This window comes from Zeus faber (genome assembly GCF_960531495.2).
Source record: "Zeus faber genome assembly, chromosome: 21".
Taxonomy (NCBI): domain Eukaryota; kingdom Metazoa; phylum Chordata; class Actinopteri; order Zeiformes; family Zeidae; genus Zeus; species Zeus faber.
The window spans coordinates 6,591,429-6,663,517 of NC_137208.1; the positions used below are offsets into that span (position 1 = coordinate 6,591,429).

General features: G+C 43.1%; 6 protein-coding genes across 6 annotated transcripts in view; 1 reads left to right on the plus strand and 5 right to left on the minus strand.

The window, feature by feature from the left end:
* Nucleotides 1-6,153: 6,153 nt before the first annotated feature.
* LOC307246443 (E3 ubiquitin-protein ligase TRIM21-like) lies at nt 6,154-7,016 on the minus strand (the record flags this gene model as incomplete). The annotated part of the gene is given in 3 exon segments (XM_080022353.1): nt 6,154-6,185; nt 6,188-6,730; nt 7,010-7,016. Coding segments are annotated over 3 exon segments (582 nt in total).
* Nucleotides 7,017-11,635: 4,619 nt separating this feature from the next.
* LOC307246215 (ankyrin repeat and SOCS box protein 13-like) lies at nt 11,636-19,431 on the minus strand. The gene is made up of 6 exons (XM_080022064.1): nt 19,336-19,431; nt 17,343-17,530; nt 16,522-16,678; nt 15,734-15,868; nt 13,434-13,625; nt 11,636-13,037 (listed from the first exon to the last, which is right to left on the minus strand). The coding sequence occupies exons 1-6, from the start codon at nt 19,376-19,378 to the stop codon at nt 12,910-12,912; spliced, it is 843 nt and encodes a 280-aa protein (XP_079878190.1). The 5' UTR covers nt 19,379-19,431; the 3' UTR covers nt 11,636-12,909.
* A 6,646-nt stretch (nt 19,432-26,077) lies between these two features.
* On the plus strand, nt 26,078-35,700 carry LOC307246444 (transcription initiation factor TFIID subunit 4-like; the record flags this gene model as incomplete). The annotated part of the gene is made up of 14 exons (XM_080022354.1): nt 26,078-26,342; nt 29,142-29,281; nt 29,733-29,819; nt 29,928-30,050; nt 30,248-30,337; nt 30,462-30,677; nt 30,901-31,042; nt 31,159-31,255; nt 31,529-31,698; nt 31,801-31,931; nt 32,144-32,269; nt 34,158-34,214; nt 34,311-34,439; nt 35,536-35,700. 14 exons carry the CDS (start codon nt 26,078-26,080, stop codon nt 35,698-35,700), a joined length of 1,938 nt encoding a protein of 645 aa, XP_079878480.1.
* Nucleotides 35,701-37,361: 1,661 nt separating this feature from the next.
* LOC307246445 (E3 ubiquitin-protein ligase TRIM21-like) lies at nt 37,362-38,984 on the minus strand (the record flags this gene model as incomplete). Its single annotated transcript, XM_080022355.1, has 1 exon — nt 37,362-38,984. The coding sequence occupies one exon, from the start codon at nt 38,982-38,984 to the stop codon at nt 37,362-37,364; it is 1,623 nt and encodes a 540-aa protein (XP_079878481.1).
* Nucleotides 38,985-43,602: 4,618 nt separating this feature from the next.
* Nucleotides 43,603-58,057, minus strand: slco1e1 (solute carrier organic anion transporter family, member 1E1; the record flags this gene model as incomplete). The annotated part of the gene is made up of 14 exons (XM_080022356.1): nt 43,603-43,978; nt 45,101-45,218; nt 47,041-47,105; nt 47,313-47,497; nt 48,868-49,033; nt 49,692-49,887; nt 51,141-51,305; nt 51,527-51,796; nt 54,450-54,548; nt 55,081-55,230; nt 56,211-56,326; nt 56,630-56,762; nt 57,729-57,870; nt 57,956-58,057. The coding sequence occupies 14 exons, from the start codon at nt 58,055-58,057 to the stop codon at nt 43,603-43,605; spliced, it is 2,283 nt and encodes a 760-aa protein (XP_079878482.1).
* A 6,667-nt stretch (nt 58,058-64,724) lies between these two features.
* Nucleotides 64,725-72,089, minus strand: part of slco1d1 (solute carrier organic anion transporter family, member 1D1) — a gene marked incomplete at both ends in the record, with an annotated part of 12,615 nt that continues 5,250 nt past the window's right edge. Inside the window, 8 exons of the mRNA XM_080022357.1 lie at nt 64,725-64,938; nt 66,020-66,137; nt 66,265-66,329; nt 66,936-67,123; nt 67,552-67,717; nt 68,614-68,809; nt 69,537-69,701; nt 70,839-71,132. Of these exons, the coding sequence (XP_079878483.1) occupies nt 64,725-64,938; nt 66,020-66,137; nt 66,265-66,329; nt 66,936-67,123; nt 67,552-67,717; nt 68,614-68,809; nt 69,537-69,701; nt 70,839-71,132 (1,406 nt within the window). The remainder of the gene's footprint in view (nt 64,939-66,019; nt 66,138-66,264; nt 66,330-66,935; nt 67,124-67,551; nt 67,718-68,613; nt 68,810-69,536; nt 69,702-70,838; nt 71,133-72,089) is intronic.

Below are 72,089 nucleotides of genomic sequence, written 5' to 3' on the forward strand. Positions count from 1 at the left end.
TGACTTGGACATAAGGGTCAGGACTCAAACCTGTGATGGCAAAACTCTGGGAGTGTGTCCAAACCCACTACACCACAGAGTCCTGCAGGCTGGAGCCTCTCTGAGATGCTCTTCAGTGTCCCTCTTGATATGAGCGTTAGCATTAAAAAGGTGCGGACATTACATCAACTTGCAGGCCGAAACTCTGGTCTTACCTCGGGCTGAATTTTTTTATGAAAACCCCACAGAGTCGAGTGGATTTGAGATGTGAACCTAGAACCTCCAGATGTTGCAAGACAGTGCTGTGGTGCACTTTCTACCCATGTGAGCTATAATTTGTCCTTCAGTGGCTCCTTTGAGGTGCCTTGAATGTACTGGTAGTGCTGGTTCTAAAAAGACAAGGCAGCCATGGGCTTCATCATGAAATCCAAATTAATTAGCACAACCTCCCACTCAAATGTGAGGGGAAAGGCTGAAAATCGTGTTATTGTTTGGCTCTTGGTGTCAGATTGTAGTATTGGAGACCGTTGTTCTTATAACGGCGCCCTGTTTCAGACGGTGTTGGTGCATCTGGACTTGGTGCCTTTACCGATGAGGAAGTTCGCTCTGGACGCAGACTGCCCAAACTGCTGCTCCATGTACTTGGCTTTGAAGGTGAGGAGGCCGATGAAGGAGTTGAACTTCAGGACGCTCCCGCAGAGCAGCAGGAAGTAGGACGGCGTGCTGAGCAGCCGTTTAAGAGAGGGGAGGAACCCTGCACAACCAGCACAATGACACCGGGAGCACACACACACACACACACACACACACACACACACACACACACACACACACACACACACACACACACACACACACACACACACACACACACACACACACACACACCCCAACCTATTTTTGGAGCCTTAGGCTAGATCTGTAGAAAGTGCCCCCCCCCCTTAGGCCCCTTGGTGTGCACGCAGCACAAAATTCCATACGGGTGCATCCACCCTCCAATGCACACCACAAACCTCACCACGAAACCTTCCCTCCAATGTTGCCATCCCAACTCAACCTCATTAGGCGTTTAAACACCTCGGGACCCTTTTCATAGTTCTCAGAACTTTTTGGGGGAACTGTCCCTTTTTTGTTGTGGAATGATCGTAGTTCTTAGAACTCTGTTTTGAGGAACACTTTAGCTCCTACTCCAGGGCAGGGACTAACCGGCACAAGAGGAACCTTCGGTGACTTAAGTGCACGGTGATTGGTCCAGGTGTAAGTCCACGGTCCCTCAGACTGAGGACAGTCCGCCCGGTGGAGTCGCATCGCTCTGGGTGCGGAGCAGCCCATGTACACTAAGCAGTAATGAAAAATAACCAATATAAATATAAAAAAAAAATACAATTACTATTTTTATTGTAGATGTATTTTTTTTTTTTTCCAATATGAATGAAACACATTCACTGCAGTGTGTGCAGAGCCTTACAAAAGTCGCCTAGTAGATCTAATATGACTGAAGATTCAGCAACTGGATTGCTTATTTCTTGCCTCAAATTACTTTGGAAACTGATTTCAGTGGTCCGATGAGGTGAAATAAGTTTAGGTTATGGAGTAAAAACAACACGGAACACGCGGGTCGTGCTGAAAGCCCATTGGCTGACGTCACTTCAGCGTTCTCACTGGCCGTGCAAATACAACCCAAAAAAAAGCCCTTGGGAGTTATTTGTCTCGGGGACCTTCCCAGTTCCTAGTTCCCCTCAGGGAATCCCCAGAATTGTTTGGCCTGAAGACGCCTATTGACAAAGCATTCGCCGGGGGTCTGGGGGTCTTCTCGCAGAAAATACTTTGAGTTTCGGGGACCTTTATTCCTGCATTCTGGTGATTTTTTTTATGTAAGTAAATCACCAAATAAAGAGCCTCTTCTCCCTCCCTTGTGCAAAAAATGAAAATACGGAGAAAAACAAAGAATCATATCATCAAATGGAATAAAAGGCATAAAGCAGAAATCAAACAAATACAACTTTTTTTTTTTCTTATTCATTTTGTTCCTCTTTTTGAACAGACCACTGCAGTTTCAATAAAAATTTCATGAAATCAAAGTGTAAAAGCTGTCCATTTACCATCTGTACGTGCATCGATACATCTAGACCTGTACGGGATGATCGCACTGTGTTTAAGAAACAGCTCATCATCGACCTCTCATCTCCACACGGCACTCATTTTGCATGCCCATCCTTTCCCTGCCAGCAGTGATTTCTTTTAAGTTATTATACAGTGATCCCACTTTTTTGGAGTTCTAGTGAATGCAGCATATGCCCAAGGCCAGCCCTGTTGTGGTGCAAAGTATACACAGGTAAATAGTGTACACCGTCCTCTGCTAAATCAGAACTGTAGTGGGTAACCTTCAACTTTTCTTATCACTGATACAATTTAACTAAAATGTTTTCTATAATTTGCCAAACACACAAAAAAAACTATAGTAGCCCCTGAGTAATACTAAGTTCTGCTTTGTTACCTTTAGAAGATCTCTTTGGGTTGCGCGCACACACACACACACACACACACACACACCAGCCCGTCGAGGCGTGGACTACACAAGACCTCAGAAGGTGTCCTGTGGTATCAAGACGTTTGCAGCACATTCAAGTTCAAGAGATTATTTGTCACATACATATACATACAGTAATACATATATGCAGCGAAATGTCATGACACACGGTGATTACGCGCAATAAGCTCTATAAGCTCTAAAAATACTAAAAAATACCAAAATGTGCGTAATGGACACAAGGTGCTCGCGCAGGCAGCCGCAAGGGGAGGCCCCACCATCGCGATTCTGGGGCCCCCACAGATGCTCCATCGGATCGGACCCTAACCCCTAATCCACATGATGTAGAAGAAGACATGATGCATCAGACCGGGCCACCTTCTTCCACTGCTCCATGGTCCAGTTCTGACGCTCACGTGCTCATTGTAGGTGCTTTCAGAGGAGGACAGGGGTCAACATGGACACTCTGACCGGTCTGTGGCTACACAGCCCCATACACATCAAGCTGTGATGCACTGTGTGTTCTGACACCTTTCTATCACAGCAGCATGAACACTTTCACCAACTTGTGCTACAGTAGCTCTTCTGTGGGATTGGACCAGACGGGCTGGACTTCACTCCCGACACGCATCAATGAGCTCATGACCCTGTCGCCAGTTCACCAGTTGTCCTTCCTTGGCCCACTTCCTCTTGAACTAGATGAGCAGTGTTATTCACGTCACCGGTCAGTGGTTTTAATGTTGTGGCTCATCTGTGTATGTGTGTGCACTGTATGAAATACATTGCATACAATGATTTAAAGTAGTAATCCATCCTAAACAATTTATGACTAAAGAGACATATAATATATACAAACAGCTCACCCAGGTTTGGGGATTTTATTGAAATTCATCAGGGTTATCGAATACTTCTTGTGCAGTTTACAAATAAAAGGGCTACTAAATAAGAATTATTTACTGTAACTATAATATTCTCAATTTCCCCAACCCAGAAAACCTATAGTAGCACTGTAGTAACTACAACCAGGTCTTTCCACAGTAATTAATACTATCGTGTATTTCTACAACAATAAGCATCAAAACACTGTTCAAAAAACCAAACCTCAGACTAAAATGAGTCTTGTTTAACCAAAAACAAATGTAGTACGGTTCTGTGCCGCCCCCTAGTGGCCAGAATAGTCAACAACTTGTCATCACATTCTTTGAAAAAAAAAGTTGCAACAAACCTGCCCTGACCTTGATTTCTGTTCAAGACCCTTTTCTTCCATTGACCCAACTTTAATATTTAACATCTTTTACCAGTTTTTTTTATGTTCATTCCCTTTGCCTATAACACAATTACACTATAAACCTTAAATTATGCTGAAATTATATTGCAAAGGCCTGGCAAGCAATTACAAATCAATAAACGAATCAATGAGGTGTTAGACGCGCTTCAAGGGTTTAAAAATGATGCCGTGTAGGTGTCACCTTCACAGGTATTTATTTTTTCCAGTCGTAGGTAAATTAATTAGACGGACAGATAAATAGATAGATATTATAATAAAGTAGTAAAAATACAAATGGAAAATAAAATGACAATATAAAATAAACCAAAGGATCACCTTAAAGATTGTCAATATACAATACGAGGGCTTAACTCAAGATAGAAAATTAGGGAATGTACAACAAACAATAAAAATGACACTTATTATAATAAATGACCTATTATAACCTAGTGACAAAAAGCAGTAAAATAAACCTACAACAATAAACAAGAATTAAATGGCAATATTCAACAAAGCTAGAAAAGAACTAGAAGATGGGAAACGTTCCTATATACAGTAAAATACACTTAACAATGAATATTAAAATTGGAAAATAAAGCTTATGATAACCAGTACATAGAAATATAAATATAAACCTTGAAACCTAAAAATTAAGCAATCAAAAATAAAATAACCAATAATAACAATAAGAGGAAAATAACCTTTGTAGGCTGTAAATCCTTTGCCAACATTGAAACTGTGGGGCTCAAACATACCCTTGTTTATTGTAATTATTATTTATTATCAGGAAGCAGAAATAAAATGTAGGCAAAATACATAATACAGATGTAATTCCCGTAGGGCTTATATGAACAATACAGAGCAGAGTGAGTTTTACACACGGGTGGATAATTGTCTTTAACTCTAAAACCCTTTACTTTGAGGACTTGCTTCTGTCAATTGGAACAAAGAAGCACGGCTGAGCTTTTTTGTGATTGTCTTTATTTCATTAAAACGATCATTTAAGAAAGACAACATACATGAAGTCGTACTGACCGAGCTGCACAAACAAACAAAAAAAAAAGTTCTTTAATTTGTGAGTAATGTTGTAAAACTCTGGTGATATGTTGAATCTGTTAAAGACAATTGGAATAAAATATCCCCCTCAGCTGGAAAGTGGATCTGAGTTAGTTACTCCAACTCATTTGAGCAAATTTTTAAATCAAGGCATTTTATATTGGTCAAATGTTTAAAGGGGTAAAAGTGAAGTAAATGAAAGCTGCAAGGAGCGATGACCGGGTCCTTGACGTGCAAGTGTCGGTGGGCCGCCGGCTGGGGCAGCCATCGCCGAGGAAGCGTTCGCGGAACTACGGAGCACGAGAAGGACCAAAAAGGGACAGAAACGTCACGTAAACACTGCCTTTTTTTCCGAACATGAAATGTAACGCTTTGCCAGGCCCACGCCGTGTGACGAAAACTCAATGTCTCTTGTCAACACTGGCCGAGATCGAAGGAGTTTGCGAAAGCACAAAGCATCAAAACGACCAAAAAGTGACTAAAATGGCACCTTTTATAAGAAATGGCTGTCTTCCTGTTGGGTGTCGGTCATGGCGCCAATATAGTTCTTTTTTTTTTAAGTCTAGTGAAGTTACAGATGTGTACAGAATTTTGTGAGTTTTCGTGGGGGAAAAAAAGTGAATAGAGACTCATAGATATCAAACGCCTCACCGGGAGTGACGAGTGTGCAAAGTTTCGTGAGTTTTCGAGTGTCTCCAGACCCCAAAAAGCCGATTCAAAAAGGCTGAAGAAGAATAATAAATGCAGCAACAACAATAGGGTCGTCGCCCACAGCATGTTATTGCTCCATTTATTCTGGCGGACTTCCTGTTGGGTTTAGGTCATGCGCCTCTATCACTTTTTATTTTTTTATTTTTATTTTTATTTATTTTTAAGTGTAGTGATGTTACATATGTATACCAAATTTGAATAGGTTTGATTTTTAAACTACATCCCCCCCCCCCCCCCCCCCCCCCCAGGGGGGCGCGAGCGGACCATTTGGCCACGCCCATGCACGGGATCCATAGAATATCAGATGCCTCACCGGGCCTGACGAGTGTGCAGAGTTAAGTGAGTTTTTTAGAGTATCGTGAGGCCCCCAAAAAGCCGATTCAAAAAGGCTGAAGAAGAACGCGAAGAATAAACGGAGCAATAACAATATGGTCTTCGCCCACATGCTGTGGGCTTGGAACCTAAATATATAAAATAATTATAAAAAAAAAAAGATTTAACCACTTCTTTGGAGAAATCGGCGGGTAGTAGTGAAGTATAACATCCAATATAAGATTAATTATTTTCTCCATTGACTACAAATCATCTCCCAGAAACTGAAACTAAAATGTTAACCTGTTTGATTGACAGGTGAGATGATCGGGGGGCAGAGTTTTTACCACCGTCATTTAGGTGGGGACTGAAGAATGGGTAGAGTGGTTCCTTAAATGTACAACCAGTAAAAGAGTAGATATGAACCCTGGACTCCACATCATAGAAGGACACCAGACCCTCATCATGATCCACAAACACCCCCACCTTCTGGGGCTTGGTTCTCAGAGAGAGAAGGAGACTTGGAGCAGAAAGAGCCCTGTACTCATTTCCATTTGTCAACCAAATAGTCCAGCAGCCATATTCAGGACTTACTGTGATGTCACCCTTCCTGTTGATGGACTCTGTGGCCACTCCTAAATACCATTCGATCTTCTCTTGAACTTGAACCTCAAAGTAAAATCTTCCAGAGGAGAAGCTCTGCTTTGTTAAGACTAATGCATATTCAGAGAACTTCTTAGGGTTGTCTGGGACTACCTTCCTTATGTTTCCACAATAAACTTGTTTTCCATCTTCAGACAGGATGAGGTTGGGATTTGCTGTATCAGGATCCAGAGTCAGATCTACTTCATGCTGCTGGAGGCTCTTCAGGTCAGCTTCAACTCTCAACTCTCACTTGTTGAGACTTTTTGAACTGAGCAGCCATCTCCGATATGAAGGTATTGAACCGTAATTCAGGTCTAGTGTGGAAAAGCTGTTTGCACACAGGACATCGGTACTGGACTTCACATCCCACATCCCAATATGTTGTAATACAGGCTTTGCAGGAGTTGTGTCCACATGGTAAAGGTTACTGGACTGGTGAACACAGACCAGTGTATAATAATAATAATAATAATAATAATACCCATAAATGTTGGTAACTCTGCACTTACCGGACATGTTAATATCCAGACATAAAGCAAAGGGAAGCAGCACAGAAGCTAACAAGCTAACAAGCTAACAAGCAGGACATAAACAAGGACGAAAACGGAAGTGGTGCTGCGTTCAAGTCACATGGGAAGTTACAGAGTAAAGCTTTCTCTTTATTATGTATCTTATTATTATGATTATTATTCGTTCTCGCAGTGGTGAAATAAGCACTCGGACCTTTTAACACAATTCACGATTTCACAAAAGACAAGCGGAAGATTATATTACATAACATCAATTAATTATAAATAAATATATGTTAAAATGCACCCAGAGGAATACACCTTGCTGTATGTAGAGATGGCATTTATGTTGCTTCTTTAAAATCCATTCTAGGGCTTATATTAGATAGATTAACATTATACGCTACTTACAAAAAGTTAGGGATATTCCGCTTTTGGGTGAAATTTCAGGATGAACCTAAAATGCACTATAACCTTTACAGGTGAACTTAATTTGACCTTCTCTAAACTTTTGAATGCACATGTCCAACTGTTCAGTGTTTCAGTACTTCTCGCACAACTTGCTGTTCTCTTACAAGGAGCTGAACGGCAAAATTCACAACAGGTGTTTGATCCATGAATCGGCCAATACATTTCCTGGTTCACGTTTTGACATCATGAGACCAAGATGACACCTAACAAATGATCAACAGTACCTCACCATTGTGAGGCTTCAAACAGGACGTTCTCAGAGGAAAGTGGCCACTGAGCTTAGAGTGTCACAGAGTGTCACCAGCAGGTTGCAACAGAGATACAGAGACTGGAAGAGTCACAGAAAGGCATGGAAGTGGACGTCCTTTGGCCACATCCCACACTGATGAGCGCTTCATTGTGAAGAGTGCCCTGCGGAACGGGATGATGATGCCACTCAACTCCAGCCACATTTAAGGGAGGTGAGAGGCACCAAAGTGTCACGTCAGACCATTCGAAACTGTTGACATCAGCGTGGTCTGCGTGCTAGACGACCTGCAAGGGTACCTGACCACACCGCCAGGCACAGCCATCATCATCTTGCATGGAGCATTGACGCTGGACGAGGGACCAGTGGCCTCAGTGCTGTTCTCTGATGAAAGTCGATTCCAAAGGGACTTACAATTATTCAAACACCGACGGACGCAGCCATCAGGAGTTAAGCGTTTTGCGCAAGGACACTACAGCATGCTAGCAGGAGGAGCCTGGGATCAAACCAGCAACCTTTAGATCACTAGACCACCAGCTCTACCGCCTGAGCTATCATCCCCACCAGTGTGGGCAGGTGTGTCTAGTCAATACAGAACTGCCCTACACTTTGTGAATGGTACAGTGACAAGCCCAGACTACCTGAATAACATCATTAATCCAGTCATTGTGCCCCTGCATGAACAACACAGGTCTAATTTCATCTTCATGGACGACAATGGTCCAGCTCATGGAGGTTGCTGGAGACTGGGGCACCTCAAATGGAGTGGCCTGCACTTTCTCCAGACCTGAATCCCATCGAAAACCTATGGGATCAGCTGAGTGGCCGTGTAGAGGCTTGTAACTCTGTGCCCCAGAACCTCAATGACCTGAGGGCCCCCTTCAAGAAGAGTGGGGGGCCAGGCCTCAGCAGACAATAAGTCGACTTGTGAGCAGCATGAGACGTCCTTGTCAAGCTGAAATTGATGCTCAAGGGCACATGACAAGTTGAGACATTGACATTTTTTGTTGTGGTAAACCCACCACGGTTGTTGGCTTTTGTTTCAATAAATTGTTTGAGATGAGGAAATCACCATTGCATGCTTCTACTTAAATGCCCTACTTTCATGATATAATATCACTGTAGCATGAACTTTTTACATTTTCCATAAATTTCACCCGAAAGCCAAATATCACTAACTTTTTGTGAGTAGTGTATTTATCTTTTAAGAGCAAAGATAAACAATTGGATGAGGGTGGGGTTTTATTTGCATGGATTTGAATTCAGGAATAAAGAAATATCCCACAAGGAAGAGGGTTTAAAATACACGATACATAGTAAACATTAAACAGTATAATATCTCCAGGCAGGAATGTCTAATTCTTAAATATTGTATGTTTTATGGAATAATAACATACACACATGGGAAGGTCAACACGGTTTATTCAACACATGGAGGTATCAAGTCAAATCCAGAATACGATTTTAATGACAACAAAGACCCTCACAGGAAAAGTCACCATTTTATAGGGATCGGCTCATGAGCACCGTTAAAAGGTGAATACATTTAAAAAAAAAATTAATTTAGTTTAATTTGCATCACGTTACAATATTTGACATAACTAGCGAGTGTCACCTCATCCAACAGACAGATTTCACAAGTCATTTTTATTTCTATGTCTTTATTCATTTGGAACTGGACATTGCCAGTGTTCCTCTCCCAGTTTAGTGTAAAGTACTTTGAATTACATGTGTATTAAGAGGCGCTACGAATAAATATTATCAGGGCTCCAGGCCGAATGGTAGGTGTTACAGAAATTAAAGAGTTGCTTTAATTTGCAGTTTGTCAGTCCGTAAATTTAAATAGAGACGTTGGACAGACATTGGTTTTTACTTGTACAAGGGTCGGATCAGAGATGTGCTCAAGAGCAGCTCCCGGAGATGAACAGCTTATTTTGCAGAGTCAGAAATAATATATGGTCAGTTTGACGTCACAGATTCATACCTGCTCAAGATAAGGCAAACCCTTTGACACACGAAGAACAATGGGGTGTTGTTCCTGCTCTTGCAGCTGCAGGCCAAATACAGCAATGGCAGCGGCAGGAATCCAAGGTTGAGATGTGTGTGCAAGAATTAACACTGTGCTGAAAATAAAGATATGTGACTGAGGTTATATGAGGTTGTGCTATTACTTGGGTGTATTATTAGGGGTCCAGGCCGAAGGGTAGGAACCATAGTGTCTTGTTCCATTATCACATGTCAGTGTCAGGCGTTCAGAAATGGTCCAACCCATGGACACAATTGTATTGGGGACGGTCCAAACACGGTGTTGTCTAAGTTTGATCCACATCGGACTGTTTTTGTAGAAGGAGTTACTAAAAAATGGTGATTTTTCTTTCACACATTGCCATTCCAAAAGGTCACGTGAAAACACTGCAGACTAGTTTGGTCACAGATAGTCAACACTGTGTCATTGTGTCACCATTGCGCAACACAGCACATCCTGCTAAATTTTTTACCATAGAAACGTAGATACCTCAAAAGCCACTGCTGTATGTGGCTGCTAGCGATCAAGATCCACTAGTGAACAAATACAATGTGTATAGAGAGATGCATTGTCGCTTAATTCTGAACCGATTTTCATCAAATTTGGTTTGTTATTAACTTGAGAAATTGAACTTATACTGGTGATACATGATACTGGTTATTTAATGAAATTATATTTAGTTACTGGGGGCGGATCAAATCAGCTCTATGCCAAAACATTTATGTCCCTGTAAAGTGAATTCAGTGATTGGTTTCTGAACACATTATACATGTTAAAGTCATTGCTGAAAACATGTGAATAGACTGAACGATGTCGTACTGAATTGTGGCGTTAGACCGTTAAACTGTTTCTCACCAATTATCTGGTCTGGATTTTTGGGCGGGGCTAAATTATGACTCGATGACGTAGAGCGGCATGGCCCCCTCCTCCTAACACTATATAAACGCCAAGTCGGAAGGTGGTGGTGAAATAAGCTGACAGCGCGGAGTTTGGGATAAAACGCTGTTTTAGGAATAAACATCTGGAGTAAAAGGCGTCTTCAAGGACACCATGAAGTCATGCCACAGAGACCCTGAACAAAAAAGAGCCGTTCTGTTGGTTTGACCACGTGGGGTTTAGCTATGTTAGCATTAGCTGCATGCTAGCAGGCCGCAGAGCCCAGACCTGGCCTGGGGAGGAATCAACAGGGGCCACTGGCGTCCTACAGCCAGACAGCGGCGCTTTGAGGTGAACAACTAGACAAACAGGTATATTTAAACATGGAATTTACTCGAATGTAAACGTTTAACACCGTTGATGTGCTTGGGCGTGGTTTCAGCATCTTGGGCAGGCACGCCCCCAGCGTCTAAGAGCCGAGGGAACTGCCTTTTTTTTTTTTTCACGATTTTGAAACCTTATTTTAAATACTTGGCCATTTTTTGATCCGTCCTCTCTGGTGTGACAAACTCAGAACATAATTTTATTGTCGCTTAACAGGGACATTAACCTTGTGAATAACCACAACTTCCTCTGGGACAAGCAGGCTCCGATCTATGAAAACAATGGGTGCTTACAGCCCGCCGCAAGCCAACTCGTCAACACGGGTAAGAGAGGGACTGAGGATGTCTCCCTGTTTGACACAGGGCTTTTTTTTCTTCATTCAATGAGGAAACTACATCTGTGATAAAAACAGAAAATACAAATCAAAAAACAAAACACGCCAGGCACTGTTTTGATGCTTTCCATGGCAGCACCGGGAAATGCGTAACGGAGAGGGAGTGATCCTCATTCCTCTGCGCGTCCCCAGTTCCAGTTTCTCAGAACAAAACAAATAAGTGTGTTTTTATTTTAGATGTATCCTCCACCACCCCCACCCCACCGGCTCCATGCATAGTCCCCATGACTTTTTTTTCTTTCACCACCAACCGGATCAGCAGCCTCTCTTTCTTCCGGCACCTCCGGATTTACAAATTAGGTACCAACCCTAAGTAACCAGTGGCCAGGAGCTAAAATAAAATAAAGAGGCCCCAAACAGGCTCTCAGAGTGTAGCTGAGGTAGGGTTGGGGTTAACCCACATAATCACTCCAACAACTTTGAAGATATTTGGCATACGCACATTTATATATTAAATGACACACTGAGGCTGATATACAGACTCATAAAATTGATAAGCTCTACATTTTGTTGTGTTGTCCGCACTTTTAAACTCCTTAATAATTCCACTTATATAAAACATGTATATTCTTACAGTAAAATAAAAGCTTTTTTAAAAACCAAAGGTGTGTTGCCGTTGTTCAGCATTCCCTCAAAACACAAAAACAATGCAGATTGCCCCATTCAGCAGGGTGTCAAGCCCCCATTAAGCAGGGTGTCAAGTGGCCATGTGACAAGTAACCACGTGGCTTTGTTGGTCCTCCAATCTATTTGCATTCTGGGAGCTGGCTGAACAAAGCCAGGTGTGGGAGAAAACGTTGAAGGTGTTTATCTCAGAAACAGTTTGCCACACCCTTGTCATTAACAAGTCATAGCTTTAAAAATATTTGCTTGATTTGCACAAGTGGCACCTTGTTTGGAAGCTCGAATTCTTCAGTTTAAAATTATGCGGAAAAAAAAAGTCAAAAGCCACCAGCTGTACATAAAGTAGGCGGTGGGTCACATTTGGTTACATGTCATCTCTAATTGTAATTAGTTATAACATTAACTGTAATAAATTCCTTTGTAATGCGAACAGGGCTTGTGCATTGTTGTCACACTGACTAACCTGGACCCTGTACAGCTGCTGGCTGCAGCCATTATTATTATTATTATTATTATTATAATTAATAATAATGAAAATCTTCCATAATCACATTTTAATGCACGTTGAAGTGAATGGAGAGAAAGCTCTGCTCTCCACCTCCTTTAAATCAAGATAAAGAACATATGTTTGTCGTAGATGCTCCTTATGTATAAACATAAATATTAATTTTGTCCATCATCACTTTTAATGCCGGCACACTCCCGGGTGCCGTCGTGTTTTTCTGATGCTTGTGCGTTAAAACCATCACCCAGTGCTTCTGTGTGCACCAGCTTGGGGTGGGGGGGGTCACTGGTAACGGAGGTTGCTGATGATGAAGGGGTGTGTGTGTGTGTGTGTGGGGGGGGGGGGGGGGTCACTAGTGGGGGGGGGGGGGGGGTCACTGATAGCGGAGGTAGCTGATGAGGAGCTTTGGGATGTCCAGTTGACCTATGACCTCCAGAGCTCGGGTGCCGAGCAGGTTCCTCAGGGTCACTCTGCTGAGCTGCTGCAGCGTCAGGGGCGTGGCTGTGGAGGGACGACACAAGATACAGGAGAGAGAGCGAGACAGACGGAGGGACGGACAGATACAGTATATAGACGGACAGAGAGAGAGGTAGAGGGATAGATTTTCAGCTCATCGTGGCAGTTGAATTTGAGGAGTCGGGCGAGTTTCGTTTACAAAGATTTATCATTTAATTTATGTCTATTTTTTCAAAGTTCTCCATCTTTCCTCCAAAAAAATTCGGTCTATTTCATATTTTCTTTGTCCCAGGTACAATAAATACAAGCGGACGCGACGCTACAAATTATGCGCTCTCTACTGCCCCCTGGTGGCAGGTGCTCAGGTGTATTACCCCCAAAAACCCACAGTTTAAAAAAAAAAAATTACGATAATAAAAAAAGTTAAACCTAAATCCTCACTTTCGTAGCCATGCAGGCAGGCCTGGGAGGCGGAGCCTGGCGGGGCGTGGCTGCTGGGCCTCCTGTCGTGTTTGTCTCTGGCGAACACGTTGGCGCCGAACTGCACCAGCAGCTCCATCATGTCCAGCTTGGAGGCCCTGGCGGCATGGTGCAGCGGGGTCTCGTGCAGCCGGGCCACGTTCACCTTGGCACCTGAGGAAAAAACACGCACGCGCGCACGCGCGTGCGAACGCGCGCACGCACGCACGCACGCACGCACACACGCACACACACACACACACACACACACACACTTCAACTTTCGACAGCAGTTACAGTATAAAAATTCCTATTATTATTAATATTATTATTTTGGAGCCAGTGCCACCAGTGTTAAGCGTTACAATTCAGATTTTGGTCGATAAGCCTGTAACAGATTTCGGCTAAGTAAGAATTTTTCTTACTGTACTTTCAAAACTGGTCAAAACTTGCGGATATAAAACTTTGTAATTTAAACAGTTTCATAGCCTGCTTTTCTTACATCATAGGGCACGGAGGGAGCTGGAAATGGATCATCTCGAAATGATCATATCTATCTACCAATCTTTCTATCTATCTATCTAGACAAATAGAAAGACAAGTAGACAACAGAGAGATAGACAGATAGATATAGGGGGGATGCTCTTTACTTTTCTGTGTGACTTGTGAAGTGCTCCCCGCTGACCTCTCTTCTCTGCAATAAACTTAAGACCCGCACCCCAGGCCACTATCTGAGTGGCTAGAATTTTCCACCGTAACTCCTGGCGTTACCGGCACTCTAACTCCAGATATCTGACCCAATCTCCTTTTACCGGTTGAACCATACGGCTGTGGTCGGGGACCAGGGAAGCCTAAACTCGACCGTGACGTAATCGCAACGGAAGGAGAAGCAGGCGCCTGAGTCAAGCCGATCGGGCAGAATCTAGGACACGAGATCAGCGAACAAACTATGCGTGTAAAGGTGAAGTCTCTGTGGCCGAGACAGCTAAAAGGTTGTTTAACACTGATTGTCCCGGGGACAAGTTCAACTTCCCCCTGTCGGGGTGGCACGACCACTCAGCGGACCATCCAGGTAGAGATGCACCAACCACACGACTAGCACCACACAGACCCCACAAAATGAAAATGGAAAAAATAATGCAGAGTGTGTGTATCTTTCCTATGATGACTGCAGCCGCTGAGCTGCCCGTAATAACAATTTTTGGTATATTCCGGGGCATTCTTGTCATACTGCTGTCTGAACTGACGCCGTCCAGGCCCTGAATGGACCAACTATTTGTACCATCGGGGCCGGAGGGACCATTGACCATCATTCTTAGGCTGCACCGGCTACTGCAGGAGCTGGATAACTGAGGATGCAAGACTGACACAGCCCCTTATGGCCCACGGTCCTGACCTGAGGGGCCAGGACAAAGTAAAATGGACTGACGATGCAGACGTGGCGTTCGAGGACCTGAAAAAGGCCCTCAGCAAGGTGCCGACATTGGGATTACCAAACCCAGACGTGTGGTCGGGGATCATGGTGCAGCAGGAGCCGCGGCTGGAAGCTGGAAGCCCTGGCCATTGAGATGAAGGAAAATGCAGGACACGGGGCAGTTTGAATGGGCCAGGTGGTTGGAGAATCTGTTTGGTAGTTACGGAGCAATGATAGCCAAATACGCTATGACATTTGTAGCCAGTCTCACGGTTTTCGGGTTAAAGTTTTGTTGTATTATTCCTGTGTGACGTAACCTCATCAGCCGGACCCTGGAGAATGAGATTGTCACGCCAAGGCCAATTCACGGCCATAGCACTTGAATGGGCCTTTGTGACCTATGTATATGACTACACCCTCAGCAACTGCCTTTGTGACACCCTCACATTCACGGTCCATGTGACCTGCGTGAGGCTGCTTCAGGGCTCGGAGATGCTCTTTACTCTTCTGTGTGACTTGTGAAGTGCTCCCCGCTGATTGATCTTCTCTGCAATAGACTTAAGACAAAGCGACAGTTGTTGTAATCTCTGTTGAACCTGCACGATCCTCCCTCACGGAACTCTCTGAGTGGCTAGAATCCTGAGTGAATATCCAAATCTTTTTGCATAAATACACAAGTTTCTCAAATAGTTGCCAAATTGGCCTTGAAAATCACGGCAATAATATGGCCCGAGCTTAAGCGGCCTTGATCAATCATTCTTATCACGCTTTCTTTTTTGTCTGCAGGCGACTGCGCATGTGTTCATACTCCTGGGACCAGTGCCGTCTGAGGGATTTTGGTGATTTTAGGGACTCTAGTGGAACCCACCGGCGTTGAGCAGCACTTTAACGCACTCCGTGTGCTGGTTGGCGCAGGCGGCGTGCAGTGGCGTGCCGTAGTAAAGGTCGTAAGCCTCCAGACTGCCGCCCATGGCTATCAGCAGCTCCACGCAGGCCCAGTTTCCTAAAAATAACCACAATTTTATTAAAAATAAAACACTCACACAAAACAGGGATGTTTTCTCTGTTTCTGTGGCTGTTTCCACAGCCCTTTTTTTATGTTGCTTAATTATTTCAAGCAAATGCTAAAAAAATGTTCTTTTCAGCTCAGCTTTAAATTAAGTTTTCTTAACATTTTAAATGTTTATTTTAATGTTTTTTTGATTCCTCTCATTAGATTATTATCATCATCCGGTTTTTACTTGATTTTATTATCTTAATGCTTTAATTATTTTACCTTGTCTTTACATTCTACACCTGTACTCTTCTCATTCTTACTCTTACTTACTTCTACTCCCTCGTTATCCCTATATGTTGTAGCAGTTGCCATGAGTAGGTTAAATCATTTATTTTCTTATCTTAAATTTTTAACTTGGTACTAATAACGTTTTGATATTATTGTTATTATTATTGTTGTATTGTTGTTATTATTGTGTATAATTGTTGTCGTAGAAAACACTATTACTCAATGTCTCCACCTTGCAGCAGCACAGGGTACTGCAACCTGGACATTATTTTATTTGGTCGCGCACTAGATATACAGTAAACACTGTATACATGTATAAATCCTTGCAAAGTGTGCCACTTATTCCCATCGTGTGGCGAGAAAGGCCCCACCTCCCAGGCAGGCCTCGTGGAGGGGTGAGGCGGACCTGGAGGTCAGGGCGGGGTTGACCTTGGCCCCATGCTCCAGCAGGAGGCGAACGCACTCCACGCTCCCCGCATAGCAGGCGTCGCACAGCGGGGTGCTGCCGTCCACGTTCCTGGCGTCCACCTGGAGGGACACGACGCGTGTTGCTGCAGTGCTATTCAAACTGTGGGACACGCCCCCTAGTGGGCTGCGAAGGTGAAGAATTGCTAAAAATATTAAATATTAAATGGAATTAGCCCTCTCAGCTTTTGTCTTTGCGGGTTTTTATTTCTATTTTTAGATTTTCATTAATAATAACGTTTGTTGTTGTTTTCTGACATAAGTAAACAGTATGTGATGGTGAAGGTGTTGCGATCCGTACAATCTAAAATAGGTGCTGTTAAAAATTGCTGTTAAGTCCGAGTTTTTTGTGTTTTTATCCAGTTTTAGCTTTTTATTCATATGCATTTGGTCTTCTTTATTTTATATAATGTCTATGTATATAATATATTAGGTAAAATAATATATAATGTTATGCCTCATGTAAAGCACTTTAAATACCCATAACCGATGTATATGAAATGTGCTGTACAAATAATTCAATAATAATAATAATGGAAAATGTGGAAAAACAAAAAGTAGAATTTTGAAATATCTGAAAGAACGTTGAATAAAAAAAAAAAATACATTGGAAAATGTCAAATATTTTGGGGAAAAATGTGAAAGAAAAAAAAATAAATCGGAAAAAAAGGAAATTAAGAACTAATAGCTGGTGTCTATTATTTAATCCACCAACTGTAGATCTGACCTGAGCCCCGGCGTCCAGCAGCATCCGGACGCACTGCGCCTGGCCGTGGGTGCAGGCCTCGTGGAGTGGTGTGATGGAGTCCACGGCCACCATGTTGACCGACGCCCCGCCCTGGATGAGCTGCTGCAGCCGGGAGGCGTGGCCCAGCGACGCCGCCTTGTGCACCTCCGTCCTCTCAGACCAGCAGCCTGGGGCATTATAGGTAAGAAACACCAGACTGTTATCAGAAACATAAACTTTTTTTTTTTTTATTAGGTCTACTGCCAAATTTGTCTTGTTTATTGTTCATTGTATTTTGAGATTTTTTGTAGACAATTTTTTAACTTACTGCATATTGGCAAAATGTTCTTGCTTATTGTAATATTTATGTTTATTTCATTGTCTATTATAAATGTTTTGGTTTATTGTAGATTGCAAAATGTTCACTGTTTATTTTTGTTGTTTATTGTTCATTTCACCATTTCATCATCAGAATCCCGTCTTTAAGTGGAAATCCATCAGATCATCTGCACTGAAAGGTTCAGAATTCCTTCCAAAATCATTAGATTTTTCTCTCCAAAGATTGCCTTCTTCTGAACCGTTGGTTTATTTTTATTTTCTTGGTCCCTTATGGTAGTGGAGATGGATATAGTTTTATTCCACTGTGAAAGTTTACTGACCACAACCAGCTACACTGCTTTATCACTTCTTGCACAGGCCCAATCTTTTCATTCTTTCCCGGGAAAGAATGCAACTCTGGCCTCCGCCACCAACAACAGAAACAGTCTTGAATCTTAAATCTTGAACAGCATATAGAGCAGGAAACTGCGTAGGGCAAATTAAGTGAATGGCTGTTTTTTATTATGAAATTCCAGCTAAAAAAAACAGTATGGATAGAAATATGGAAAACTCTCTACTGGATAACCACTTTGAAGTTCTGGTGGAGACCGTCCCTGTTCTTCCACAGTTTGATTAAAACATTTTCCATGCACAGTGTGAGGCTCAAGCGGCACAAATCACATGGTCAGAACACATGGCAATGTTTTGTGAGAAGTTAATCTGACAGGGATAAAAATAAAAATAAAAACAATTGATATAGCGGTGTCACAGTTTTTTTTTTTTTTTTTAAATTTTGTTTACACACTCACACACACCCACAAAGAGGGAGTCTGTTTTGTAATTGTATTTTTTTTCATCATTAGTTGAAGAGTGCAAGAGAAAATGGATAAATCTTAAGGAGAGAGAAAGAGGAGCAGGAGCCGCGCAGGGGCAGCGGGATGGCACTTGATTTGTGGGGTAATAAAGAAAATAACCGTGTCACTTAAAAAGAAATGTATTTGAAAAGAGCATCAAAATGAATCAGTTCAGATAACTTTGATAATAATTATTAAAACCAGGCAGAATATAAAAAAAAAAAAAAAATTCTATGCGATTCATAAACGACGGATAAAAACAGTTAAAACAGTTATTTTTCAAGTTATTTTACTATTATTTGCTCATGAACAATGTGAACAACAGTGACTTACACCTGTTCTGCACAAATATAAACGACTTGCTTTATCCATTTGTTATTGTGATCTTAATAATAATCTTTATAAATAAATGCAAATTAACGAAATAAAATCAAAAACATGGGTCACAACAGAGTCCGCAGATTGGCCGCACGCACGCACACGCACACACACACACACACACACACACACACACACACACACACACACACACACACACACACACACACACACACACACACACACGATCCGGTTCTCTTCAAAGAACCAACAATACAAAATCAAAATAAAATGTGTTTTTATTCATCGTAGGGATTCCCGTTAATGTTGCGCCACTGGGTTTCAATAACCTCGGCTTCATGACTTAAAAAAAATAAATTACAAAAAACAGCTATAACGCGTAGAACATGTATCGCCTTTTCTTCCGAGGTGACGCCGTGTATCTGACATTTCGCTGCCGGTAAACGTGGCGGTTGTGTCTCCCGGAGCCGCCGCGCACTCACCGACGTCGCCGAAGAAGTACGGCCTGGAGCCCTCGACCGCCATGTTTACCTTCCTCGCAGCGGCCGCGACGCCCACGACGTTTACGTGCGGCGGGAATCACGTGACGGGATCGTGACGTCGGCACACGGGCCCCGATTGCATGACGGGAAACGTCGTTTACACCCCTCCAACGCTGCCGAAGTTACCTGAGCGCTCGCTGTGCTGATCACAACGCAGCCAGTGAGCCCTCGAATATGCTGCCAATGTCTCAGTTTTTATATTTCAAATTCCCATGTGAGCACGGGGAGAGCATGCAAACTCCACACAGAAAGGCCTGGGGCGCCGGGGCGCTGTTGGCACCGTGCTCCGGGCGGGTTATCTCCCAAATAGGAGCCTTTCTGTGTGGAGTTTGCATGTTCTCCCCGTGCTCACATGGGGTTTCCTCCACCTCACGTCAGTAAGGACCCCCACCAAAAACATGCACCCATCATCGTCTGACCAGCGATGGACACTCGTCACCTGGTCCCCGGGCGCGTCCACGTATGCTGCCCACTGCTCCTGGCTGTGCCCCCGGAGGAAGGACAAGCCAGGATGGGTCAAAAGCAGAGAATTCATTTCACCGGCCACCATCAAAGCATGTGCATGTGTGTGTGTGTGCAAGCATGTGTTGTAGTGTGGTGTGTTGCGTGACTAATAAAGACTGTTTCTTCTTCTTCTTCTTCTTTCTTCTTTGTCCATAAAGCAAATTTCTTTAAATGTCCGGCTCAGGGTTTCACGAGTGACCAGTGCCTTTTCCTGTTGTTACTACTAACATTTTCATTTTTATGACTAACGTTTTAAATTGAACCATCAATAAGATATTTTATCGAGAAATTTCTCATGACGGGTAAAAAATACATTGTTACTGGTAAAACTCAAAATGTTATGAGTAACAACAAGAAAGGGTACTGGTCACTAATAAATAAGTACTAGTGCTCAATTAATAGTGACTAGTAAAATGGGAATAGATACTAGTAACAATGGGAATAGATACTAGTAACGATGGGAATAGATACTAGTAACGATGGGAATAGATACTAGTAACGATGGGAATAGATACTAACAACAATGGGAATAGATACTAGTAACGATGGGAATAGATACTAGTAACAATGGGAATAGATCCTAGTAACAATGGGAATAGATCCTAGTAACAATGGGAATAGATCCTAGTAACGATGGGAATAGATACTAATAACAATGGGAATAGATACTAGTAATGATGGGTATAGATACTAGTAACAATGTAAGACTACAAGGGGGTAGACATCAGGCTTTGCTGGACTCTGGCTGTTCTCTGAAGATGGTCAGCAATGTCTGGTTTGACCCGAAGTTTTGTTGGAGGCATCGTGGGTGGAGGATCAGTCTGTGCATGGGGATATTCATACGTATCCAATGATGCGACTTAAAATTCATTACGTGGCGAGAAAGCATAAGGTGAAGGCTGCCGTTAGTTACTGCCTGTCTCAATACCTGATTTGGGGTACGGATTGGCCAGCCATTGACACTTTAATGAGGAGGCTGCAAAGACAAAGAGTGCAAAGACGGTCGGTAGGGAAACTTGAACTTGAAATGTGAGTGTTGCATAGTGCGCGGTGACGCTGAGGGGTCGTTAGTGGTTGCTACGCGGTCGGGAGCGGAGGAGTCCCTGCTGGTCCCAGTGGTCTCCTCCGCTGATAATTTCCCGCCAGAGCAGTCGCCACTAAGCGTGGCCTTTGAGTGAGTAGTTCAAATCGATGGCCAAATGGGGCGCCCAGATGCTGCCCTCACTCACCCGTACTTCTCTGTGATCAGGGACAAGTTAAATAGAGTGAACAACGACACTCAGTCAGGAGAGGAAATAACCCAGTTGTGGGTGGGTGGCTGCATTACAACGGCAGTTTTCTGATGTCTTCTTCCCCTGGCCAGGCTGCACAGCCCTCATTCACCACCATGTGGCGATGACCATGAGGAAGATAGTATGCTCCCGGCTGTACCCCCTACCCGAATATAAACTCAAAGTTGTGCAAGCACAATTGAAGGCCATGCTGGACATGGGTTGATACTCCCATCGTAATAAATAAGCCTGATAGGTCAGTCCGCTTCTGTATAGACTACTGAAAGGTGAAAGGCCCGGGTCGGAAAACACTTTTACTTTATCGAACGCCAAACTCCTTGGCGTTTGATAAAGTAAAATAAGATCTGGGGAGGGAAGTGGGAAGCCAGTGCTGTGTACACTTAACTTTTCTCTCCCTTTCTGCTTGCAGATAAACACGTCGGACAGAGGGCTGGGGGTGGTGTTGTCTCAGCAGGTTGAGGGCGGGGACTGACCAGTGCTCCAAGTGGGATTCCATGTACAGCACTGTGGAAAAGGAGTGCCTGGCCATCAAGTGGGCAGTTGGCGTCCTCCAGTATTACCTCCTGGGGTGCCCTTTCACCCTCTGTTTGGACCAGGCCCGCTGCAGTGGCTCCATGAAGGATGATGGATACCAACGTGCCGGTCACCCGTTGGTACCTGGCTCTTCAGCCCTTTAAGTTCAAGGTGATCCATAGGTGCAGGTGGTGGGGGCTGACTTTCTCTCCTGCTCTAGAGAGTGGGCTGGTGGCCAGACGGCTCCCTGGGCCAGGCGGTGGGAGTATGTGGCAGACGAGGGGGCATGGTTAAGCCACGATCTGCAGGTGATGGTGCTGGCTTCTTTCCGCCATGGCGCAGATGTACGGGGTCGGTCTTATCAGCCTCAATAGCGCTGGTAGGTCGGACCCTATCGGCCGCCAAAATCTAAATGTGGCTTTCTTGATTAATTCTCTGAGCTACTGTCCAAGGTCTCCACTAAATATGATGGTGTAATTATCTCAGGTGATTTTAATATTCATGTTGACACAGCTGCTCAATACTTCATTAGCCTATCGGAGGCATTTTGACCTCATTCAGCATGTTTCTGGACCCACCCACAAAAAGGGGCATACTCTGGACTTGGTCATATCAAAAGGACTTAATATCACTTAATATCACTGTGCCCTGTGTCATGGATGTTGCTATTTCAGAGCACTGTTGCATATTCTGACGTGTCTGCTCTTCCTGTACAACAGAGGGGTACCCGAACAAATAAAAAAACGTATCATTAACGATAATACCATTGAAAACTTTAAGAGAATTGTAAATTAGTAACTGCTGTTCATGGCATCATCAACTGAGGATCCTGTAAACGACTTCAGCTCGAAAATACAAATTATCATTGATAACATTGCACCTGTTTAAACAAAAAATATAAAAAAAACAAAAAGCCCACTTGAGAAATGGAGCGGTTGTTGGGCAGCCTAAGAGAAAGTGTCGCCAGGCAGAACGAAAATGGAGAAAGACAAAACTTCAGGTTCAACATGAAATTTACAAGGATAGACTCAATACGACATAGAAATTAAACAGGCCAGACAGTCTTTCTTCTCAAAAATCATTAAAGAAAATATCAACAATAGTAAAGTGATCTTCTCCACTGTTGAATGACTTATTAATCCACCATCTACAACACCGTCAGAGATTCTCTCCACTGAAAAATGTAAAGAGTTCGCTGCATTCTTCAGTAACAAAATTAAAGCTATCAGACAGAATATTAGTGTCTCAACATGCAGAAATTATCCTACCCACCAGTTGTCAAGTAATATGACTGCTGCCTTGTCTCACTTTGTCTCTTTAGACATAAAAAAAAACTGGACAATATTGCTTGTCAGCTGAGGTCCTCCACCTGCTGCTTGGACCCTCTGCCTACCACATTTTTTAAAGCTGTTTTTAACTGCCTAGTACATGGTATTAAAAATAATAAATGGCTCTGTTCAATCAGTTATATTTCCTGCAGCATTTAAAAAAGCTCTCATTAAACCACTCCTGAAGAAGAGCAATCTTCATGCAACAGTTATTGCTGACAGTTATAGGCCCATTTCCAACCTGCCATTCCTCAGCAAAATACTTGAAAAAAACAGTTTACCCTCAGCTTAACAACTATCTAACATCAAACAGCCTTTTAGACATTTATCAATCTGGTTTTCCACCTCACCATAGCACAGAAACAGCACTTATTAAAATTGTGATGATCTGCACATAAACACTGATTCTAAAAATCTATCTGTTCTTCTGCTCCTAGATCCCAGTGCTGCCTTCGACACTGTTGACCATCATATTTTATTAGAGAGATTACAAAAATGGGTCGGCCTATCTGGCCGGGTTCTATACTGGTTCAGAAGTACCTACAGGACAGGCAGTTCTTTGTGTCCACTGGAGATTTGGTGTCGAACAAAGTGGATATTATATGTGGAGTGCCCCAAGGTTCGATTCTGGGACCGTATTTGTTTAACCTCTATATGCTTCCACTTGCACATATTATAATGAAACACAAAAGAAATTACCATAATTATACAGATGATTCACAACTATACATATCCCTATCTCCTGATGACCTACTCCCCATACACTCCCTCACTAATGATATTAATGTATTAATAATGTAATTATTAATGTGTTAATTATATGAATGCATGGATGTCACAGAACTTTTTACAACTGATTAAAGATAAAACAGAAATACTCTAGATCTTTTAGAGGGCGATCTAGATTTTATCAATCACATCACAAAATCAGCTTTCTACCATCTAAAAAACATTTCAAAATGAAGAGGCTTCCTGTCAAAAGCGGACTGAAAAATTAATCCATGCATTCATAATGAGTAGATTGGACTACTGTAATATCCTATTCACTGGCCTGACTATATCATCTGTGCAGCGGGTACAGTTAATCTAAAATGCAGCTGCACGCGTTCTAACCGGGACAAAAAAGTTTGAACACGTTACACCTGTTCTTAGATTTCTACATTGGCTCCCTGTTAAAACTAGGATTGGTTTTAAGATTCTTCTATTTTTATATCAAGTTCTAAATGGCCTTGTACCTCAGTATATAAAATAAATGCTCATTATACATAAACCAGCAGGGGATGTAAGAGACAGGATGTGAAAGCCATGGTGAACGTTAATGTAATGTAAATCTAGTCTAATATAAAGCACTATGAGTTACATGTCCTGTGGACAAGGTGTAGCAAAGGTGCTATACAAATAAAGGATATATATTATATCAATATTCAAAATTCAAGACTTGCTCAGACATTTTAATCGCATGGTTGAACAAAATGTCAATGATTCAGTCCTGCGCTTTCACAATGGAAGAAACTGCCGGTTAAAGTCATACACCGGGGAAAGAGGCTGTTTGTGACTCAGTCGAAGAGCCCTGAAGCCACGCCCCCATCTGGCTCGCTGTTTATTGAAAGTTTATTTATATTACACGTGTCGCGTTTCCAAATCACACCAAATTTGTCCCCAGCAATACAACCGCCAAGTGTGAAGTAGATCGGATTAACGATAATCGAAGGACATGCAGACGTACAGACAGCGATTCCTTCCTTTATAATTAGTTTAGGTAGTTCGATTATTACGAAGCTGGCATGGAAGTTTCAGCTAAGGCTTTGTGATGTCATACTTTATGACGTCTTCTCTCGGAACGCACGCCACGCGCCATTCGTGACGAGCTCTGCTGCAGTGGAGACACTTGTGTTCGACAGACAAAGGAACAGAAACTTATCACAGACAAACAGCTCGTAAAAGGCACAAGGTGAGGGCTTACACTATTCACTCGTTATCATTATTCAAAGCGTTTCTGATGGAAGATTTCAGTCAGAATGGAGGACATATTGGATGATATTATCATGTGTTTAGCCAGTTGAAACGTTTGCTTTTCCCTTTCAGCTTCTTTCAACATAATGACCACATTTGATGTCAGCAGCTGCAGCAGTCGTCCACCTCCTGGTTATAAGCAATAACAAAAAATCAAAAAGGAAATAGGAAGTTATTCAATTTGTTTAAAAAAAGGTTAATTAAATGGAACTTACAGCAACAACGGCCACTGTTGGAGAACTCCAGAATTGACCTGAAGGACAGGAGTTGTTAAAGTCAAAATAATGTTGTTAACGTAGCTTTCTACACAGTGACCACAGTTTCCATTTCATTCAAGGTGGTTTCGACTGCACGTTAAAACAAGTTCAAGTGCTCGTGCTCTCGTTTTGTCTTTAATCAGGGGTCTGTTGGTTGGTTCAGTTACAGACGCAGCATTATGATACGTTGCACCACCAAGATATAAACCATTGTTTCCCCAACATCTTTTCTCATAATTTGGATTGTTATTTTGCCACAGCACACTTTGTACAACTGCATAATTCCCTGGAACACCATATCCCGTGAACCACTAGAAGTGTCACACAACACAGTTATGTAAAACTTATCACTCTGTGTAGTCTAGTTCGTCTAGTTCTCACACTGTCTGAAACTTGAGCTTGTTCTGATGAACACAGAGTTGGTATTCTAGCTGTAACTGAGGAATAAACAACCTGGCAATTTTCATCTTGCAACACAAGAGGATATTTAGATTATTACTTTTTAAGGAATTTTGAAAAAGGAAATTCACTGCACACTTAACTGATAAACACTTGCTTTCAGTATCTCCTACCAGATTGAACACATGTTGGATACCAACCAATGAATGGAGGACAGGCCATGGACTCTCATCGTGCAGGAAGCGGGGCTACAGCGACCAGTGGCATGAGTGACAGCAGCAATGCCCAGATGTCAAACAGTGTTATTCAGACCAACTCCCATAATGTCGTGGTTACATCTCAGCCAGGGGGACCGACAGGCATACGGGGGACCGGCATGACTTTTAACAGGAAAAACAATGCCACGGGATCTGCTGTGGTAGCCCAGCATCCTTCCTCGGTGTCGCACCTAATCAAAGCTGACGCACCTAAAACCATTGGACAGTCAGCACAGCACCAGGGGCTGTCACCTAGGGGCTCCACCACTTCCAGTCCAGGCGGGGCCCGAGCCCATGCCCCCCAGATGCTGGTTCCCAGGCTCACACATGGCTCCCAATTGGGGCAGCCCAACATCCAGAACATCCATCTCCCTCCAGGACCAGGTGGGTGACTGGAAATACCCTGTAATAACCTGTAATACCCTAATGATCTCGCTGCTTTCTGGCTACATTAATCCCACCATCAACCAGTATGTTGCAAGTGTCCATTTATGTCCACCTGTTTAGTCAAAATAAAAAATAAAAACATAAGAATTTTGTGAAAAAAATTTGTGAATAGGTCTACGACCGCCAAACCTTGCTGGAAACCGGAAAATGCTTGTTCCATCCACCCCAAAGGCCCGAGACCACGGGCCTCCTGTTGCAGTTGCTCAACCGAGGACTGCAGGGGGTGCGAGAGAAAACAGAAGCGCGGCAAGCGGTCTATGCTTGGCTAAAGCCTAATCCCTGCAGATTCCGGCTCTTTCAACCATCTTTCTTTCCAGTGTCCGCACCTTGGACAATAAACTGGATGGTGGTGGTGGCTTGTGTGTTTGGGTAGTTACTGTACTGTGGGTAGTTACTGTACAAGCTACTGTTCATCGCTGGTGGAGTTTATGTCTGTTAAATGCCAACCCTAATATTTGCCAAGGGAATTGCCTGTGACAGCGATGCCTCCCTCCTGGATGTCCTAAATTATTTCTACACACAGTTTGAAGCACTGAATGACGTACCTGCAAGTAAGACCAACCCGCCTTTCGATGATCAGGTATTGTCTCTGTCCACAGCAGATGTCAGACTGTTCAGAGTCAACCCACACAAGGCTGCTGGACCTGACAACACAACTGGTGGTGTACTCAGGGAATGTGCAGACCAACTAGCAGAAGTCCTGCCAGACATCTCCCTGATCCAGGCGGTCGTCTCAGCATGCTTCAAGACCACCACCATCATACCAGTGCAGAATATATCGACTGTGGCCTGCCTCAATGACTTATCGCCCTGCAGCACTCACTCCAATCACAATTAAGTGCTTTGAGAGGCTAGTCATGAGCCAAATAAAAACCAGGATCCCCGCCTTTCTTGACCCCTGCCAGTTTGCATACCGCACCAACTGGTCCACTGGTCCTCTGCCCTCCATCTGGCCCTTTCACATCTGGACAATACAAATTCCTATGTGAGAATGCTGTTCATAGACTTCAGTTCAGCTTTCAACACGATCATCCCCAAGAAGCTGATAGGAAAGTTGTGGCTGCTGGGCTTGAAAACCTCCCTTCTGTAATTGGATCTTGAATTTTTCTGACGGAAAGACCTCAGACAGTCCAGATTGAAAACACCTCCAGCAGCATTATATTCAGCTCAGCACTGGTGCCTACCAGGGCTGAGTGCTCAGTCCACTGCTGTTCACACTGCTGACCCATGACTCTTCTACGAAGTACAGCTCAAACCACATCGTCAAGTTAGCTGATGACACGACAGTGGTAGGACTCATCAGCAACAATGAAGAGTTGGCATACAGAGAGGAACTGGAGGGGCTAGAAATCTGGTGTACTGATTACATCCTTCATCTCTTAATGCTGACAAAACAAAAGAGGTGGTTAGTGACTTCAGGGGGGCCTGCACTGACCACTCCCTGCTGCACATCAGTGGCTCCACCGTAGAGAAGTTCAAAAGCATCAAGTTCCTTGCTATGCACATGCGGATAATCTCAAATGGACTCTCAACTCCACATCTCTAGCCAAAAGAGCACAACAGCACAACCACGTTCTATAGGGGCACCCTGACCAGCTGTCTTACTACCTGGTATGGGAGCTGCAGCATCTCAGACCTTAGTCCCTGCAGTGGATAGTGAGGACACCTAAAATGATTACAGGGTCCCCCTCCCTTCAGTTCAGGACATCTACACCAAACTCTGCACCTGCAAGTCCCGTAGCATAGCGAAGGATCCCGTATACTGCTCCCATGTATACTTTTCTCTCTTGCTGTCTGGCAAAAGGTAGTGCTGTACTATACCGCAGCATACGGGCCAGATCTGCCAGACTCTGCAACAGCTTCTTCCCCCAAGCTATCAGGACCAGACATGCAACATTTGCATGTACATCATCCTGCTGCATCCCTCGACCCGTATCACCCTAACCTAAGGAATACTCCCAATAACCACTTATTTCATTTTTATGTTACACTACATTTCCTCTGGACTGTTTTTCTCTGGACTATTTTTCTCAGGGACTATCTCCACCCACCATACCATGCTGCTCCACACTATTATTCTTTTTATTATGTTCTTTTGTAAGAATGTGTTCCATGTAGTTCACTGTGTACTCACTGTTCTGTCATACATTGTCCTGCGTTTAACTATTTCCTTTTACTGTTTTTACTGTAATGATTCAGTTGCACTGTCATGACTTGCACTGTCTTGCTATTTTCACTATGTATAGCCCTGGTCATTCAGCCTCATCCTTGTCTTGTATGTCTTGTGTATGTTTTTTTGTATATTGCACCAAGGACCACGAGAAACACAATTTTGTTCCACTGTAGACTGCACTGTATATGGCAGGAATGACAAAAAGTTTGACTTGACTTGACATTTAACTATATTGCAATATGAGAACCAGAATCCCAGATGATAGGCTCGTCCCATATCATGATATTGATATTAAAACAATATGTCGCCCAGCACTACTTGTTTATGTTTATGTTTTCATATTAACATGGAACTGATAACGTGACTGAAATTTCCATTGGACTATAATTTAGGGCACTAGTATACACATAGAATACAGCATTTTAGATCATTAGCACACATGTCATATCGTGTATGTATTTTCAGGTGTACAATGTTTGTTTTGATATAAGTTCTAGTCAGTAACTTAGGTTGATAGTCTATTCTATCCATAACCCTGTATTGTCTTGCGTGAATTTCTTCAGGGATGGTGTTGGTGCGCAGTGAGAGTGGGCAGCTGCTGATGATCCATCAGCAGGTCCTGGCCCAGATGCAGGCCCAGGCCCAGGCCCAGGGCTCCATGGCTTCTCGGCCTGCCACCCCTACCAACCTGCCTCCTGCTCAGGTAGGTCCACTAGTCCTAGTCCAAGGCAAGCAACTTTAGGTGAAAATGTTTTTTTTTCTCAATCTGGATATTCACATTACACCATGCATTGGCACCCTTCTCCCTAAGGTCCCTGGGAGCCCCATCATCAGCAGGCAAGTAGTGCCCAGCAATATCGTTCGACATGCCTCTTCGGGTGCCACGACTATCTCCCCAACAATTGCTCATCACAGACATCCTGTCCTCCAGGTCACTCATAACTTTTTTGATTGTACTCATTAAAATGTATACCGTATACAGTAGTTGATGCAAACAACCACAAATAGCTGATCAGAGGTGAAAGCTAAAAGTTATATACAGTATATATACAGTATATGTTTATGTATAATGTAATATGGCCTTGGGATTGAGAAAGGTGCATATAAAACGTGTATGATTAAAATGTGTAATTGTCTCTCTGCTCTCCACCCAGAGCTCAGATGGAGCTGCACTACCGGGCATGACCCCTGGGACCATCCCCCAGCAAGCCAGCACTGCTACCTCCGCAACAGTGAGCAATGTGAGTTGAGCTAATTCCATGGATCAGATTGGGCAGGGCCTCTAAATACGACATGGGACCTAAACAGGCTGTCGTTTTGTCTCTCTTTTGAATATATCCTTCTGCAAGGAAACAATGGAGTATGTGAAGATGTGCAGGAAATTCCTGTCCACGTTGATCAAGTTGGTATCCAATGGGACACAGTCGGTAGAGACGGAAGCCAATGTCAAAGAGCTGGTTAAGGACTTGCTGGTGAGTGGGTCGTCACACAACAGTGCATTAGGCATGGCTTCTACCCGCTGCTCACTGAAATGTACAATCCATTAAAGATTCACTTATTTCCTTTCTTTCATTGGCTTCTCAAAAGTGAATCAAGACATTCACCCATCAGCCTTCCCATTGACTAGCATACCTCTTAAAGTACCCTGCTTTTCTTTTGATTAAACCAGGAAGGCAGGCTGGAAGCAGAGGAGTTCACCGGCAGATTGTACAAGGAGCTCAACTCCTCACGACTGCCTTCTCTTGTGCCTTTTCTCAAGGTTTGCCTCAGTACTTTTTGTTTTGTTTACTAGAGCAGTCAAACCTTTGTATATACAGTATATTGTCATGCTGTAGTGATCTACATATCTAATGTTTTTCCACCTGACAACACACATCTTCCAGAGAAGCCTCCCCGCCCTGAGGCAGTTCACTTCCAATGCAACATCGTTCATCCAGCAGAGTCAGTTTACCCAGCCGGCCCCTGCCCCTCCAGCCTCCACCAGCTCTCCCACCCCCAGCATGGTCACTCTTAGCAGCCCAGGCCCTCGCTTTGCTACACAAATGACGAGAGCCCAGATCCAGCCAGGCCTCAGTAAGCCTGGACAGACAGCCCAGATGGTAACCCACCATTGAATCTCAAGGTTGTTCAGAGAGATATTTGTTAGAACTAAGTTGAAGGGCTTGAACATGCATAACTTTTCTGGGAATCCATACCTGGGTTTTCCCTTTATTGGCCACTCGGTGGCACCCTCTTTAATGGTCGGACTGCATTCTTAAAACATTGCCTTTTAAATTGTGGACTACTCATAGTCATTGTCTCCTTGAACACTCAACCTCCCAGGTGATCCAAGTTCAGCAGCAGGGAGCGATGCTGAGGCCCCGGGTTACCTTGGATGCCCCATCCATGGCGTCCCTTAGGAACCAGGCTCCGAGCCGCATCCTGCTGGGACCGCAACAAGTGCAGATGAAACCGCTGCATTCGGGTGAGGATGCCAATAAACAAACGGCTCTCATTACCTCAGGCCATGTGTCAAGGTATGTTGGAGACAGCATGTTATTAAGCCTTTAAAAACCACATTTCCTCTTCTGGTTCCTCCAGTGAGGCCTGTGGCAACCACTGCCTTCAGGTCGCTTCCTCCAGCAGCGCTGTCTCCTGCACTAAAGAACAAGCTGAAAGACACCGGCGGTACTTTCAAGTATGCCCAAAATAATCATTGTTTTGGCAAATTTCCCTGAGGATCTCAGTCCAGCGCAATCCACTCCAAACGATCTCCAAATGATTTCACTTGAAGAAATGATTCAACATTTAAATCAAGTTATGTGGTTTACGCACCACCCACAGATCCCTACGGTGGTTTTAAAGACATAACATTGGTCGGTCTGGCTCTGTGAGTGCTTGTATTAAAACACAGTTTAAGTCTATGGTGGATCTAGCAGTGGGCTTGATGGGCTGTGTCTTGCGCGCCCAGGGACGACGACGACATCAACGACGTGGCCTCCATGGCGGGGGTGAACCTGTCAGAGGAGAGCGCCCACATCCTTGCGACCAACTCTGAGCTGGTGGGAGCGGTAACGCGCTCCTGCAAGGACGAGTTGTTCCTCCACACCTCCATGCTGCAGAGGATGATGCTGGAGATCGGTGAGACGAGACGCGCACATGTCGCTTCACTGACACTGATTCGAGTCCGTTCCTCGCTCCTCGACGGCTCCTCACTGTGTATGCCGGATCTTCCTCCTCCAGGCAGGAGGTTCGGGGTGACGGAGCTGGGCGGGGACGTCGTTACATATGTGTCGCACGCCGCCCAACAGCGGCTCCAGAACCTCGTGGAGACAGTCTCTCAGGTGGCCCAGCAGAAAAATTTCACTTTCAAGGTTTGTTCATGACCTATTTGGGAAGATGCGTTTCCTGTCCTGATGTCAAATGGGTTCTAATGGGCAGCTCATCACTTTTCTGTGCGTTTGGTGTGTGTACCTGCAGTGCTTGGCCTGTTTTGTTTGTTTTTTTAATTTATGCTTCATTATTGATGTAATAAATCGACAATAAACCCTCTTTCTCTCCACTGGATGCTACTGTATCACTGCAGGAGGAAGGCTGCTACGAGCAGAGCGGTGACGTGCGCGCGCAGCTCAGGTTCTTTGAGCAACTGGACCAGTTGGAGAAGCAGAGGAAGGAGGAGCAAGAGCGGGAGATTCTCCTGAAGGCAGCTAAGGTACGACACCACCCGTCAGCCTCCTCCTGGGCTCGCACTGAAACGCCTGATGTTGGCATGGGAAATCAAAGGAAGTCCAGAGGGAAAAAGGTTACTCAGGGATGTGATTTTTTGGGACTAATCCGGAATTCTGTATTCTCCGACCTGAAAATGTGACCCACGTGAATCATGCTGATCAGTATAAATTTTTTTTTTTTTTAATTTCCGGAAATAATTTATGTTGTAATCCGATACCATTTATTGTCTGATGAATTTCCCTCAAAATGTCATGGGGAAACGCTTGTTGCAGCTGCAATGTATACACAGCTCCTTCACGACATGTCGTAAAGTAGCAGCGACACAGCGCGACGTAGCGTAAAGAGAAGTCACCTGGTAACAGCAGCAGCAATAACGTCGAGTGAGCAAGATTATTTTAAGATGGAGCAACGCAGCGGAACGCAATGTATGCAACGTGACGTTTCATGGGGCGGAGGAGTCGTTGGAACTTGCTTGACGGCACCATCCATGGATTATTTCAACGTTTGGTGTCTGCTACCTTGCCGCCGCGGTGCGACACACATAAAGCGAGGCATAAACATGAACGTTTAGACGGCTTGGAGGACGGCTTCTCAGAAGAATTTTAACATGTTTGCCAGCCGTGTTCAAGATGATGCTTCGGCGAATGAAGCTTTACATCATAAATTTAGCAAATGTGTTAAAACACACACACACACACACACACACGCGCACACACACACACACCATAGGTCACTTTGCAGCGGGAACAAACTTGAGGTTTGCAGCGCCGACTATTTATCAACGTTTACCGACCCATTGGTGCTTTTAGACGCAGGTAACTTATCTTTTATATATCTGTGCAATTTGAACATTTAATAAGTCTTCTGCCTTTACACAGATAGTCTAACAAACTGAATATAAACATAAATATACTGATTACTTTGTTATTATAGCACTGGAAATTAATGTATCCTGCTTTTCTCTGTCAGACAAAATTAAGGGAATTGACTATTTTTATACTTTGAAGATAATTGCTATGGGGCTTCATTTGGTCAAAACTGGATTTATTTTTGTGTGAATGCTCTTTACTTCTAAATATTAAATCCTGTACTTCAGTAACGGGGAGACAAAAGAAAAACAACATACCTTAGTCTTAGTGTTGTCAGGAGAATTTAAAATTAAGTAATCTTTATTGAATTATCTTTTTTTGCATAGATTTGTATTTAAATGACGTCTATGATGTTGTCAGTAACGGTGAAATAATGTTTATTTGTATCTCTATAATCCATTTTAAAAAGCAAATAAAATAAACGAATACGATACAACTTTGGTTTGGATTAATATGAAGGCTGCTGCCCAAAATGTCTTTACTCAATGGTTTTTCAGCATAAAGCATATAATAACAGCGAATGCTTAACGCAATATATTTCTGCCTGGATCAATTTTTTTTTCAGAAAAATGTAATGGAATGACATTTAGAAATGGAATTTCAATTTCAACCTTATTTTTGTTGACCTGAAATGTATAAAGCCTGAGGTTCGTGACGTCCCGATTCATCCAGTTGGGTCATGTTCAGTGTTTACGGGTTAAGCGGCTCCCTCTTGTTGTTATTCTGTGGATATACTTATCTATTCATGCCTAGTTTTCAGTTCCTGTGGTGTGCACTTTGTTTACGGTCAGTGTTTTGCACAGCTTAGACGGATAGGAGCAGAGGAGGAGGGGATACCATTGCACTTTACTCTCCTTATTAACTATGTGTCTCGCTGTGCAGAATGGCCTGTGCGCGCTTCAGGCAGAACCCATCCATACAACGCGGTGCGGTACATCCCCAGTCGAGACCGGTTGCACACACCATCAAATACTGACCCGTTTCTTTTTTTGGCCCTTGCAGTCTCGAGCACGGCAAGAGGACCCGGAGCAGCTGCGGCTCAAACAGAAGGCCAAAGAGGTTGGATCAAAGTGTCCAGGCGTTGGGGTTGACGGATGAAAAGCCGGCCTTTGTCGAAGTGTGTTATTGAGTTTCTCGCTGTGTGGCGCGGTTCAGATGCAGCAGCAGGAGCTGGCTCAGATGAGACAGCGGGAGGCCAACTTGACGGCGTTGGCTGCCATCGGGCCAAGGAAGAAGAGGAGGCTTCTGGATTCTCCGTCCTCCGCCGCCGCCGCCGCCGCCGAGGTAACGCGGGCTTCCCCGCCTGTTTTCCCCCAAGAACCTCAAACGCCTCACAGAGCCATAGCCCCTGGAAGTAGAAATCCCATTCACTTTTCCCCATCGACAGTGATGCGTGAATGGCGGTTTGGGTACTTCCAAGCCTTGACTGAACATGAAATTAGCATCAAAACCATTAAGTTCTGTGGTAAATAGTGAAATTTCCATTCCAATCACCAATGTCCATTGCCTGCGCCAGTAGAATGAAGTAAAACACAGTGACTTTACAGCAAAGTGATGCTCTGAAATGAATCCGAAAACAAACTCTCAAAGCATACGGCGGCAGCAGCAGCCTATGAGTACAGTGACGTGGTTTCATGTGAATGCCGGATTTTGTATTCCCCAACGGTGTTACATTTTTTAATGCATTTTCTTTACAGCGTTAACTCCTCCGGACTACTCCACCGTCGTAAAAAATTGTATTGTAACAGTAGTTCAACATCACAGTCATACCGATATCAGAGGCTAGGGGGCTCTCGGAGACATGAAAATGCCCTTTTAATTAAGCTATTTTTGAGTAGGAGCTGTTTAGGATAGGAGCGCATTTAGTGTACGTTTCCAATCATGTGCTTAAAATTTCTCATTTATAGCCATTGTAGCAAAATGTAAAATAATACACAACTCAGGTCTGATCTACACGGGCTCTGATGGATACAGAATGGCACTCCAAGGAAACCAACATAGAAACATGATTAAATCAGAAGGGAAAAAAAATATATATATCTAAAATACATTGCTTCATACCGTTTAAGAATTCAAATAAACTATTTCTCAGCACAGTGGAGAAAACAAAACCCGTTTTCCTTGAAAACATGCTCCATCGATTAACCCGCCCAGGGGACACCCACACCATCATATATTTTCTGTTTTTACTCAAACCAAATAGGCTTTAAAACAATTTTGGGACTAACATTGTCGGCGATTTCGGCGACCAATCGTACGAGGGATCACTAGTGGACTATTATTCACAGCTCCTAGCTCGACTCCTGTTCCAAACAAAATGTCTCGCTTTTTGACCCCCAACATTTCCCGCCGTGTCTGTGTGTTTTGTCTGTGCAAGCAGGGAGTGGGGTCCAGCCCGACGCTGTCTGGCGGCGCCGGGTCGCTGGGCTCCAGACCCACGCGGCAGCGCATTACGCGCATCAACCTCAGGGACCTGCTGTTCTGTCTGGAGAACGAGCGCTTCTCCAGGCGCTCCCACTTCCTCTACAAGGGCTTCCTCAAATAGGCCGGCGCAGGAGGAGAGGATGGACAGGCCTGGACCGTGATGGGATCGGATATTCATTTTTCATATTCATTCATTTTTACCATTTATCGGAATCATTACCGTTATTTTGTCTGATATACTTGCCGATAAAATAGATTTTAAAATGCGCTCCTCTGGCTCTGATGTAGCTGCCTCTCTGACAGGTTTCCGCGTAAATCCTGCCCGAAGCATTATCGGATTTGTATCGGTAAGCTGTACCCCAATCGTGATCGGATGGTCGGAACCGTAAAAAAATGGTAGTTGCCGAACACAGGAGAAAAAGGAGGTACTCGCTTTTATGTGGAAAAAAACCCCCCCAAAAACAGCACTCCCTTTGAAAATAATTTCATACTGCAGGCTCGGCTTTTATTAAATCGGCGATTGACTTGACTCCAATCAGCAGGGTTTTTTCTTTCTTTCTTTTTTCTTTTATTTTGCGAATTCAATGATCTGCCTCCTCCTGGCATGACATGTTCTATCTGCTCCTGGCTAATTCCACCTAGCCTCCTCTCTACAATAAACTGGTGTATACAACCCCCCCTCGTCTTCTGTGTCTCTGTGCAGGAGGGCCCTGAAAACGCCACTTTGGTGGCGCGTGGTAGGAGAAACTGCCACAGTATATCTTTAATTCTTTCAAGACAAAAGTATAGTACATGCTTCTTAATAAAGAATTTGAGAATCCCCTTTTCTCTTAACGGTAAAAGTCCGAAGTCCACAACTGTGTGTGTGTTTGTGTCCACAGTGCGACAGAATGGATCAGTTCCGCAGAACGGGTTGTCAGACCCGAACACGTCTGCCCTGGAGATCTCTGCCGCCTCGCTGTAGGACACGCTGGACCCACCGTGTCCATGGTTCATGTCCCTATGGAGTTTTCTGACTTCAGTGACCGAACTGAAGTTGGATTCCGGTTGCATGGAAAGCAATAAGAGGACCTTTCATAATTTCATTTTGGGTGGGGGGCTCCTGGACATGGTTTTACCCCCCAAAAAGCAAAAAGACAAGATTGGATGACTGATCAGTGTTTTTTTGGAAGCTGATACCACACACACATAAACGCAGTGAAGGGAAGATGCGCTCACTATGCTCATGTTGGGACCATAATAGGTCCAAATTTTTGTTCCTCAGATAAAATGTTTTATAAATTAAAGAAAAAAAACGCAAATTGAGGTCCCAAGCAACCGCCTATGACCAAAACCATTTACTTTGACGACTTGTTTCTGTCAATTTCGAACAAAGTGTGATTCTTTATTTCATTTAAATGTCGGTCATTTAAGAAAGACAACATGCATGAATTGGTACTGATTGAGCTGCTTAAACAATAAAAAGTTATTTCATTTGTGAAAAATGTCGTAAAACCCTGGTGATATTTTGAATATGTTAAAGACAGAATAAAAAATATCCCCCTCAGCTGGAAAGTGGATCCACGTTAGTTACTCCAACTCATTTTAGGCAAATTTTTAAATCAAAGCATTTATATTGGGTCAATTCTTAAAGAAGTAAAAGGAAAGTAAAATATAAAGGGATTAATTAAAAAAAAAAAGTAATCACTTATTTGCTGGTAGTGCAGGTATTATGTCTTATATAATATGAATTATTTTCTGCACTGACTACAAATCATCTCCCAGAAAACTGAAATTAAAATGTTAATGTGTTTGATTGACAGGTGAGATGATCAGGGGGGCAGAGTTTTTACCACCATCATTTGGACATGGACTGAAGAATGGGTAGAGTGGTTCCTTAAATGTACAACCAGTAAAAGAGAAGATATGAACCCTGGACTCCACATCATAGAAGGACACCAGGCCCTCATCATAATCCACAAATACCCCCACATTCTGGGGCTTGGTTCTCAGAGAGAGAAGGAGACTTGGATCAGAAAGAGCCCTGTACTCATTTCCATTTGTCAACCAAATAGTCCAGCAGCCATATTCAGGACTCACTGTGATGTCACCCTTCCTGTTGATGGACTCTGTGGCCACTCCTAAATACCATTCGATCTTCTCTTGAACTTGAACCTCAAAGTAAAATCTTCCAGAGGAGAAGCTCTGCTTTGTTAAGACTAATGCATATTCAGAGAACTTCTTAGGGTTGTCTGGGACTACCTTCCTTATGTTTCCACAATAAACTTGTTTTCCATCTTCAGACAGGATGAGGTAAGGATGTGCTGTATCAGGATCCAGAGTCAGATCTACTTCATGCTGCTGGAGGCTCTTCAGTTCAGCTTCACGTAGCTTCTCCATCTCCATGTTCAGTGTCTCTTCCAGTGGATCCAGGGCTCTCCTCAGGGTCCCTGCATACGACGGATGACTGAGCTCCACCTTTGTCCAGCCCCTGGTGAGTGGAGGAGTATTCAGGGATTGGAAGCTCTGGAGGAGATGGAGGTGATCCTCAGTGAGTGAGAGCTGCTTCAGCTCTGACCTCCTATTGGTTAGTTTGTCCATTTCCTCTTCTAACTCTCTTATGAGTCCTTCAGCCTCTTTCTTTATGGATTTCAATTTCTCTTGGATCTTCTCACTGTGCTCAGCCTGACACTTTTCGATGCTGAGCATCAGAGCAGTGAAGACCTGTGCACCAGAGGCTTCCTCTCTGTCGGCGTCTTCTCTACTGAGCTTCGCTGAGAGTTTTATCTCTTCAATCTTTCGTTGTATCTCCTTGATCATCTGCTCAACTTCAGACTCTGTCTTCCCCAGCTGAGCCTTCTTCGCTCCATATTCCTCCTCCACAGGAAAAACCGGATGGAACTTGTGATCCGACTCTGTACAGAACTGGCAACCCCACATGTGTTCTGTCTTGCAGAACAGCTCCAGAGGTCGACGGTGCTTCTTACACACCCTGTCTTCCAGATTGTGCACAGGGTGGATCAGCTTGTGTCTTCTCAGGCCTGGTACTCTGTGATGGGGCTCAATGTGGGTGTCACAGTATGAGGCTGCACACTCTAGGCAGGGCTTCAGGGCCTTCTGCTTGGTCCCGGTGCAGACATCACAGGGAACTTCTCCAGGTTCAACATAATTAACTCTCACTTTTTGAGACTTTTTGAAATGAGCAGCCATCTCCGATATGAAGGTATTGACCTGTAATTCAAGTCTAGTGTGGAAACGCTCTTTGCACACAGGACATAGGTACTGGACATCACCATCCCAATGTGTTGTAATACAGGCTTTGCAGAAGTTGTGTCCACATGGTAAGGTTACTGGACTGGTGAACACATCCAGACAGATGGAACATGAGAAATTCTCTTCAGACAGGAGACTGCTGGGTGAGGCCATTCCTACAGAGACAAGACAATATTTAACTCTAAAAACATCGAAGTGGATCAAATTGAAAAAACAAGGGCAAAAAGCGTTTAAAAAAGTTTCTCTTCGTAGTTAAACACCATCATCTCATGATATAATAATAATGAAGAGAATTGTCTCCACCGTGGCACGGGTGAGGTTTTGCCCAAGATTGATCTCGCTCTGCTACGCCATCAGAGATCGAGATCCTTCTGCCTGTCAATTCTGGTGTTCTCCGTCAGCGGCTGTTGTTGCTGTCACTTCCTTTTTATTAACATATTTTTTAACTAATTGAATAGTTTCCCATTTCCTTTTAGATTCTTTTATATATCTATATAGAAGCAGTAGGTGGATGACGGCTGCAGCTGCTGACATCAAATGTGGTCATTATGTTTAAAGAAGCTGAACGGGAAAAGCAAAGGTTTCAACTGGCTAAACACATGATAATGTCATCCAATATGGCCTCCGTTCTGACTGAAATCTTCATTCAGAAACGCTTTGAATAATGATAAAGAGTGAATATTGTGTGTAGCACTCACCTTGTGCCTTTTACGAGCTGTTTGTCTGTGTTTAGTTTCTCTCCCTGTGTCTGTAGGACACAAGCGTCTCCACCGCAGCGCAGCTCGTCACCAACGGCGTGTGGCGTGCGTTCCGAGAGAATACGTCATTAAGAATGACATCACAAAACCTTAGCTGAAACTTCCGCGACATCACAAAGCCTTAGCCGAAACTTCCGTGGCAGCTGCGTAATAACCAAACGATCTATCTGAACTACCTATAGAGGAAGGGATCTCTGTCTGTATGTCCTTTGATTATCTCGACAACCGTTCATCCGATCCACTTCAGACATGTTGGGTGTATCGCCGGGGACCCGAGGACGTGCAGTGACGAATTTAGTGCAATTTGGACCCGCGACACGTGTAATATTAATAAACTTTCAATAACCAGCGGGGCTTCAAGGCTGTCTTTCCCCGGAGTCTGACTTTAACCGGCAGTTTCTTTCATTGTGGAACACAGGACTGAATCATTGACATTTTGTTTAACTGTGCCATTAAATGTCTTTGAGAAAGTCTGACATTTTGAGCGTGCATGAACCTGTTTCCTTAATTTGTATAGCACCTTTCATACACAACGTAACTCAATATATAAAGTGCTTTCCATTAGAAGGCGAGAAAGTGAGAAGAAAAAGCAAAGTAAAATGCTTTTACAAAGCAGAATAAGAATTATTAAACGTATGAATTTCTTGAAATATTTTCTTATTTGAATGGCGTCTTGGATTTTACTATGACACCCGAAACGCACAAAAAAGTTTCAAATAAAATAAACCCATGTGCTAACTTTTCTTACCTCTTCCTTATTACAGAAATGCCTCAGACATTTCAACTGGCTAAACACATGATAATATCATCCAATATGTCCTCCGTTCTGACTGAAATCTTCATTCAGAGACGCTTTGAATAATGATAAAGCCAGGATAAAAGGAAGGAGTACTTTGAGGAGTTGATGAATGAAGAAAGTGAGAGGGAGAGAAGAGTAGATGATGTGGGGATAGTGGATCAAGAAATGCAGCAAATTAGCAATGATGAGGTGAGAACAGCATTAAAGAAGATGAAGAGTGGAAAGGCAGTTGGCCCAGATGACATACCTGGGGAAGCTTGGAAATGTTTAGGTGAGATGGCAGTGGTTTTCCTAATGATACTGTTTAACACCACCCTGGAAAGGGAGAGGATGCCAGAGGAGTGGAGAAGAAGTGTACTGGTACCCATCTTCAAGAATAAGGGGACGTACAGAGCTGTAGTAACTACAGAGGAATAAAGTTGATCAGCCACAGCATGAAGCTATGACAAAGGGTAGTGGGGGCTAGGTTAAGAGGAGAGGTGGGGATCAGCGAGCAGCAGTATGATTTCATGCCAGGAAAGAGTACTACAGATGCAATGTTTGCTTTAAGAATGCTGATGTAAAAGTACAGGGAAGGCCAGAGGGAGTTGCACTGCGTCTTTGTGGATATCAGAGAAAGCATAGGTGCCGAGAGAGGAAGTGTGGTATTGCATGAGGAAGTCAGGGGTGGCAGAGAAGTACATAAGAGTGGTACAGGATATGTATGAAGGCAGTCAGACAATAGTAAGGTGTGTCGTAGGCGTGACAAAGTCATTCAAAGTGGAGGTGGGATTGCATCAAGGATTAGCTCTGAGCCCTTTCTTGTTTGCAATGGTGATGGACAGATTAACAGATGAAATCAGGGAGGAGGCTCCATGGACTATGATGTTCGCTGATGACATTGTGATCTGCAGTGAGAGTAGGCAAACACCTGGTGGTTCAGGTTTCATCCAAATCGAGCCACAAAAGCAGAACTTAGTGAAAAACCAAGGAAATCTGAGCCAAAGTAGCCGGACGGTCATGCCTCACCGACTCGCCAACGCTGGAAAACTCAGGAAGGAGATGAGGTTTAGAGTAAGAGGCTTTGTGACGTCATCATACTCGGTACTATAAATGTACAGGTTATGGTTCAGAACGTCCATTCGAGTGGTGTCCGGTGGGCGGTGTAGACGCCGTCGCTCTGTGGTGGTTCTACATTACAAACCGGGCGTGTGTTTATGTGGGAGTTTATGTACCTTCTTACCTTGGTAAATGTCTGTGGATCTGTTCCATTGACGTTTTATCTCTTTGGCCCTCATTATTTTGCCGGAGTCAAGAAAAAACACCAAAAACATTCATCCACAGAAACTCGTGACCACGTCGAGTCGCATTCACCTGACTGTGCGAACGAGTGATGCGTTCATGTACCAGGAATGCATCGGAAAAATAGAACGTGTGAAATTGTAATTGGTCACAGAAATACGCCAATGTTGTTCTAAAATTACAAAAATTGATTACCTTCGTATAAATAAATACGTAAACCTCAGTAAATACATCAACCTAAATGAAAAAGAAAAGAATCATAATAATAAAGAATAATAATAATTATTATTATTACGTATGTAAAAGTAACGGATTACTAGTGAAATTAACAGACTACTAATTGTGTAATGTATCAGATTACTAGTGATTAAAAGTAAAACAGTAAGGGATTACTAACGAAAGTAACTGATTACTAGTTAAAGTAAAGGATTATAATGATAAGAGTAATGGGCTACGAGTGGTGGAAATTCACAAGCACAACTACAAAAAAAGAACATTCATCAAGTATTTGTACTTATGTGTATTCAGTTTCTATTTACTCATTACTTTTCAAATGTCTGTACTTTTTACTCTCCTACGTTTCTCATACATCTGTAGGTTTTACTCTTACATTTCTAACAGTCACATGACTTTAGTTTAAACAAAGGGGAAATCTGCATTGATATTTATATTTGTAAATAATTATGAGTCTACCTATACTATACTAATATAGTATTATACTATACTAAGTAAATTGTAAACAGGATCTGCAGGTCTGTCGTCCCCGTATGAAAGGCAGTGCTGAAAAGGAGAGCGATATCATTATTTACGTTATTTACCATTCTCTCTTCCAAATAACCCGTTACGTCGTTACTAACGTTACTATCCATTCAAGGATGAAATCGCACAGTTTAGGATCCTCCTTAATCCCGGGAAAATGCAGCAACATTAACGGTTTGTAAGAGCGGCATTTAACACTGGAAGCGTTTGTTTCTGAGTCGGGAGCACCGCTGCATTCAAGGCCTGTCGGAAATGCTGCCGTGCTGCATTCAAGGGGCTGAAATATCAATTTTAGATATTATTTATAATTTAATGACCAGCAGAACCCGAGCACTAGTATAAATATATTCAAGTTGGTGTTTGTTTATTTAAATATTATTTTATTGTTTATTGTTTATGGACCAGCAATACCCAGGCAAGAGTAATGGTCTGTACCTTAGTAGCAGGCCATAAAATGTACAGTACTTGTTTTTTTCTCAAGTTTATATATTATTTGGACTTTGTTATATCTCTGTATTAGTGTGACAGTAGCCTGGAGTATCCATACATTATGATTGGATATTTTAGTCGCAGTCCGTCCCTGAAGGCAACCATGGGCTTCATCATGAAATCCTATTAATTTGCCCTTAGCACAATCTCACTAAACACTTTACTGTTGAGAAACGTACCACCCTGCTGCAGCTTCTCCAATGGGGCAAACAATCCTGAAAAAAAACCCCCCATAAAATCTCCTTTTCAAAAAACTTCAAATTTCATCACAATGTGTGTTCGGTTAAAATATTTCCTTTTTTTTTCTTTTTTGATACAGTGCAACATTTAATCAAGAACTCAGGAATAAATCATTATATTACATTAACCATAAACATCCGAATGCACTTTACTGGAAAATCTATCTTCATGTAAATCAAGATATGTGCACATCCTAGTACGAATTTAGATGTTTTTTTTTTTTTGGTTTTTTTTTCTGCTTGTGTAATTTAAACACAATCCGTGGTTTTATGAACTGTACAGTTTGAGTAAAAGTTCTTATACAGAAAAGATCACAATTGTTTTTACTGGACTTCACAACAGGATGCTGCCCGGTGCCTCCTTGGCAAGAACAACCACTGAAAATCAGTAAAATGTTTCCATTTAACTGGAGACGTTCCTCAGATGGGCCAAGGAACGTCTCCTTTTATTCACCTACATTCCCATCCTTCACGCCTCTTTCCAATATCTTGCCCCGTTCCTCGTCCAGCGTCTCTGCTGTTTCCATGGTAACGGCAGTGAGAACGTTGGCCTTCCCTGCCCGGGGAGACCTGGACGGCTCCTCGGCGTCTGTTATTATGAGCTCTGTTCTTGGATCCCCTTCTCCTTCGTCCCGGTCTAAAGGCGTGTGAGGCTGGCTCTCGTCGGGCTTCTCCGGGTTCTTGAGCTCGATTTCTCTCAGGGCTTCCGCCTGATCGCCGCCCTCTGGTTTCCGGAACTGTCGCCTCAGGAGGATGATGACGCCGACGACAAAGAAACAGGACGAGCCGCTCAGACAAGTGATGAGGCCCAGGAAGATGATCCTGAGACGAACGAGGGAGACAGTGAGGTGGACGGACAGGAGGAGCAGGATCTACAGAAACAAGCAGGTCTACAATAGGAAAACTTCTTGATACAGTTAATCTGGACAAGGGTAGCGTGGGTGATCCAAATGAGTTTCCCCCCTATGATTTGAGGAAAAATTATATATGACAACTTTTTTACCTTACCATATATTACAGTCATTGCTGGAACTTTGTTTTGGGTGTGCTATGCTGATGCTGTAATAGGGAGTCCAATTGGGAATATTATTACAATATGACACTATTTTTACAGATCCATATATTACAGACAGTACGGTTTGGGGGTCTTTGCAGTGCCAACTGTAGTTTCTTTGTTGTCGATGATGTGTTGATGAAGAAGGAATCTCCGCTGATACTGACTTGATTATAATAATATGTTTATTACAAGTAAGAACAGCATCAAACCAGACTTGCCATGGATGTTTGGGAGAGAACAGAGGTCAAATGCATTCCCTCCCGAATGGACCTAGGGAGTTTCCTTTATACTTGTACAGAGATAACATAGCACATCTGATTCCAATCCATAGGTCACAGTTCAGCGCCTGACTGACATACATTTAAGCACATTCCACTTCCCTTATCACCCTGGCCCCTGGAACTTCCTTACTCACAGGGGCCCCTGGCAACATCTGTTAGTTATTATATTATACAATGGGCTCTTTAACAATGGGCTCTGTCTTGGGACCCCAGGGCCCTCTCCACCCCAAATATTCACCTCACAACTTTAAATGAATATGACTTTTAGGAATTATTATTACCTTATTACAATATTACGCTATTTTCATATTCCCGTATATATAACAGTGCTTTTGTTTTGGGTTTGCAATGCTGCACTCTTCTGGAGTTGAGGTAAAGTCAGTTATTTATTCACACATCACGTACCTTCAGGATCAGTAACTGACAAAAAAAAAATGTCCACGATAAAAAATTAAGCGATGTACGTAGAGAAGGTTCGGTCACATAAAAGTATCAATGGTCATAAATGACATACATTTTCAGATGAAAATGTATGTCATTTTCACACATTCATATTTGACATAAAGTATTAATATAAAAGGTCATGTAGTGTTCATTGCCTCCTACCTGTACATATCGGAGTCGTACATGCGACATGCCCCTGTGCCGCCGCACTTCTTCATCGCCCACTTCAAGCAGGTGGAATCGATCAGCGCTCCAAAGTAAACTGGAGCTGGAATACCGCCTGCAGCGTACAACGCAGTCGAAAAATATACTGTCACAAGATACTACGAGCTTACTACTGTACAAGCTTACTACTGTACGAGCCAACTATGAGCATACTACGAGCTTACTACAATCTCACTACAAGCTTATACAAGCTTAAACGAGCTTACTAGGAACTTACTACCAGCTTATACAAGCTGACTACGAGCTTACTACAAGCTTATACAAGTAGACTACAAGCTTACTACGAACTTACTACCAGCTTATACAAGCTGACTACGAGCTTACTACAAGCTTATATGAGCTTACTACGAGCTGACTATGAACTTGCAAAGAGCTTATACAAGCAGACTACAAGCTTACTACGAGCTTATACAAGCTGACTACGAGCTGACTACGTGCTGACTACGAACTGACTACGAGCCTACTACGAGCTTACTACGAGCTGACTATGAGCTTACTACAAACTTATACCAGATGGCTATGAGCCTATAGGCGATGATTACAAGCTGACTATGAGCTTACTACAAGCTTACTTCAAGCTTACTACGAGCTGACTATAACCTGACTACCAGCTCACTCCAAGCTTATACGAGCTTTCTACGAGCAGACTACTGTACGAGCTTACTTCGAGCATACTATGAGCTTACTACAAAATTACTACAAGCTTATACAAGCCAATACAAGCTTACTAAGAGCTGACTACAAGCTGACTACAAGCTTACTACGAACTTACTACAAGCTTATACAAGCAGACTACGTGCTCACTACGAGCTTACTACAAGACGACTACAGACTGATACGAGATGACTACGGGCTGACTACGAGCTGACTACAAGCTTACCACGAGTTTATACGAGATGACTACGAGCTAACTACGAGCTTACTACAAACTTACTACGAGCTGACTACAAGCTTACTACGAGCTTATACGAGATGACTACGAGCTTACTACAAACTTACTATGAACTGACTATCAGTTTACTACAAACTTACTACGAGCTGACGAAGAGCTTACTCCAAGCTTATACCTTCTTTCTACAAGCAGACTACTGTACGAGCTAACTTCGAGCATACTATGAGCTTACTACAAACTTACTACAAGCTTATACAAGCCTATACAAGCTTACTATGAACTTACTACAAGCTTATTCATGATGACTAAAAGCCTATACGAGATGACTATGAGCTTACTACGAGCTTACTATGAGCTTACTACGAGCTTACTACAAGATGACTACGGGCTGATACGAGATGACTACGAGCTGACTACAAACTTGCTACTAGCTTATACGAGGTGACTACGAGCTAACTATGAACTTACTACAAATTTACTATGAGCTGACTACGAGCTTACTACGAGCTTACTATGAGCTTATACGAGCTGACTACAAGCTGACTACAAGCTTGCTACTAGCTTATCTGAGGTGACCACGAGCTAACTATGAACTTACTACAAATTTACTATGAGCTGACTACGAGCTTACTACGAGCTTACTAAAAACTTACTACGAGTTGACTTCAAGCTTACTACAAACTTACTACGAGCTGACTACGAGCTTACTACAAACTTACGAGTTGACGTCAAGCTTACTAAAAACTTACTACGAGCTGACCACGAGCTTACTACGAGCTGACTACAAGCTTACTACGAGCTTACTACGAGCTTATATGAGATGACGTGCGAAATGAGCGAAAGTGATCCATTGCGTGGATAGCGCAGAATTTAGAAAATGGCCCCTGACCTACAATGATCCACCCAATAAAACAGAGTCACACCTGCAAGCAATGCAAGACAAGCTTAACAACCAAGAGAGGCTTGCACAAAGCAACCTTCTTACCCAGCGTCCTCACCACCAGGGTCTGGATCCCGAGGGCCAGGCTTTTGAGCTCTGGTGAGATGCATCTGCACACAGAGGACACAAACTATTTCCAAATAAACTGATATTAAATACTATATATACATACTATATACTACATATACTATATACTACTGATAAAATACTTTTAGCAGTTTCTCATGAGGTCATGTTTCCAGTAATTAAAGGAATGGTGAGAAATAGTGCAGCATCATCATTATTTGTGACTGGTCTGCAGTGGCCACGCGGGCTACCGTATGATGACCATGTATCCGGGCGTGGCCCCCAGGGAGTTGATGAAGGAGCTGAGGACGGACACGGCCATGTAGGACGTGAAGCTGCGGCTGCAGTCCTTGTCCCTGGGACACTGACCCAGCCGCACCGACTCACTGCCCCCTGCTGGCGAGGCCTGGGACACGCAGCTGCAGTTGTGGAAGACCTGAGAGAGAGAGGACCCCAACCATCCACCCATTTTTTTATTCTCCTTTTTAAAAAATTATTGAAATAAACTGCAATACAAGTATATATATCATTTTTTTTTTTTTTTTTAAGACAAGGCTGAAAGTGTCTGGCGCTCAGCAACCCCTGATCCCACCGACACAAATGAAGCGTTTAAGCGCGTAATTGGGGCAGTCCAGACATTTTGTAGTGCAAGTTTGATCCACATCGATCTATACTTGGAGCAGGAACTAGTGGAAAACTGTTTTTCTGAAGGACGCAGAACCCACCGCTCCGCCCTGGGTTGGCGGAGCGGGGCGGGCTGGGGTGGTGGAGCACGGCGCTTTCTGACGTCAACATCCAATTTGTTAGTGTAGGGTGTGGCTCTGAGGGGGGTTTCGCATGGGGCGTGGTGTACCACCCTCCGTTGGTGTGTATTGGTCGCGTCGCGCAGGATCTTCGACGGGTTGAGACGAGAGACAGCAGGAGCCGCTGCTGCGTTCCATCGGAACTCGTAAAATTGTAACTTGTGTTGGTAGGGAGAAATGCTGCGTTTTACGAGAACTCGTAAAACTGTGATTGCAACAGTTTCTTTGAGAGATGCTATACACTAGGTACTCGATATTAACAAATGGTGACGCAATGATATGTATTTCTGGATCAATTTTTGAGCAAACTCCAACACCACCATGCTGCATCTCCTTCAGCTCATTAAACACAGGCTCACTGTCATCGTTTGAAAAGTATCTCGGTTTGGAGAATCCTGGTAGAGGACCGTCTTCTCTGGATTGATCCGTTGTGGATCTGGGTCCAATTTGCTGTGACTCAACTGGACCTCGTGCTTTATCATTATGTTGATCATTGTTCATGTAAGTGTTGTGTTTTTAATTCAAAATCACAATAAAAGAACAAATCAGACATTTACATGAGCGCATTTACACCCCATCGACGTCCAGGGCACAGTCGCTTTCACTTGTTAAAATTGTATTCCTATTTTGTATTTTTTGCATTTTTATAGAGACACTGTTTTTTTTATTCTTTTCATCTTGTGATGCACCTTTTCCTGCTGTGTATTTGCTTGAGCAGCTACTGGCACCGAAATTTGACTGGAACAAATTTACCTCAAATAGACAGTCATTCCCCACATGTGTAAATAAATTGTATAATATCAATATATAATTAATATTAGAAGTAGAGGTATATGAATATAAAAATATCAATTTATATATCATATATTACTTTATATTATAACATACATATAATATAATCAATATATGTGTATTTACAATTTATATTCTATCTATTTACATATATTTATACAATAAATATTTTGTAATAAATCCTATTTTTATCGCTGGGAGTGTTTCCTACCGTGTTCCTTCCGTATCCAGAGGAGCTGAGGCATCCGGCCATGCAGGGCGACGTGTAGGTCATTCCGCTGTCTGAACACACGGGGTCCCACTCGTCCACGGAGCAGGAACACTCCCCGTTGCACTCCGAGAAGAGCGCGTCCCCCTGGTGCCACACCCCGGGCGTCCTGCGGGGCGCGGGCTTTGCACTTATATATTTACCACATTCATTCATTCGTTCATTCAAAATTATCCATCGATACGTGCATTTTAACAACGCTGTCTTACACACTGGTACACACAGTGCATGTACAGTTTTTATACATACTGTACATATATTTTTTGCAAACTTGCCTTTTTTCCTATTATTTTCAGAGTGTGAATTGTTGAAAGAGAGATTTTATTCTAGGGTTATTTGTCTGGTTTCTGATTCATTTTTCTAGGTTTTCTTTTCATGTCTATTGATTGATTATATTTTGAGCTTCTCGTTTTTAAAAAGGATATTTAACAGTTGTTGTTTTTTGACTTGCTGAAATATGGCAAAGCAAATGTTCCTTCAAGTTTCCATTTGGAAAAATTAAGCTGCATTCTAAAATGAGCTCATATGTTAAACACGAGCTCACTAAGAACAACCACATTTGAACCACATTAATCAATCAGTTAATCAACCAACCTATAAAATTATCAATCAACCAATAAATCACCAATCAATTACCCATTAATAAGCCAATAATCAATCAATCAATCGTCAATAAACCACCAATCGATTCGCCAAGAACCTATCAATCAATCAGCCCCTCACCCAATCAATGAATCAATAAATCAAACAGTCACTCAGCAACTGACCCGTTGTAGGAGGCGGTGAGCCCGGCGACGGGAACGTTGTCACACTTGGTGCCGAACTGCAGGAGGAGCAGGAGGTAAGCGGTGAAGGAGGTGACGAGGGAGAGCTGGGCCCCGGACACCACGCCCAGCTTGTACCTCTTCATCAGCAGCCCCCCGAGGAAGATCCCCGCCGCCACCACGGGCAGGTTGAGCACGCCTGGGGGAGGAACAGCCACAGGGTGGACCCCAAATAAACAGAGGACCCTCTCACCCATGTCCCAAAAATATCATTTGATATTATTTGACGTGTAATGTGATATTTCTCACACTAAGCATTCAAGGGAAACGTATGAGACATATTTGTATTGCACCATTTGAAAAAACAGAATATAAAGACAACGTATTGAGTTAAATAAACATCAATTCAGTGAATACGTTGTAGTTACACAGATTATTAAAAATTCATAGAAATGTACTATCGCGATGCGGTGGCGAGGAAATGCACGTGGCGGGATTTGTTCGGTTAAAAGGAGATTATATACTATATATGCATATGCATAAAAATACGATATTTCTAAAAAAAATTATAGATGCACAAAAATCTAACCAACTATCCGGCTCGAATTTCTCCGGACGTTTGACACCCGGGTCAGGTTGCGTGACACGTGATAGTGGACACTGAACCCGAAAAGATGTCGTTCTTCATCAACATTTGTTCCTCATGTTATGAAGCCAAAACGAAAAGCAGGACACAACCGCGAGTCGGAGTCTGTCCGAGCTTATTTGGGGTGTCAGCAAGTCTGGAAAGCAAAGAGCCATGGACACCATTTCCACCGGCCTGATTAGAATCAGAATCATCAGATCTTTTTTATGGGTGGTACAATTTGCAATCAAGAAGATCTTACAATCGAAAAGCTTATTTTCGCGGTTGATCCTTATCAGGGAGTCGGGGCCGTTGCTGTAAGCCAACGAGTCAAACGCAACTCAGGGCTTGAACCATTCTAATTTATTTCACAAAAGGTGCAGCGATCCACAGTGCTTCCCTGCATGTTAACAACACGTGTGCTAAAAACGCCATCGGCTTCCATGATACTCTTTTTTTCTTGACAGCAATAAAATGCAACATCAAAGAAAACAGGTAGACCACCGAATCGCTGCCCTCTGGTGGCCAGGTGAGGGATAGACCGAATCCCTTACATTTGAGTGGGATATATTTTCCATCTGAGGCACTTATAATAAAATAAATAATGATTTATATATATATATGTATATATAAATATGTATATGTATAATAAAAACATATATAAAGTATACATATATATATATATATATATATATATATATATATATATAAAATAGAAAATCCTGTTATTGCTCTTGGTGTCAGATTGTAGTATTGGAGACATCGCTGCTCTAATATTGGCGCCCTATCACAGACGGTGTTAGTGCATCTGGACTTGGTGCCTTTACCGATGAGGAAGTTCGCTCTGGACGCAGACTGCCCAAACTGCTGCTCCATGTACTTGGCTTTGAAGGTGAGGAGGCCGATGAAGGAGTTGAACTTCAGGACGCTCCCGCAGAGCAGCAGGAAGTAGGACGGCGTGCTGAGCAGCCGCTTCAGAGAGGGGAGGAACCCTGCACAACCAGCACAATGACACCGGGAACACACACACACACACACACACACACACACACACACACACACACACACACACACACACACACACACACACACACACACACACACACACACACACACACACACACACACACAGACGTGCAAACAATAGCTGATCTAAAAAATTAATATCTGGAAGTGGATGGATGGATAGATAATAATTTGACTTGAATGAGACCTTTGGCGATGTCGATCAGTTTGACGCTGTTGTTGTTGTGGTTGTTGTTGTTGTTGTTGTTGTTGTTAGGGCTCTCCTCCCCCACATCCAGGGTCTCCACGCTGGTGGGCGGCTTGCCCTCCTCCGGCTCCTCCGCCCCCTGCTGGGGCAGCGAGCGGGGCAGGAACCAGAAGGGGATTCCAGCGAAGAGGAGGATGCCGGAGGAGACCAGGAAGCCCACCCACCAAGCACCCACCCAGCGGGCGTCCTTAGGGGTGATGGTCACAGTGTCTGGATTCACACACATAATAATAATAATAATAATAATAATAATAATAATAATAATAATAACAAAAATAGCTGCAGGCTGCAATACACAGGATGCAGTTTAGACGTGTTGGGTGCGTTTTACAGTTTCCCGGGTTCTCTGAAACACAGCACAATTTTCCGAAGTTTACATTGAACGCAGCATGGGCTCCCCCCCGGTCTGTCGTCTCCTGGTTGCTCGTCTTGTGAAGCAACCAGCATGCGGTCTACACAGCGCAACTCTCCTGTCTGTAAATCAACCATCCCTGCTTGCCTGTAAACCAGAACTTCTCATTGTTATAACTCACCGTGTTGTCTGTGGAAATAGAGCTGCACTCTCAGTGACCGGTGGCCGTTTGGTGCCGTGCCGGGCACCGCGTTTAATTGTTGAGTATTTCCTTTGGTTTTTCATTAACATCTGCTCGGTATGTGGACCATAGCTTTTGGCGAAGTACGTCCTCCAGATAGTTTTAGCCGGGTTGGACATATTTTGGCGTGAAATGTAATAATAATAATAATAATAATAATAATAATGATAAATATAATAATAAATATAGCTGCATGCGTCAATTCACGGGGTCCAGTTTAATCATGTTGGGTAACGTATTACAGGTTTTCGAGGTTCCGAGGTTCCGTAATCTGAGGTTGGTCGGCTTCGGGGGCCCTCAACCCCGCTGTGCACTGCCTGGCCGGAGAGCGCCGGGGGGAGAGAGAGGGCGGAGGAAGCACCGGCGCTCCTGCTGTGCGATTGGCTGTTCACGTCACGCGTCTTGTAAAACGCAGCGCGAGTTACAGTTTTCCTTTAAATGCCGCCTCGGCTCGATGGATGTCACACCTGCTAGTGGCTGGAGGGGAATGACTTCAGAAAGACGAAGCTTGGAACGATAACATAACACGATAATAATTTTGGATGATGACGGCCCACTCCTGATATTACAACAGGTTTTCAACCATGTCTGTGCGTCCTGCCGTTGTTGTGTTTCAGATGCTTTTAGCTCTTGAAACGTCGAGCAATAACAATTCGAAAAGGGGGCAGAACGCTGGACCCCCAAATAGTTTCTGTATTTTCATTTGTATCGCTAGAAAATGTTTGAAAAGAAGATTACATTTTATTTTTATTGTATTAGTGTTAATTACCCTTTTTATTACCATCAAATAGCTCAATGCACATAATGTCATTTGAATGTGAGATAAAAATATAATAAAATGTAATTAAATCAAATATAAAACCACAAACAGAACTACAGACAGACAGACAAACTGTGTGGTTATTTAGTTCGATACCTGTCGACAGACAGACAGACAGACAGACAGACAGACAGAGGGAGGGCGAGAGAGAGAGGTAGATAGATAGATAGATAGATAGATAGATAGATAGATAGATAGATAGATAGATAGGTTGATTGATTGATAGATAAGTTAATGTCATGTCATCTAATGTAATTTAATGTCATGTAATTAAATGTAATTAAATGTAATTTGATGTAATGTAATTAAATGTATTGTAATGGAGTGTGATTCTGTCTTCTTCAATGAAGAATTGAAATGTAAATGCAAATGCAGTGTATTGTAAAGTTATTATTCCAATCGATTCCTCAAATATTAAACTACTCAAGAGCGTTGATTACCTTTAAAACTCTTAATCTATCATCCTCCGGTAAAAAGTGTAAAAAGTGTCATTCGGCACAAAGTTCAACGTCTCTATATTAATAATTGATCATCATTTGATCAAAAGCTCAGAGTTAAGCAGCAGAGTTTTCAGACCATGAACTGGAATGTATTAAAATTTTAAATCCAGCCAAAGATCATTATAGATTTAAAGATCATTCATCTGTAAATACATGAAACAGCTGCTCCCATTGGTCGGAATGTGCTTGGTTACTTTCCAGCACTAATAATCTGTTACTTTACATAAAAAGTAATCATTACTTTTACAAGTAATTCATTACTTTCACTGGTGATCCCTTACTTTTCACAACTAGTAATCCGTTACTTTCACTAGTAATCAGTTTCTTTCCGTTCACTAGTAATCTGTTCCTTTACACCACCAGTAATCAGTTACTTTAACACAATAATAATAATAGTAATAAAAATAATACATTTAGCTGCAGGCAGCAGCTATATTGAACACATTTTCGAGTTCCCACCGAACATAGCATCAGGTCGTGCTGTTGCCTGTCTTTACATCAGCATTAATACTAATTGAGTTACAAATTTTCGAGTTTCCTTGGAACGCAGCATCAGCTTAAAACAATGATAATTATAATTAGAATAAAAATAATGAGAATAATAATAATAGCTATGATAACAAGAATACAGTTATAATACAATAACAGTGATAATAATACAATAATAATAATAATAATAATGATAATAATAATGTTGATAATAACACCAATAAGAATAATAATAGTAATGATAACAATAATACAGTTATAATATAATAATAGTAATGATAATAACATTATATACATATTTAATAATTATATATATATATATAATAACATAAACCATAATAATACATTAATTCTACTAAACTTAAGGTAATATATCAACTTTTTGAATTGAATAGGATTCAGAATAAAATATTTTATCAATAAGTCATGTACATGTATACATGTATTTGTGGCCCACTTACCCAAATCAACATATCCAATATCCACATAGAGTTTGGCACAGTAGGAGCCCAGAAGGAACCCGAACATTGGACCAAGAAGAGTGATGGTCTGGAGACAAGCTGACAACCACAAAGAAATACACTATATGCATTTAACAGTAATATTTTGGACAATTTAGTATTGTGCCCCTGTTGCTTGCACCATCAAAGTCATTGTTTTATTTACTTAAAAATGAAAATAAAATGAAATGACATAATGATATAATGAAAACTATGTAAATAAAAAAAAATAAATATATATTCCTAGATGTCCTAGATGGACCTAAAAAACATCGCACTGTTCTCAACATCCAGTTTTCTTTCTTTCTTTCTTCCTTCTTTCCTTCCTTCTTTCTTCCTTTCTTCTTTTTTTCTTTCCTTCTTCCTTCCATTCTCTCCTTCCTTCCTTCCTTCCTTCCTTCCTTCTTTCTTTCCTTTTGTTCTTTCCTTCTTTCCTCCTCCCTTCTTTCTTTCTTTCTTAATATATGTATATATATACTGTATATACTGTATACATATATATACAGTTTATACAGTATATACTGTGTGTGTGTGTGTATATATATATATATGTTTATAAATATACATATAAACAGTATATGATACAATGTACCTATGTAGAAGGGGGAGTTTTCGGCTTTAGCGAAGTCGTCGATGTAGGAGATGCCGAGCGGCGTGACGGGCGTCTCCCCGATGCCCCGCAGAGCGTTTCCTAGGAACACGTAGATCCACATGTGGGAACTGGAGTCCTTCACACACACTCCTTAAAAACACACACACACACACACACACACACACACACACACACACACACACACACACACACACACACACACACACACACACACACACACACACACACACACACACACACACACACACACTTTTATTGTATTATGACTTATTGTTCATAGCTAAGCCTATTGTCTGTTGTAGCATGGCTCTGTGGAAATACTCAAATCTGATTGGTCAGTCGCGAGCGATCAGCGGTCGGTTATTTTGGAATAATGACACTGTCTGTTGAAATTCACTGTTGTCACGGGCAACCACTCCTTCCTGCCTGGATTCACGTCGCTCCTATCGCTCCACCTACATGATGACATTAACACTAGCGAGTGGCGACATCTAGTGACGCTACATAGAAACTTCAATGAAAGACTGTAAATATATATAAATATAGTACATATATATATATATATATATATATATAGTAGTAGTTCACTACTTTGTTGCAGTGATGAATTGTTGTGGAACTATTAGTTATAAAATAATTGAAATTGAAATTGTCTCAGTGTATTATTTGACTTCGTAAGTGGCTGTGCAATCACAGTGATAAGACCCTAATCACCCTGACAGGGTTATTTTATTTACCATAATGACCATCTGCTTACACATTGTGTGTTACATAATCTGATGTGTGTGTGTGTGTGTGTGTGTGTGTGTGTGTGTGTGTGTGTGTGTGTGTGTGTGGTGTGTGTGTGTGTACGGGTGTGTGTGTGTGTGTGTGTGTGTGTGTGTGTGTGTGAGGGTGTATGTGTCTGTGTGTGGGCGTACATGCATGTGTGTGTGTGTGTGTGTGTGTGTGCGTGCGTGCGTGCATGTGTGTGTGTGTGTGTGTGTATGTGTGTGTGTGTGTGTGTGTGTGTGTGAGGGTGTATGTGTCTGTGTGTGGGCGTACATGCATGTGTGTGTGTGTGTGTGTGTGCGTGCGTGCGTGCGTGTGTGTGTTAGACCTGTTGTCACCTGTGTTGCTTCCTTTCTGGATGCTGGCGTCCTCTCTCTGCTGCAGTGGATCCACACAGGCCATGATGCTCACACTCTTATTTTGAAAACCCTGGATCATTGTTTCGTACTGGTAGCTGGGAAATACAAGCCGGCCAACAAGGAGGAGACATTTTGGGGTTTAATTGGAACACTTTCCATCTAGTTCCTCCAAATTCCAATTGATTTTACGCCGATGCCGTGAATTGGTATCTGCTCCTGAGTTAAAGTGGTGATCCATGATCCATGGGAAACTGGGATTATTTCTTCTTCCTTTTGATTAAAATGACTTCATTCATATTTTAATATTTTTATTTCATTATTATTATTCCTGCACTTCTTGTCATTTGTTTGTTTGTTTGTTTGTTTGTTTGTGTTTGTTGGTGTGTTTATTTTTTTACCGTCCCATGAAGAAGTGCGGCAGCCCGGTGAGGAGCGCTCCCACCGCCATGAGGAGACATCCCACACCGATGAGCCGGGGCCGGTGCAGCCTGGCCCCAAAATGGCTGACCACCGCCAGGAACAGCAGGTTACCTAGCAACCACCAGCAACATAACAATATGAGAGGGGGGAGATCTAATGTCATCCAACCTAACCCAATCGAATCAAATCAATTTAATCTAATCTAAATCGATCTAATGTAATTCTGTATATCAAATCAAATCAATCTAATCTAATCTAATCTATTCTTATCTGCAGTTATTCTTATAGGAAAAGTTGTAATATGGCATTTTTCTCATGTACTGGAAAGATAACGAGAAAATAAACACCATATTAAACTGCATCTTTCCCCACATAATAATAAAGATAATGAGACCACTGTGAACTGTACATTTTTGAAATTTTATGGAATGGATTTACCAGAGTCTACTCTACTCTACTCTAATCGAATCTTATCTAATTTAAACTAGTCTACTCTACTCTACTCTAATCTAATTTAAACTACTCTAATCTAATCTAATCTACTATAATCTACTCCAATCTAATCGACTCTAATGGACTCAAATCTCATCTAAATTTATCTACTTGAATCTAATCGTATCTAAACTAATCTAATCGAATCTACTTGAATCTAATGTAATCTTATATACTCTACTCTACTCTACCCTACTCTTATCTAATGTAATCTAATGTAATCTAATGTAATCTAATCTAATCTAATCTACTCTAGTCTAATCTAATCTTATTTAATAAAATCTACTCTAATCGAATCTAGTCTAATCTAATCTAATCTAATCTACAGACATCTCCCTTCGCCCCCATTCTACCTCCATGACACTCAGGTCCTCCATTGGCCTTGGTTAAAACAAAGCTATTCCAAATCACCGGAATATGGTCTGCTCCATCTTTTCACTTTTTCAACACGAGCTGCTCTCGAATGTCAATCATACGTGAAGTTGCTCAACTCCACTTAGTCACAATTTGATAAACCAGTCCAAAGAGGATGGTCCCGCATGGTTTTGGCCCAGAACATTCAGCACATCGGGCGGAGAACTCCACCGATCTCGAAGCCGCCGTCGATGAGTCCGATGAGCGAGCTGGAGAGGTCGAAGCGCCGCTCGATCTGCGTGATGGAGCTCTTCATGTAGGTCCCGGCCAGCGCCTTGGAGAAGTAGGCGAAGGACAGCGCCACGATGAACATCTGGGGGGAGAAGCAGGCGTCACGTCACCACGGAAGCTGCGAGACGGGCCTCAGATGGGCCGACCTTCGGGCGCCTCGTCCCGACCTTGAGCGTGGAGCAGCCGCCGGGCCGCCTGGCCGTCTGGGCGGGGACGCAGAGCGCCTGCTGGCTGGTCAGCTTCTCCCTGTCCACGGCCGGGTCGCCCATCGTCGCCGGCTCCCTGTCTTCCTGTCTTTCTGTCCGTCCTTCCGACCACCCGTCTTTCCTTCCTCTGTGTGACGGGGGGGGAATCAGAACCGTGACACCAGAGAAGAAGAACAATTCCCCACAAAGCAACTCTTACAGGACGGGGGGGGGGGGGCAGAAAGCCTTCCCTGCCCTTACACGTGACAACACCCAAAGATGATGTTCAAAAAGTGTCAGAGCTCTCATTATTAGATATTATTTTACTGTGCATTTGAACATCAACAGTGCCGTGATTCAGTCAAAGAACATACATTTTGGAGGGGAATTCGAAATTTGAATCACTGTCAAAAATAGAACAGAAAAATCCACCCACTCAGGCCTCGGGATCCATCTACCTATCCAAAGGCTTTTTCTGCTACAAGTGAGACTTTCGCAGGGTAATCCGATCAGACCCAAGGCCGCACTTACTGTACCTGCAGTGTTCCCGCGGGATTCCGAGCGACTCTGGATCCTTCAGCTCAGCCGCCGTCGGGCGCTACAAGCCGAATCCACGTTCCGGGACAAAGCGCCGGCGTCCGGCGACGGATGGGGCTTCATTTCATGTCGTCTAGAACCACAGCAAAGCAGCCAAACGCAGCTGTACTCCGGCGCAGTTTCATGCCGTGCTGTTTCACCGTTGTTTTTCCACTTTGAAACGTCTATAATCCTCTCCAGAATTAGCCTGGTTAATTCGGCCGCCCAAAGCGCACGACTCCGGCAAAGATATGAATCTACTCGTACCTCATTCTTCCAGCATCAGGTCACAGGTCTTATGAGAGTAGGTTTTATAATCAGAAGCTTATATGACTGAGCTGTCTCTTTGTTTCTTTGGTATATTTTTTCTTTCGGATTTACATATTTTTTATTATATTTATGTAGAATTATTATTATTATTATTATTATTATTATTATTGGTTTCGTAATAATAATCATAACAATAATATTTATTATAATTATAATTATATTTATTGTCTTATTTTATAATATTTTCCCTCCTACTTCCTACTTTCTTGCGATTATCTTTCATCCTTAATCTTGAAGAGCAGTTAATTAGTGTTGTATTAATAATTAATTAACAAATTATATATACCTATACACTGATCAGCCACAATATTAAAACCACCTGCCTTATATTGTGTAGGTACCCCGTCGAGGCATGGAATCCACAAGACCTCTGAAGGTGTCCTGTGGTATCCTGCACCAAGACCTTAGCAGTAGCTTTAAGTCCTTTAAGTTGCGAGGTGGATCGAGCACCCATGGATCGAGCTTTTTGTTCCAGGCCTGTCCTGCCTAAAGAGGCCACTACCATCAAGGAATACTGTTGCCATGTACTTGGTCTGCAACAGTGGTAGGTGGTACGTGTCAAAGTAGCATCCAGATGAATGCCAGGACCCAACATTGCCCAGAGCATCACACTGCCTCCGCCGGCTTCTTCCCATAGTGCATCCCGGTTCCATCTCTTCCCCGATGATCATGACCGGGCCACCTTCTTTCGTTGCTCCATGGTCCAGTTCTGACGCTCACATGCTCATTGTAGGTGCTTTCAGAGGTGGACAGGGGTCAACATGGACACTCTGACCGGTCTGTGGCTACACAGCCCCATACACATCAAGCTGTGATGCACTGTGTGTTCTGACACCTTTCTATCACAGCAGCATTCACTTTTTCACCAATTTGTGCCACAGTAGTTCTTCTGTGGGATCGAACCAGACCGGCTAGACTTCACTCCCCAGCCGCATCAATGAGCCCTGGGCGCTCATGACCCTGTTGCCGGTTCACCGGTTGTTCTTCCTTGGAACACTTTTGGTAGGTACTAACCACTGCACACCGGGAACACCCCACAGGACCTGTGGTTTTGGAGATGCTCTGACCCAGTCGTCTAGCATCACAGTTTGGCCCTTGTCAAAGTGGCTCAGATCCTTACGCTTGACCATTTTTCCTTCCAACACATCAACTTCAAGAACTGACTGTTCACTTGCTGCCTAATACATCCCACCCCTTGACAGGTGTCATTGGAATGAGAAGATCAATGTTATTCACTTCACGTGTCAGTGGTTTTAATTTAGTTGTGGTCGATGTTGTTGTATATAGTGTATATACAGTATATACAACAACAAACTTCACGATGGAGATATTTGTTTACAGTGAAAAATATTACCTCACCTTGTGTACGTGCAGCAGTCTAGAGTGTTCGGTGTCCTCGCTCTTCATCAGCTCCTCTTCAGCGCCGCTGTGTCACTCGTCCACCTGATCTGAGGAACCTGGAGGAACATGGAGGAACCTGGAATAACCTGAAGGAGGAACATGGAGCACCAGGGCCCTCCTCTCCTGTCGGAGTCTCAGTGCTGCTCTCAGGAAAACAGCGAGAGACAAAAGGCCCCCAGCATTCCTATTCCACACACATGCCAAGCCGGGAGGGGGCCAGCAACGAGAGAGAGAGAGGGAGAGAGAGAGAGAGAGAGAGAGAGAGAGAGAGAGAGAGCGAGAGAGCGAAACAGTCTGCTCCCCTCCTTTACCTCCTTTAGACCTTTTCAATAAGGTAAAGCATGAGACTTTTCAACAGTTTTGATTAATAAGGACTTAAATTCGGGAGGGAGGCAGATTTGCCGGGGAGGGAGGCAGTAATAAGTGACTAGGGAGAGAGAGAGAGGGAGAGAGAGAGAGAGAGAGAGAGAGAGAGAGAGAGAGACAGAGTTGACCTAAAACAGTCGCTCTTAAAGACTTTTACAAATAGGTAAGAGGAGCATTCAACTGTTTTTTGTTTTTCAAAATCAGGACTTCCATTGAGGTGTACTACTACTTAGTGCTGGTAGTAGCACTTAGCCCTACAACTAGTACTGGTATAGTATTTATGTCAACAAGCCATGGTCATGACAACAACTCGTAAGTGATAACGTACACCCAGACGGGCAGTATTGCAAAATAACCCCCGACAGGGTGGTCAGCACCTTGCATCACTCTGAAGGGGGTTATTTCACGATGATGAGCGCCTGGCTGCACATTATCCCACTTATAAGACGACCACTGACTAAATATGAAAAATACACTGAGTTGGAATATTGATCTGAAAATGATTTCAGAATTCGTCGTAAAAAATTGTCACAAAATAGTCAATATAGTCAGTCTCAAAATATATCATATATATCATCAGTATCAAAATGGTCAATATCACATCACCGTAACTAACACGGGAAACGTGAATCACCCAGGTAGACAAGTTGCTGCCCTCGACAACAGTCATTAAATTAACAGACAGCGAACACTGTTCAGAAATGACCGACCGCTGGTCCCTGCTGACCGCTCACAAGGGAGTACTCCTCAGATCGCTGAAACGGTAGACCCTTTCACGGGGATCATCCCATTAAGACCTACAGTATTCTTAGCCATAATTCCAACGATAAACTCTCCAAGAAAACAATCAAGCGCAGTCATTCGGCGAGGCCAGCCCGTGGGGTCCTTAATGAGCGTCCTGGCTCCACAGCTCAGTTTGCCGGGTCACTCAAGCCGCTTTGCAAGAGGTGCAGAGATTAGGGTTTAAAGAGCCGTCGCATTCCAGCACAGCGGCGGAGAGGAAAGTAGGCCTGCTCTCGCACAACATTCCAGCTTCTGTGATTTACAAAAAAAAAAAAGAATAATAAAAAATCAACTTCTGCTCGTATTTCCGTGGCAGCGACAAGGTTTGATGTCAAAATATCCAGTTTCAGGTGTGTTATTCTAGGAATGCATGAGGGCTTTGAAAGGCACCACATAAATAAAACAGGCCTTGCATGTTTTTATCCTATTATTTGTATTTGTATTCTTGTTATTATTATGAAGCTCTTTAAAACAAGTATCCGGCATGACTTTGTCCAGCTCTGCCACTGGCCTCATCATTTCATTTTTTATTTTTACTAGTGGCGCCATCTGTTGGTTGAAGTATCTTCTGGACGTTCATTAATAGAATAAAAAAATTTAAAAAACCTTTAAGACTCTTAAACAATGTATGCATAAATCTGTGAATACTTTGTTCTTATTAGAGTAAAAAAGTAGTCACTGCGTCTGTGTAATGACTGTGGTACATAGAACCGAATAATTGGCACAACACGACATTGCATTGGCCAATAGAAAAGTGATTGTTGAAAGATCTTCTAAACCACGTGCTTAGTACCAACGTATACTAAAATAAATATTGATAGCTCAAAATAGTAATATAAATAATAAGTCACCCCCAATGTTATGGACTGATGGAGAAAACACCAACAAAAATAACAAAATCTGACACAGAAATTCAATGCAAAACAATGAAACATTAAATAAACACATGAAAAAAAAATGCGCTGTGTAGGTGATCAATGTCCTACCTGCATGTTTTATTGAACGTGATTTGAAGACAGGAAGGTGAAACTGCTCCGTGCTTCTTGGAATCTTAACGTAACTTTCCGTGTTCTGGAATTTCTGGAAAGCCTCCCTCCTCCACCTCTTTAATAATAACTGGGATTTATATAGTGCCTTTCAGGAACCCAAGGACACTTTACAATGGAAAAAAAACAAAACCCAAAAAACAAACAACAAAAAACAAACAAAAAAAAAAGATGTAGATGACAAAACAAGACAGGAAAAACTGAAAAAAGATAAATAACAGAAAAAGAAAACAAAAAAGGGTCAGGGGCAGTAGGCCTTGTTGAAGAGGTAGGTTTTCAGAATCCTTACTCCCTAATTCACATTAGTATCACTCTTATCATAACCAGATGACCTTGGTTTCTGGGGAGTATCGGATACTCCCTGGTACTACAGAACCCCTGCTGGCATGATAGTATTTACCCTTTTCACAAGCATATTCCCAAGTGGACAAAAAGTATATCTTTCAACACTGAAACTATATATTTTTGAATATAAAGTGTGCAAAAAGTAAGTTCCTACCCATTTGTACTTTTTTGGTATTTGAACTTTTTGGGGGAGTGTCCTTGAAGTGCATTTTTTTTTGGCACTTCCTGTGTGGGGTGTGGCCTGCCATGCCGGGGCTGGTTGGATGTCTCGATGTCTGTCCTTGGCACCGGGCGAGGACCTCAGCCTGCCTGGGTGCGCTTGGAGGGGGCTCCCCTATGTGGACTCCCGTCGTCACGCCTGGCTGCCCGGGTGTCGGTTCTCCGGCGCACGTCGCTGGGGGGCCGGGGTGCGGGTGGGGGGACCGTCTCCCCGCGTCCATTCCGTGGTCCGCATGTGCCGTGCCGGCGGGCTGGTCAGGGCCTGCTGGGAGCGCAGAGCGATCCACCAATGCGGCGGCACACGGCTGGACGCTCTGCACCCGTGGCTGGTCACTCTGGGTTGGGTGCCTTTTGGTCCCAGGGGGCGCAGGTGGATCCATCGCAGGCATACACACACATTAACACGCCCCTGGACACCCTCCTGATTACATCCTTCTCCTTTTCCCTCCTTTTCTGCCACGCCTATACCTGGAAAAGAGGCCACGGCCGTAATTGCTGAATCGTGTTTTGCCAAGTACATGTTGTCGTCTGATGTTTCTTTGTGTTCATGTTTTTCTTCTTGGAGAAGTTTTGATGATTAGTTGTTAATAGACCAAACCGCGGTGAGATGGTTCTCCCAAGAGGGGGATTGGTGGCGCTTGTGTGGAACAAAAAACTGTGCTCTTGTCATCGCACAGGTCGTCCACAGGACGGAGTAATTGCAGCAGCTTTGATGATTAACAAAGATTGGCATCGCAGGTTGATAATTTGAACTCCACTCGCAGATTGATTCCGTCTTGGATGCAGTGGCGTGAAAATACCGCGCGTTGTATGCCAAGCGTTGTATGCAAAGCATGCTGACGGCACAGGTTTGACAAAAAGAAAAAAGAAACAGTTGACATTTGACCGATAAATACAAAAACTAAATATAGAAAATAGTACTGTCATCACCAACTTCTTTAATGCTCACACAGGAGTAAATGATAATTACTATCGGAATCAGAATTAAAAAAAAAAAAGAACCAATAAATGGTATGGCGACAAACCATACAGCATGGACACAATAGAAACAGTCGACTCAACACGATATTTACAAAATCACTGTGAACATATACAATTAAAATATTTTCTCCGTTGATAATACATGTGATCACTGCTGTGCTGATCACCATAGCAGGGAAAATGGGAATAGGACCCGATCTACCTTTGAGTTCCCCTCTGTTCAAAATGTTGCTATGTAAACACTGTGGAAGTCAAATACTTGTGTGGTGTGAGTGTTTGTGACCCGTGGATCTTCATGCCCGGAAAACACAGATTTCCAGGAATGCTATGATATTTGATATTTAATGATATTTAAAATCTAAATTAAAGCCATAGCTTTTGAACCTTTTTTTTGGGGGGGGGGGGGGGGGCAGAGTTCGTCAGTGACTGGTTTGTAGCTGCTCCAAAATCCATTTGATAAGGGAATTGAAATGGGATTTCATTTTTATTTTTTTCCAAAAGTGGATTTGGTCTTCATACTGTAGGATGTGTGTCCAATAATAAGTAACATATTAGTCCCTACTGTGTATTTCAACATTAACTGTTCAGCCACAAAATCCTCCTTCCCCTGGCATCGAGCGCTTTGGCCCCGTTTTGGCCCGAGTGCCTCTTTTGAGGCACCATGACCCCCCGCAGTCTCTTTTTTCGGGAGGCGACGTCTCTGACTAGATGGTGCTCTCTCGGTCGACCTCGTGTGGGTCGGTGGTGATGTGGATGTTGGCGTGTGCTTTGGAGAGGCCGTTGCCCTCCAGAGCGTTTAGCGTGGCCTCCGTCCTCCGCTCCGCCTTCCTCTGCCTCTGGGCCACTCTGTAGTACAGGAAGCCCCAGAGCAGGTTGGCCAGGAAGTAGAGCGTGTAGATCAGGCCCAGGAACGTCATCCTTCAAAGATGTCAAATGTATGAAGTTAAATCAATGAAAAATAAACAGAAATATTGAATAATAATAAAAAATGAATAATAATAATAAATTTATATATATATAGACACACAGCAGTTATCTATCTATCTATCTATCTATCTATCTATCTATCTATCTATCTATCTATCTATCTATCTATCTATCTATCTATCTATCTATCAGGATGGATCAGCTGATAGATGGATGGATGGATGGACAGATAGATGAGTGGATGGTTGGGTAAGAGGGTAGATGGTTGGATAGATGGATGGATGGTTGCATGGATAGATGATTAGATGGATTGATGGGTGGATGAGTAGTTTGATTAATGGATGTATGGATGGATGGATTGTTGGATGGATGGATGGATGGATGGATGGATGTTTGGATGGATGAATGGATGTATGGATGATTGGATAGATGGATAGGTGGATGAATGGATGTATGGATGTATGGATGTATGGTTGGATGGATGGATTGTTGGATGGATGGATGGATGGTTGGATGGATGGATGGATGGTTGGATGGATGGATGGATGGTTGGATGGATGGATGAATGGATGAATGGATGTATGGATGGATGGAAGGTTGGATGGATGGATTGTTGGATGGATGGATGGATGGATGGATGGATGGATGGATGGTTGGATGGATGGATGGATGGTTGGATGGATGGATGGATGGTTGGATGGATGGATAGGTGGATGAATGGATGTATGGATGTATGGATGGATGGTTGGATGGATGGATGTATGGATGGATGGTTGGATGGATGGATGGATGGTTGGATGGATGGATGGATGGTTGGATGGATGGATGGATGGATGTATGGATGGTTGGATGGATGGATTGTTGGATGGATGGATGGATGGATGGTTGGATGGATGGATGGATGGATGGTTGGATGGTTGGATGGATGGATGGATGGATGGATGGGTGGATGAATGGATGTATGGATGGATGGTTGGATGGATGGATGGATGGATGGTTGGATGGATGGATGGATGGATGGTTGGATGGATGGATGGATGGATGGATGGATGGATGGATGGGTGAATTTTACCTGAAGGCGTTGGCGTCATAGAGCCGACATGCCCCTCGTCCTCCACACCGTTTGGATCCCCACTTCAGACACGTCTGGTCGATCAGAGCCCCAAAGTAAATGGGGGGAGGGATCCCACCTGGAAACACGCACCCCCCAAAATACACAAACTTCAAATGTGGTTTTAAATCGTGACAAATTGAACAATAAAAACACAGGATAGTAGTTGAAGATCACTTTGGTCATTTTGTCCCTTCTCCACTCACCCAGAGTTCTCACGATCAGCGTCTGCATTCCCAAAGCCAGAGACTTGAGGTCGGGCTGAATGGACCTGGAGCACCAGCGGAAAAACCAAGGGAAATCACAAGGACACATACATGAACTGCGGCTCGAAATGCTTCACAAAAAACAACACAAATGAAAATGAAATAACGCAGCGTATCTGCAGTTCACAACAGGAGAACAGCTTGAGCATTGTTTTTAATGAGAAACGAGGGAATGATGGTAAGGGAACCATGATGGTGTTCATCACTAAAAAGGCCTGTCGTTGGTGGTGTGAGACTCACAAACCACCCGTTCGTAGGGAACGAATCATGAATGTTCGAGGAACCTGCTGAAAATAATTACGGAGGATTCCACCAAAAATGTATAATTTTGACAGATTCTCGTCAGAGTTCCACTCGACTCTTCTAAATTTCGTCCGTCGTTCTGGAAGTCCTCCCTCGCTCGCCGCGCCTTACACCGACTGAACCAAACCAACCGAGAGTCGGAGAAATCGAATGGCTTTTTTTTTTTTTTTTTTTTTCGAGCGGCTCGTCCAGAACCCCATCTCAAAATAGAATCATGTTACGACAGAAACACAGTTACGGTCGCATTGCCGGCCGTTCTTATCGATCTGCATTCTTAAATGTTTTCGGTCCGGCTGTCGCCCTCTGACCTGAGCAGGACGATGTACCCCGGCGTGCCCCCGCAGGCCGACACGAAGGCCCCCAGCACCGAGATGGCCATGTACACCTTGAACATGGCGTCGCAGTCGCTCCTCCGCGGGCACTGGCCCAAGACGGCCGACATGTTCATCCCGGGAGCCGTCACCATCTCCCCCACGCACGTGCAGTTGTGGAAGACCTGGTCCGTGCACACGTTTTTATTAAAAGGGCTGCACGGATATTGACCAAAAATCCGTGCAATATTGTCTTGACAATCGGTCATCAATCACTGGTCATTGATATTGATTTTGCCATATCAATTCAATATCAATTTCTGTGATGATATTTTTGTGGTTGGTTAGATGTTTACACACAAGAAACCGTCATTATTAATGTTGTATTGCTGCTTAAAGACAACATTTAACAATATCACGATATTACCTGAACCAAAATCCCAGATTTTGTAACAATGTAATGATAACAATAATAATTATATAGATAATAATAATAATAATAATAATAATAATAATAATAATAATAATAATAATTATAACAATAATAATAATATTAATTATAATTATAATAATAATAATGTTTGTTTGTGTGTTTGTGTGCGTGTCCATGTACCATGTCCCTGCTGGCCCCGGTGGAGGTCTGGCAGCCGGCCAGGCAGGGCGAGGCGTAGGTCAGGCCGTTGTAGGCGCACACCGGGTCCCAGTGCTTCAGGGAGCAGGAGCATCCCATGTTACACTGGGACAGCATGGTCTGCGGCTGGTAGGACAGCTGCGGAGCCCTGGAACCCAAAATTAAAATGGGGATGAAAATGGACGGCGGGCCTGTTTGAATTGAACACAGACTTTCCCTAGATTTGATCTGTCGCTCGCTCCCGGACCTGTGTATAGGATCGGTATCTACCGGAGCAGAGCGTGAGACCTTCAAACCCTCTGCATGACGCGCCGTCGCTTTCCACGACACTTTTGGTCGAGAGCCAAACAGCGGCAGCGTTCGTCACTACAGATCACGTCCGGTTCACTACAAACACTTATTTTTAAACATGTGAAGAGTGCATGAAAAGTAATGAAGGACAAATGGGGTTAGTTAATAAAAAATGTAAAAGAAAAAAAGCCCCGATCACAATTTACTTTTTTAGCAAAGTAATAATAATAGAAAACAGCCCCTGGATCTATTCATCTGTTATTCTGATCAAACATTAAAGCCCTCGTTGATCAAAAACACAAGTACGTTTTGGGTCCTCTGCGTGTCTTCTGAGGGAGCGATCGGGGAAAATTTGCATGTCCCATTCCTCTAAATAAAGAAAATAAAAACATTGTGTTTTTATTTTTGATGTATCGTACTAAATTTTCTTCGTCCTTTTATAAAAGAAAGCGCCGTGTGTAACAGGGACACTCTCAGCATCGCTCTCTTACAACCCATCCCGCCCGTACTTGTCACCGGGGGCCTCACAACTTTTCGGGGGGAAACGCATAGTATTGCATAGTATTCGTTTGGAGAGGCAGAAAGTGTCTGTTATGGTCATTCTCCTGGGTTTTTTTCACTCTTTACGCATAATTGCCAAAATCCAAAGCATGTCAGTGATGCTCTCATTTGGACCTTGACTGCTACTGATAGCAATCGGAAGTTAATATTTCACTGCTCGAAATAGATTCCCCCCCTCCGTCCGCCCCTCACCCCTGGTAGGACACGGTGAGCCCGGCCAGCTCGGCGTTGTCGCAGTGCAGGAAGTACTGTAGCAGCAGCAGCAGGAAGGAGGTGCAGGACGCGCCCCAGCTCACCCGGGCCGCGCCCACGATCCCCAGCTTGAACCGCTTCAGCACCAGGCCGCCCGTGATGATCCCCAGGGCCACCGCCGGCAGGTTCATTATGCCTGGGGGCGAGGGGTGGAGGCGGGTGGAGAGGGAGGGGGGTGGAGAGAGAGAGAGGGGGGGGGGGGTAAATTGCATTGGCGAAATTCAGTCAAATATACAGACAGTTAGAAGAATGTTAGGAAGACGGACAGACAGACAGACAGACAGTTAGAACATTGGACAGACAGACAGACAGACAATTAGAATGTTAGTCAGACAGACAGACAGACAGACAATTAGAATGTTAGTCAGACAGACAGACAGACAGACAGACAGACAGACAGACAGACGGACGGACGGACAGACAGAGAGACAGTCAAACAGAGAGACAGACAGTTAGAATGTGAGACAGACTGCTTGATCCAAATACAATGTTCAACAAGCATTTTTTTAAAAATATGATAAGTCAGTAAAAATGTATAAAAACTTTTTTTTAATGACGTATTGGCTGATTTTACATATTGTCATGGATTAAAAGCACCAAAGCTGAACCCTAACCACACACACACACACACACACACACACACACACACACACACACACACACACACTTCTCCTTCAAGTCATGTTTATCTCCTGGAATCACACTTCCTTTCAATAATATCATTGTTTCACAACAAGTTCTGGGACACAGAGTACAGCAGTGTGCGTGTGTGTGTGTGTGTGTGTGTGTGTGTGTGTGTGTGTGTGTGTGTGTGTGTGTGTGTGTGTGTGTGTGTGTGTGTGTGTATGTGTGCGTGTGTGTACCAATGAGGAAGATGGCCTTGGAGGGTGATTGGCCGTAGATCTGCTCCATGTACTTGGGCTTGAAGGTGATCATGCCGATGAAGCCGTTGACGGCCACCAGCGAGGTGAGCAGGATGAGGGGGAAGACGCGGTTACTGAACAACCTCTTGACGGAGGGCAAGAAGTCTGGAGGACCAAGAGATGGAGGGGAAAGGTAGGGTTGATGTGGGTCCAAACACATCATCCATAATTAATAAACATAAACAATAATTAATTAACATATCATTGGTTAATTACATTAATTATCATTCATTACTATTACAAATACCATTAATTAAATCCATTTGTTATAATTGACATACATACATACATACATATTGTACATAGATACATACTGTAAATACATACATACATACATACATACATACATACATACTGTGCATACATACTGTAAATACATACATACATACATACATGCAAAATGCCCATAAAGGACATTGCACTGTTGTTTTGTCCAAGTATGTTTTCATGTACATGGAGTTTGAGTGCATTGATTGCTGCATTGCTGCACAGACAATTAGCAGAAAAAAAGCTAAAAAATCTGAAGAAAATAAGCCAAAAATAGCCAAATTAAAATAAAAAATAAAAAAACATGTACAGGATGTATTAAGATAAAAATCAACATGGGGCTAAGCAGCAGTATGGTTGCTGGTGTTGGCTGTGAATATAATATATACATATCGATGAGATATTCTGTACTGGATGAATAAATATTTATACAATAATAAGGGGATGGATAACAATGGATAAGTGGGTATAAATGATCTATATGTTATCTGTGTCTACGATGTTATTACAGTGCTATTACAATTGTTGAGAAATATGTCAAAAAATCAACCCGACAACAAATAGGTTAAAACAATAAAATTATGACTAAAATATGATCATGGAATACAGTGTTCAAAGTGTTTGTGGGGCCATTACTGTCTTAGAATCTTTTCCAACTTTCACCCAGACTGCTCTTACCCCATAAAGTCAAGGACAAGCAAGAGCAAGATAAGGGATCATGTTAATCAGTAATAACTGAATGGGTTAAGGGTTGAAGCAATTGGTTACTGAAGTGATTTAAAAAGGTATTTACTGTATATATGTACAAAACTGTTGACTGCATATTTTAATATTTTAAGTATTTTTGGAGTTTATAGAGCTTATTGTGCGAAATCACTGGGTGTCATGATATTTCACTGCATATATGTATGAACATATGTACTGTATATGTATGTGAGAAATAAACTCTCGAATCTTGAACATGCTACACGGTACCTTTCGCCAGCTCAGAAAAACTGACCGGCTTCTCTTTTTTTTCTTGGTTGTGGTTTTCACCCGGAAGGAAGTTCTGCTGCTGCTCTGCCTCTACCGACAGCTCTGTGTCAGGGTTCTGGTCCTGGTCCTGGTCCTGGTCCTGGTCCTGGTCCCGGCACTGGCCCTGCTTGGGCAGAGATTTAGGCAGGAACCAGAACGGTATCCCGGACAGCAGCACGACCGTGCCGGTCATTAGGAAGCCCAACCACCACGCCCCGACCCAGCGTGAGTCCTTATGGTTGATGGTCAAACTGTCTGAATTAAAGACATAAAAACATTATGTTAGATAACAAATACGAGTTAATTGTTACTCATCTTAATGTTAAGTGTAATTATCGGATTCATTCAGGGCCAATTCCCAGTGACTGGGAGGGCCTGTACACTGAGTACCGATGGTAGCCAATGAGGCCCATACAGAACCAGTGGCACTGAGCATGCATTAACATTGCCAGTGGGCTTAGTCACTGGGAAGACCTGTACGGTACCAGGGAGGTTCTTGGGGATGGATTGTAGCCAATGAGGAGGCCTGTACAGAACCAGTGGCATTGAGAAGGCATTAACGTGCCAGTGTAATAAGTCATGGTATAGGGTATTGGTGGTGGCAGATGAGGACAAATGTTAGCCAGCAAGGAGGCCAATACAGAACCATTGGCACTGAACATTGCCAGTGGGCTTAGTCACTGGGAAGACATGTACGGTAACAGGGCGGTTCTGGGGGATGGATGGCAGCCAATGATGGGAGGCAAGGAGGCCAATACAGACGACACATTAAACAGTGGCATAAGGCACCGAGCAAGGCCCCTGGTGCTGTTGATGCTGGTAATAAGGGATCAAGGTAACCACTGAGCATGTCTGTGCAGTACCAGTGGTTGAGCTTCCTGGAGGTGTAGTGGGCCTTTAACGAAATATCAGTGAAAGAAGGCACCCGCCATGATAAACTTTTATTGTTCTTTAGATTTTGACCATATGAAGTGGTTTGAAGTGGAGGGAAGGTTAATGGCTTAATGCTTTGCTCAAAGGTACCTTGGTTACAGGGGTTGACAGAGGAAGTGAGCATGAGTCAAGGATCAATCTAGATTTTCTGAACAGCCAAACAGCAAACAAAAGGCTCAGGCCCAGACTAATTGATTCACTACTTAAGGGAAAACAATGGACAGTTGCACAGTATAAGGACAATGAGTCGCTATGGAATGGTATAAGGTTCAACAGCCA

What these genes read in the sequence shown, in the direction of transcription:
- LOC307246215 (XM_080022064.1), bottom strand. Translation starts at nt 19,378, where the DNA reads ATGGCGGTCGAGGGCTCCAGGCCGTACTTCTTCGGCGACGTCG. An exon ending in TGCTGGACGCCGGGGCTCAG is followed by an intron (nt 16,679 to 17,342) that starts GTCAGATCTACA and finishes GTGTCCCTCCAG; the next exon opens with GTGGACGCCAGGAACGTGGA. An exon ending in TAAAGTGCTGCTCAACGCCG is followed by an intron (nt 13,626 to 15,733) that starts GTGGGTTCCACT and finishes TTTTTTCCTCAG; the next exon opens with GTGCCAAGGTGAACGTGGCC.